Source organism: Trachypithecus francoisi, unplaced genomic scaffold, assembly GCF_009764315.1.
Source record: "Trachypithecus francoisi isolate TF-2019V2 unplaced genomic scaffold, Tfra_2.0 Lachesis_group11, whole genome shotgun sequence".
NCBI classification, from domain to species: Eukaryota; Metazoa; Chordata; class Mammalia; order Primates; family Cercopithecidae; genus Trachypithecus; species Trachypithecus francoisi.
This window is the reverse complement of record NW_022681456.1, coordinates 118477576-118548404: the sequence shown is the minus strand read 5'-3', so window position 1 is coordinate 118548404 and position 70829 is coordinate 118477576. Positions and strand designations below refer to the sequence as shown.

The 70829-nt window shown below is 44.3% G+C and overlaps 2 protein-coding genes across 8 annotated transcripts; one reads left to right on the top strand and one right to left on the bottom strand.

The window, feature by feature from the left end:
• Nucleotides 1-12413: 12413 nt before the first annotated feature.
• On the top strand, nt 12414-49698 carry FAM234B (family with sequence similarity 234 member B). Its single transcript, XM_033222808.1, has 13 exons — nt 12414-12701; nt 23920-24315; nt 26818-26916; nt 29929-30117; nt 31196-31326; nt 34953-35100; nt 35470-35611; nt 36714-36857; nt 37040-37121; nt 39562-39717; nt 44461-44578; nt 46073-46293; nt 46896-49698. The coding sequence occupies exons 1-13, from the start codon at nt 12665-12667 to the stop codon at nt 46899-46901; spliced, it is 1869 nt and encodes a 622-aa protein (XP_033078699.1). The 5' UTR covers nt 12414-12664; the 3' UTR covers nt 46902-49698.
• A 1368-nt stretch (nt 49699-51066) lies between these two features.
• GSG1 (germ cell associated 1) lies at nt 51067-70065 on the bottom strand. Of its 7 annotated transcripts, none has more exons than XM_033222812.1 (7): nt 69805-70065; nt 56760-57078; nt 55449-55517; nt 54977-55148; nt 54144-54296; nt 53386-53497; nt 51067-51485 (listed from the first exon to the last, which is right to left on the bottom strand). In XM_033222812.1, exons 1-7 carry the CDS (start codon nt 69850-69852, stop codon nt 51390-51392), a joined length of 969 nt encoding a protein of 322 aa, XP_033078703.1. In that variant the 5' UTR covers nt 69853-70065; the 3' UTR covers nt 51067-51389. The 7 variants fall into 7 exon arrangements, with proteins under 7 accessions (XP_033078703.1, XP_033078706.1, XP_033078700.1 ...); XM_033222815.1 differs by having other exon boundaries at nt 54981-55148; XM_033222809.1 differs by having other exon boundaries at nt 55101-55148.
• Nucleotides 70066-70829: the final 764 nt, after the last annotated feature.

Genomic DNA, 70829 nt, shown 5'->3' with positions numbered 1-70829 from the left:
TACCAAATTTACTTCAAATCTACCAAATGACTACCACATTTATATCTCCACCTAGGACTTCTCCCTGAACTCGCAAGATTCATACATGCAACTGCCTAGTCAACATTTCCACTTGCATATCTAATTGGATGTTGAATTTGACATATCCAAAGCCAACCCCTGATGTCTCCTTCCCATCCCACTCCCCTCTCAGTCTTCCCCTTCTCTAGTCTTCTGGTTGCTAGGTCAAAAGACTCACCATTGTCCCTGACTCCTTTTTCTCTCATGCCATACATTCAATTCTTCAACAAATCCTGTGGGCTCTACCTTCAAATTAACTTAAGAATCCTCCCACTTCTCCCCACCCTCAAAGATACTACCCTAGTCCAAACCACCATCAGTTCTGGCTTGGGTCATTGTAATAGTCAAAAGTGATTTATCACTCCCAGTACTACCACAGTCTGTTCTCAAAACAGCAAAGTGATCTCAACAGATACTTTTAAAATCTAAGTCAGATAAACGCTTCTGTGCCCCAAAGCTTTCAAAGTCTCCCTATTTAATCTAGACTAAAAGCCGAAGTCTTTACTTTTCCCTACCGAGTCTACAGAATCTGCTCCTACTCTGGCCATATCTGACTTCATCTAATCTCTAATCTCTCCCTAGAACCATCCTTTCCTGGCTGGGCACGGTGGCTCCCACCTATAATCCCAGTACTTTGGGAGGCCGAGGCGGGTGGATCACTTGAGGCCAGAAGTTTGAGACCAGCCAGGCCAACGTAGTGAAACCCCACCTCTACTGAAAATACAAAAATACAAAAATTAGCCGGGTGTGGTGGCAAGCACCTGTAATCCCAGTTACTTGGAAGGCTGAGGCAGGAGAATCGCTTGAACCTGGTAGTTGGAGGCTGCAGTGAGCGGAGATAGCGCCACCACACTCTAGCATGGGGAAAAGAGTGAGACCCTGTCTCAGAAAAAAAGAACCACCCTTTCCAGCAACCTTTTTGCTGGTCTTCAAACGGGTCAGGTATGCGTCTGCCTCCAAGTTCTTGTTATTCATGATGCCTCTATTAGATCTTTCTTCCCATATCACCCTCTTACTGAAGCCTTCCCTAACCATCCTATTTAAAATTGGACATCTGCCCACCACTCCCTGCAACTTCCACATTGCATCTCCCCTTCTCTATTCTATTTTTCTGTAATACTTACCACCATCTGACACAGCATATATTTTACTTAACTATTTCTCTTCTCCCCTGCTTGACCCCATAGCTCCCACAAACATACATGATGTGGACAAGGACTTTTGTCTGTTTTGTCTGGTCTGACATCCCCAGCATCTAGAATAGGGCCTTTCAGTAATGATTGCTCAAATATGTGTTGAATAAATAATTTTTTAAATATTATATTATTTTATTTATTTATTTTTTTGAGATGGAGTGTCACTCACTCTGTTGCCCAGGATGGAGTACAGTGGTGCTCACTACGCCCTCCGCCTCCTGGGTTCGACTGATTCTTCTGCTTCAGCCTCCTGAATAGCTGTGATTACAGGTGCGTGCCACCATGCCTGACTAATTTTTGCATTTTTAGTAGGGATGGGGTTTCACCATGTTGGCCAGGCTGATCTCAAACTCCTGGCTCAAGTGATCCACCTGCCTTGGCCTCCCAAAGTACCGGGATTACAGGCATGAGCCACTGCACTCAGCCTGAACAAGTAATTTAAAAAATGAATCAATGAATGAATCTCAAGGGGAAGCAGCTATGCTAAGCAAGACCTGCTTCCTTCCTTTGAACACTAGTCAGGAGACTCACAAGATACTCTAGTGAAAACCCCTCCCCATGGGAATCTGAGGGTTGGGGAATAAGTGTTCCTCTAAAATATGATGGGGGGAAATTTATCACAATATGTCTTTTCAAATCAGGCCAGTGTTGTTCTTTAAGATTGCGGAAGTGGAAAAAAGATTAGCCTCATGCAAAATCTCTCAGGAGAAGAATAAAACTAGGGTTTTAAAAATTGAGTCAGAGAAAGAAAGAAAATGATTTGTGTTAGGAAATACCTTCCAGCAAAATCTAAACAATCCTCCTTTGGTCATTAAGGCTGGGGTAAGAGAACAAAAATTAATCATTTGATTAAAGAATAAAATTCCCAGATCTTGAAGACTGAAATATAAAAGGAGAACATTTATGGTAAGAAAGAAGAAAAAGAAGTGAGTGAGATTTTATGAACTGGACAAGTAAAAAGTAGCTTTTCATACAGAAGTCCTTGAAAACTTTTCCAGAGCCTTTAGTTCCCTAAAGATAAACTCTTAGAAGGAATAAAACATAAAAGAAGAAGTAAAAATATTTGCGGTGGCAAAGGTACAGTAGATTTATTTGTCTCACAACTTTCTCTAGTTTGTGGTTACATGCACACTTTTAGCTCTGCCACTGTGATTATTCCTCTCAAAACCTCAACTGGGCCAGGCATGGTGGCTCACACTTGTAGTCCCAGCTACTTGGGAGGCTGAGGCAGGAGAATTGCTTGAACCAAGAAGGTCGAGGCTGCAGTGAGCTGTGATCATGCCACTGCTCTCTAGCCTGGGCGACAGAGCGAGATTTCATCTCAAAAAAAAAAAAAAAGTAATTATTCTTAGGTAATTCATAAAATTACATTAGACAATGTGCTTCAAATAAAGAAAGCTGAAAGTGTTAACTGTGTAGGAGTGAGACTATGGATAGTATTTAGCATGATTGTGTATTAGGGAGAATTTATTTTTATATTTATTTATTTATTAGTTTTTGAGATGGAGTCTTGCTCTGTTGCCCAGGCTGGAGTGCAGTGGCGCGATCTCAGCTCACTGCAACCTTCACCTCCCATGCTGAATCAATTCTCCTATGTCAGCCTCCCAAGTAGCTGGGATTGCAGGCACCGGCCATCATGCCCAGTTAATTTTTGTATTTTTAGTAGAGACAGGGTTTCACCATGTTGGCCAGGCTGGTCTCCAACTCCTGACCTCAAATGACCCACCTGCCTTGGCCTCCCAAAGTGCTGGGATTATAGGCGTGAGCCATCGTGCTTGGCCTATTTATTTATTATTTATTTTGAGATGGGTTCTTGCTCTGTTGCCCAGGCTGGAGTGTGGTGGTGCAATCAGGGCTCACTGCAGCCTTGACCTCCTGGGCTCAATCAATTCTCTTGCCTCAGCCTGGGGCTATAGGTGTGCACTACCACGCCCAACTAATTTTTAAATTTTTTGTAGAGATGGAAATCTCCCTATGTTTTCCAGGCTGGTCTTGAACTTCTGGCCTCAAATGATCCTCCCATCTCAACCTTTCAAAGTGTGAGCCACCACAGCTGACTGCTAATTTATTTTTATATAGTATAGCTCAACTGATGGCTGTTTACCTTCCCTTCATGATAGCTCAATTTAGAGGGAGTTTTTTTCCATATATTATGTATTGGGCTGTCACCTAATGCAATGGTTCTAGATAGCCCTGGCATCTCTCAGGGGAGAAGAGAGCCAGGAAGCCTCAGTGTCTATATGATTTGGTCCAGTTCCCAGGTGAGAGCTGACAGAGGCTGCAGGAAGACCAGCTGCTAGGGGGGCAGGAATGTGTCAGGCTGGGCATGGGTGACTGTCTCATTTGCAGTCAGGCTCACAGGAGAAGAAACAGGAGCTCTGTTAGTCTTAATAGTTTGTGTAGTAAGAGAAAAATAAACAGGACCCGTATTTTCTTTCTTGTCAGAATGGGAAAGCAGGTGAAAAGTGAGAATTTGTGCACACGTTTTGTCTGGGAGACAGAGCATGAGTATCTGAATCCACCACCAGGACCTTTTGCTTATAACTATCTGGTCTTCCTGTCTCCATTCCTGTTATCCTCCAGTTTATTCCCTGCATAGCAGCCAGCTGGATCACATCAACTTTTCGAATTAGAGTCCTTCAATGCCAAGGCACCTGGATGATCAGGTTCCTGTCTGCCTCTTGCTTCTCACATCAGCTCTTTGCAACTATCCTTAGGCACACTGGTTTCCTCCATAGAACCAAGCTTCTTTCTTTTCCTTCCTTCCTCCCTCCCTCTCTCCCTCTCTTTCTCTCTTTCTTTCATGGAGTCTCGGTCATCCAGGCTGGAGTGCAGGGGTGGAGTCTTCGCTCACTGCAACCTCTGCCTCCCAGGTTCAAGCAATTCTTGTGCCTTAGCCTCCCCAGGAGCTGGGATTACAGGCATGTGCCATCACGCCTGGCTAATTTTTTGTATTTTTAGTAGGAATAGGGTTTCACCAGGTTGGCCAGGCTGGTCTCAAACTCCTAACCTCAAGTGATCTACCCGCCTCGGCCTTCCAAAGTGCTGGGATTACAGGCGTGAGCCACCGTGCCCAGCTGAACCAAGCTTTTTTCTGACTCGACCTTTACACGTCCTGTTCTTCAGCCTTACATGAACAACTTCTACCCGTTCTTCAGGCCTCAGCTTAAGTATCAGTTTCTCAGAGAGCCACTTATTTCCTCCCTCCCCAGACTAATCTATGATGTCCCCATGATTCTTTCCCACAGTACTAGGTTCTTTTCCTTCATTGTACTTGCCGCACTTTGTAATGATATATGTATTCATTGCTTGCTTAATGTCTATCTCTCCCCTGGATTGCAAGGCCTTTGAAGGAGCTTACAGGATTTGTTTACTATTTTATATCCATCTCCTTGAAAGCAAGGGCTAGGAATGGCCTTATGAGAAGGCTATAGTCAGTGGACTCCAGGAGCAGTAACTTGATACTAACTGTCAACTTTTCCTATTTTGTGTTACCATTCCTTTTTTTTTTTTTTTTTTTGAAACACAGTTTTACTCTTTTTGCCCAGGCTGGAGTGCAATGGCACGATCTTGGCTCACTGCAACCTCCTCCTCCTGGGTTCAAGTGATTCTCCTGCCTCAGCCTCCCGAGCATCTGGGATTACAGGCATGTGCCACCATGCCCGGATAATTTTGTATTTTTAGTAGAGACAGGGTTTCACCATGTTGGCCAGGCTGTTCTCAAACTCCTGACTTCAGGTGATCCACCCGCCTCAGCCTCCCAAAGTGCTGGGATTACAGGTGTGAGCCACCGCATCCGGCCTTATAATTCTTTACAGAAGTGCAGAGATGAAATGGCCAGAGGTAATTATCAGAAATGCTGAGTCCACCTAACAGGAGGGATGGGGAGAAGTGACAGCCACGAGGCATATGTGGTGCTTGTGCACACTGCTGAGATTCACACGCAGAGGGACTGCGTTTCCCCATCATGGGGCCTGGGTGCTTGGACTATGACACTGGTATGGAGAAGAGTGGTGAAAGAACATGAGAATATTTGCATTACACAAAGCAGGGAGTATGCGCGTAGGAAAAAAGTTTTATTAATTATAAAATCCAGCTGGGCACAGTGGCTAACGCTTGTAATCCTAGCACTTTGGGAGGCCGAGGCAGGCAGATCACTTGAGCTCACAAGTTCAAGACCACCCTGGGCAACACGGCAAAACCCCCATCTCTACAAAAAATACAAAAATTAGCCACGTGTGGTGGTGCATACCTATAGCCCCAGCACTCGGGAGGCTGAACTGGGAAGGATTGCTTGAGCCTGGGAAGCAGAGCTTGCAGTGAGCTGAGATCGTTCCACCGCACTCCAGCCTGGGCAATAGAGCCAGAACTTGTTCCAGAAAATAAATAAATAAATAAATAAACAAAACAAATAAAATAAAGTCCTCCCCCCCTTTTTTTTTCTAAATTGATTTCATTCTTTTCTCATAATGTGATGGGTATTTATTCCTGCTTTCACATTTATCCAATACACATATGGGACCATATGCTATGCATTGTGTAAGGCTAAAAAGATACAAAATCTCACTTCCATTCTTTAAGAACTCAACATTTAGTATGGGAGTTTTAATATGATAGACATATATTCAAATTTAATATTAGATATTCAAATTAAATATGGCATATATATTCGTATTACAACACACAGCTGCCTATAATAAATAAGATGTGCAGAAAAATGAAGTGTTCTAGAACTTCAGTCACATAGCCAGTGGCACCCTGATTTACTGACTTTTAGAGAATTACTTAGGACTTAACCAGTGAGCTAGACATGCAGAACTGAGAAGACTCAACAGGGATGTAATCTAAATAGGAAAAACACAGTACTGCATAGGTCCTGACTAACCAGAACATGTCTGACTAATCAGCTAGCACTCCCAACCAATGAGAACAAATGTTGGCCAAATGTCAGTTACATTTAACACTGACATCTGTCATGAATCAAGTACTGTCATAGAGGAGTTAATAGTTTGGTTACAATGCTGTAAGTGAGGCAGGGATTACAAGTAGTTTTCCATTTTTGAGCCGAATCCAATTGATAGGTAGTGGCTCCCTGGATAGCAGAGTGAGGGATTCTGAAGCTATGTCTGGGCCCACTGTCAGAGTATGGTGATTGACACGTGCCCTGGAAGAAGAAAAGACAAACTGGGCCAGGTGCGGTGGTTCACGCCTGTAATCCCGTAATCCCAGCACTTTGGGAGGCTGAGGCGGGCAGATCACCACGTCAGGAGATAGAGAACATCCTGGCTAACACGGCGAAACCTCATCTCTACTAAAAATACAAACAATTAGCCAGGCGTGGTGGCGGGCACCTGTAGTCCCAGCTACTTGGGAGGCTGAGGCAAGAGAATGGTGTGAACCTGGGAGGCGGAGCTTGCAGTGAGCTGAGATTGCACCACTGCACTCCAGCCTGGGCGACAGAGCGAGACTCCATCTCAAAAAAAAAAAAAAAAAAAGACATATTGGAGCATACATGCCATCTATCTGACGTCACTGCTTGTGATTAAAAGACAGAAAAACCTGCATTCAAATCCTTCTTCAAGTCCTCGGGAATTGTGTAACTTTGGGCAAATGGCTTTGTGCATCTGAGTTTACGTTTTCTCACTGATAGATGACCTGTGTCCTAGGATTGCTGTCAGAATTCAACAAGATATTATTAGGGGGCAATATGGAGAACACTGTGTGAGAATTCCACTGTAGGCCGGGCGCGGTGGCTCAAGCCTGTAATCCCAGCACTTTGGGAGGCCGAGGCGGGCGGATCACGAGGTCAGGAGATCGAGACCATCCTGGCTAACATGGTGAAACCCCGTCTCTACTAAAAAAAAAAAAAAAAATACAAAAAACTAGCCGGGCGAGGCGGTGGGCGCCTGTAGTCCCAGCTACTCGGGAGGCTGAGGCAGGAGAATGGCGGGAACCGGGAGGCGGAGCTTGCAGTGAGCTGAGATCCGGCCACTGCACTCCAGCCTGGGCGACAGAGCGAGACTCCGTCTCCAAAAAAAAAAAAAAAAAAAAAAAGAGAATCCCACTGTATGGAGTGACAACTTCCATGGAATGTTCTGCCCATAGGATGGAGGTGAGACTCCAGCCTCATGTTGAAGCTAAGGGCCGCAGAGGGCAGGAAATAAGGGAGGAGGAGGAAGCCTGAGAGTGGAACTGACCCAAGAGATCTTACTGGTGGGGAAGATGAAGTGATGGGGCCAAGAGCAGAGACTGGGAGAAGAGATGCATCTAACAGATATTTTTTTGGGGGGCGGGGGTGGGGGGAATGCTATGTGCCTTGACCCATCTCCCTGGTCCCTTGAATCTTCAGGAAAATCCCTCAAGTCACAATATGCTTGGCCCATTGCATTTTTTTTTTTTGGAAGTCAGTGAAGGGGCTGATCATGACTGGCAAGGGTCCAAAACACTGTCTTCTCTTACAGGTGACGAATGCTCGGTGAATGGGGGCTGTTGCCATCCACACTGCTACTACAGGTCCTTCAGTCAACATGAACACGCTAGAATGAGGGATGGGAGGACGAAGAGCTCATTTGGCCTGGGTGTGTCTGTCCTTAATTACACTGTTCTCAAACTTGTGTTCCAGCAGGAGGCTTGTTAAGAAGAAGCCTTTGTTTAAATTTCAGGGCCCACAAAGCATTTTAGAGTCCAGACTCTAGAAAGTTTTATAGGCTGGAAGTCTGTGTGATCTGAGTGAGATGAGCCCTTGTGTTTTATCAAAGGACATTCTGGGAACATAAACCTGTTTGTCTTCATGACAAGCCATGTAACTCCTGGGCAGAGTTCAGTTCTCTGTGAAGAGAAGTGAATATGCCACTGGTACAGATGCTTTTCAAACTTCCTGATCCCCACGCAAGACTGATTTCACAGGCTCCTTGACATCTGCGTTTAACCCCCAAATGTCCTCAGCTGGGCACCTCTTTCGTTTTTCTCAATCTCACTGCCCTCATTGCTATTTGCTATGACATTTTCTTTTTGCTTTTTGGATCTCATACTCATTACTGCTTCCTGACCCTTTTTGGCACCCGTGTAGCTGAGGGTACTACCCTCCGCTTCAGATAAGTCAGTGGAGTTCAGATTTGTCCATCCTCTGCTGATAGATGTAGGAATGGCTTCCAGAAATCTCTCTGCAGAGAGAGTCAGGAGCCTCCTGGGAGAGCTGCAGTTTAGACACATAAGTCGTGACGAGAAACTCAGCTCAGGAACAAAGCCTTAGTCCCTACAGCAGAAAGGCAATCCTAAGGAGAGCAGCGCCTGAACCCTTTCCTACCATCAAGAACTCAAGAAGTCAGGTCTGTCATTTACAAAGGCATGGGGTGACCAGTGTCACAGAGATTGGCTAGATGCTCCCCAAACTCGTCTCCTTTTCTTCCTGGGCTCATACCTTCCCAGCACACATATTCTGTGTCTGAGGTCTAGCCTAATAAATGTGGGCAGAAGTCATGTACACCACCTCCAGGCCTGGCCCATAAAACTTCCTGCATGATCTGGGATGCAAATGATCCAGTGGAGACCTCTGAGGCCCTAAGGATGAAGCAGCTGGAGACAGAAGGGTCTGGGTTCCTGAATGGCTGGGAGGAACAGAGCCCCAGCGCAATCTACTTGCACCCCCACCTTGACTGTGACATAGGCAGAAATAAACTTTTACACTCTAAAATCACTGAAATCTTGAGGTTGTTTGTTACAGCAATTAACTTGCTCTGGTTGACTCGCTAAGTAACCAGGGCTCTGTCTAATGAAAATACTGCATTCAACCTGAAGGAGTAGCAGCATAGCATTGGCAATTTCCTAATAAAGTGTAACATAAGAAGGAGAGAGAGGCAGTCTTCCCTAGTTAACTTTGCTCCTCACAGCTTTGACATTTTAGGAGCACTAAAATATGAGGTGGCATTCAGTGGGAGATACAAGAAGAGGCAGCAGTTTTTGAGAGGAGGCGGTTTTTGAGGGGCCTGGCAGCGCAGTGGAACCAAGTAGGAAGGGAGGCGGGTGCTGGTAGATACAGTGGCATTGGTTCCAAGAGGAGGTGGTGAAACCTAGTGGGGGTAGTCAGGACCAGCAGAAGTGGCCACACTGTCCAGGGAAAGGCAAGCATTAGATGGCCAGATTTGATCATAAACCCATGTAGGACACTTAGAGATTTTGAGCAGTACTTGGAGTATTATGAAGGTAATAACCAGCAATATGCGTTCCCTCTATGAGTTACGGGAACTTGAGGAGTTTGGGGAAGAACACTCTCACTGTAGATCAATGTAGGAAAAATAGAAGGTGATTTTTCTGGCTTCAGTTGTGAGTTTTCAGAAAAATAATTTCTTCAAAGAGGCACAGCCGCCAGGCAGGTTAGGCTGTTCGTAGGCATCCCGCCCCTGCCACTCTTGTACTTGTCAGGGAGGCAAGCCAAGTTCAGAAGGCAGAGAGGGCCCGGGTGTTTGCATTTTCCACAGTGACCTCAGTGGGTGTTTGGGCAGCAAAAGTATTCACATTCCACTTGGTAGCTGGAGAGGAACTCACAGGTATCCTCTATGTAAAAGGTAAGGATCCTGATTCATTTGGCAGCTGCTTTGAATTTTTTTCTTTAATTGAAAAAAAAAGTACATTAAATTTGGGAAATACCATTCTAAGCTGCAGTTCCTATGTTCAAATGGAAAAAAGTTGTGGAGGGATGAAAGAGATTTCCAGAGGGACAAGGAAGACAAAATGGGGGAAAGCTCAGGGAGCCAAGGAAGGAGGGATTCCTGGGCGTCGGCCTCCCGGCAAAAGTCATTTGGGCAAAGCTGGGGTGATTATGGAGCATGGAGATGCCTTAAAGGTCAAGCATTGAAATCTGACGAGCTGGAGATGCTGCATCTATTGCATGTGTGTACACTGACACATGTTTATATATACACACGTAAGTGTGTGCATGCACGTGAGCACTTTGGGTAACTACACAGTTTGAAGCAAAGTTTTTTTTTTTTTTTTTCTTTTTTTTGAGACAGGGGTCTCATACTGTTGCCCAGGGTGGACTGCAGTGGTTCAGTCATGGTTCACTGCAGCTTCCAACTCCTCAACTCCAGTAATCCTCCCGCCTCAGCCTCTCAATGTTCTGGGATTGCAGGCACAAGTCACTGTGCCTGGTCCTGAGGCAAAGTTTTTAAATAAAACTTTACATTTTACATCTTTATTTTATTTATATCACAGAAGACAGTACTCTCCTGGAATATACCTTTTTACTAAGAAAAGGAGGCGGATTTTTCTTCTTTCTTCCTATCCTGTGTGACCTGGCTATTCCTTTCCACCCAAACTTTCTCCTAGAAACTCAAGTTCTTGTTCTGCAACTAAAACGAACATTTTTTCTACATCCCTGTCACATTCACAGGTTACTTTTCTCAGTCTTCATATTTCAGAAATGTGTTCCATTTAGTTAAACTGATATCAGGCAAGCTACTACTGGCTCATTGTGACTTGCAGTGTTGCTCCTCTTAGATGACCTACATAGATGTAAAATATGTTTTTTAATCATGCCTTTAGAGATGTGGCAAGCCGTAGAAATTTTGGGTATTGTAGAATGCTGAAAGAATTAATAAATAAATACATTACTAAACCATTAAATTACTATGAAATGTATTGTTATTAAGTTGCAAATTTTAAATTGTCAAAATATTAAGAAATTATTGATAAAAAGAGTGAACACTTAGAAAACACTAAGTACCAGGCACTGTTGTAAGTGCTTTCCACGTATACATTTAATTCTCAGGAGAACTCTATAAACTAGGAACTGTTTTGTCCCCATTTTGCAGATGAGAAAATTGAGGTGGGGAGAAAGTAAGCAACTAACCCTCTGCCTGGCATCTAGGAAATGATGGAGTTGGGATTTGATCTCCAGAGGCCTGGCTCCTGGCTCCAGAGCCTGTGCTCTATCAGAGACAACGACATTTTTTTTTCCCCCGTGGGAAGAAAGGAGGTGAGACTGATTGCTGGAGACTCTCAGATTACTCCCACAGGATAGTCCTGTCTGCAGTTTCTCACGGGAATTAGGCAGCCTGCAAATGAGATTATTTTGGAGCTTTTGTTGTGACCCTCTGAAGTTACATTACCTTTCTATTTCTCAGCTTTCTCTTAAATAAAACAAGGAGAGTGGGACTAGATAGCCTCTAGGATCTGTTCCAGTTCTAAGATAACATAGTATTAGCATCCCTGCACTAAAATGCTGATCTCTTGCTTGTGGGAAAGAAGCAAGTCAGTTCTTCCTTCTACAGCACAGTGCCTGGTCCTGAGGCAAGCCAAGTTCAGAAGGCAGAGAGGGCCCGGGTGTTTGCATTTTCCACAGTGACCTCAGTGGGTGTTTGGGCAACAAAGATATTCACATTCCACTCGGTAGCTGGAGAGGAACTCACAGGTATTCTCTATGTAAAAGGCAAGGATCCTGATTCATTTGGCAGCTGCTTTGAATTTTTTTCTTTAATTGAAAAAAAAGTACATTAAATTTGAGAAATATCATTCTAAGCTGCAGTTCCTATGTTCAAATGGAAAAAAGTTGTGGAGGGATGACAGAGATTTCCAGAGGGACAAGGAAGACAAAGTGGGGGAAAGCTCAGGGAGCCAAGGAAGGAGGGATGCCTGGGCGTCGGCCTCCCGCAAAAATCATTCGGGCAAAGCTGGGGTGATTATGGGGAGTGTGGAGATGCCTTAAACGTCAAGCATTGATATCTGAGGAGCTGGAGATGCTGCATCTATTGGATGTGTGTACACAGTCAGTTGCTCCTTCTACACCCTTCAACTAGAAGCTGCAGCGTAGGATGCTGAGTAGACACCTGTAAAGAACTGGGAGCAAGAAATGAGGGTTCGAGCTAACAGGAAACTTCAACCTCTACCTAAGAAGCATAATAGAAACACTCTTACTAGGTGCCTACTGTGTGCTGTGTGTTTTAAACAGGTCATAGCATTTAATTCTCACTGCAAGCCTGTGAAGTATGTAGTATGTCTTTAAAAAAAGTAGCTGCAGCTCAGATGCCCCAAGGGACTTGCCCAAGATGGCCCAGCTAGTAAGTGATGCAAGCAGGATTCAAATCCAGTCTGCCTGATTTCAAAGCCCACGTACATTGCACAATCCACACCTCCTTAAATATCTCGTTCGAATCATTTTCACTGCAAGCTTACGGGGTATTTTCTCCCCATTTCACTGACGAGGCAAGTGAGACTCAGAATGGTGAGGTGACCTGCACAGGTAGGGTGGGAGAAAAGCCTGCGGAGCTTGTACTCGGGCTTGGCCTCCCTTGGCTCTGTCCCCAGCAAGCAGGTCTCACCTTTCCCGGTGCCAGCCCCGCGCACCGCCCGCCCGGAACTACGCTTCCCGGCAGAACCCGGGCGTGCGCACGCGCACCGGGGCCTCCGCCATGGCGACCGTGCTGTCCAGGGCACTCAAGCTCCCGGGTAAGGAGTCGCAGCCTTGCGACCACCCTGTCCCCGCCAGTGTTGGAATAAGGGGAGGCGAGGCTCTGGGGTGAGGCCGGTCGGGCCTTGGCCTCAACCCAGACACAGCTGCAGGCGCCCAGTGGCGAGGAGGGTGCAGTCCCTGGGGGCTGGGGTTCCTGTGCCACCAGGGGGCGAGAGGGGCGTCCAGCGGGGCAGGGGTCGCGGGCGCCGGGCGAACGCGGAGACGCGCGGGGAGAGGGCGCCGAGCAGGTGTTGTGGCGGGGAGTGTCAGAACGCCGGTCGTCGCTGTCCCGAGGGGAGGCTAGTGAGAGGAGCATCCTTCCCGAGCGCCGCGGACCAGGCACCGCGGGGACTCCGGCGCCTTCTGTCTTGGCTGGACCTGGGCGGGGGCGGCGGGACGGCGAATGGCCCTCTGTGAATCATCCCCTCTACCTAATGACAGCAACGAAGCATCCATGAGGCAGGTGGGACAGGTGTTTACGTCCCTTCCTAGTTTACAGAGGACAAAATGAGAGTTATTTGGCTAATTGAATTGTCCCAGGTCTCTCAAGTATTGAAAAAGCTCGGCCTTGAACGTCAGGGGTATTTTCTCTCTAAATCTTTAACTTTTGATTCCACTTGGTCTCCAGCTGCTGAGATTAAGCATGGGAAATGATTTGGCACCTATAAGTTGAAGATAATGTATGGAATCTTCTTTAAGGCAGCGTTAGGGGTGATGACAACTTCCAGAGCTGATTCAGTACTTTGGGCAGCAGCTCCAAGTTTTTTTTCCTTTTTTTTTTTTTTTTTTTTTGATTCCTGAACCTCCAGAGTAGGATTGTACTGTTAGAAACTTGATATTTTAATAAAAATATATTTATTCCACCCAAGTAAATTTTAAACTTTAGGCTTTAGAAAAACTGATGGTTCTATCTAGATGAGTTTTAAGCATTAAACTATAAACATTTGTTTGCTGATAATTTGTACTGGGGAAAAGCAGTTGCTTTCACTGTTATCTCTAGAGAGGGCTATTTGGGTGTTAGGTGGATAGCTAGCTTGAGGTTGCAGGGGGATTACAGGGTCCTTGTTCTCAAGGAGCTTCCAGTTTGCTACCCTGAAGTGAACCTTGCCATTTGGATGACACTGGGTTGTATATTAATTTGCATTTCTGTCCCCAGACTTCATGACCTCAGACAGATTTTTTTTTCTTTTTCTTTTTTTTATGGGCTCATTGGAACATTGGAAGGAACACTGATAGTATCTGTCTTGGAATGTGTACGTAACACTGGAATTAAATAAGGGATGTGGACCTTTACCTGCAGGATTAATTTTTTACTTTGAAGAGAGTAGCCTTATATATCCTTAGTGTAGAGTGATATCCTCCCAGAGGGGTAATAAGATGTCAGACACATTTAGCTTTATTTCTTTTTTTCTTTTAGAGTCCTTTTTTTTTTTTTTTAATTTCAGTGTAGGTCATTGTTATTCTTTAAGAATGAGAATGCGGGGAAAATCTTGCTTTAGCAACTCTTGAGCTCTTTTGTGTTCTTATGCCCCAAGGCTGTGGTGTTATTACTCCCTGGAGTATTAGTTGTAGGAACTGGTTGGGGTTCCCATAGCCCAGTCCGTGGGCCTGTTTGGCAGGCAGCTTGGCCCTGAACCCTGAGACATGCTTGATACTTTTTTAGGCCCAGATATAGTAGGCATGTGTTCTTTCGTGTGATGTGGGTTTTAAGAAAATAAAACCACTTGCACTTTTCCTCGTCTCCTTGCCCTTTCTTCCCTCCACCCAAAATACTATTTTTAGTTTTTGCATTGGTACAAATTGTTTTCATATAGCTCTTTTTGACTCCCCTGTAATTGGGGTTCTGAGACTGCTGTCCTGTTTGGGCTAATGTGTTATGTTCCCGTAGTTAACATCCCTACTGTTTTCTTTTTTGTTTTTGTTTTTGGGATGGAGTTTCACTCTTCTTGCCCAGGCTGGAGTGCAATGGCGTGATCTCAGCTCACCGCAACCTCCGCCTTCTGGGTTCAAGCAATTCTCCTGCCTTAGCCTCCCGAGTAGCTGGGATTACAGGCACGCTCCACAACACCTGGCTAATTTTGTATTTTTAGTAGAGACGGGGTTTCTCCATGTCGATCAGGCTGGTCTCGAACTCCCGACCTCAGGTGATCGCCTGCCTTGGCCTCCCAAAGTGCTGGGATTATAGGCATGAGCCACTGTGCCCGGCCCCAACATCCCTACTGTTTTCATGTGTGAGGAAGTCAGGATGGAATGATGGCTGAGAGCATGAAACAGGCTGGGATTCAAATCCAGTCTTTACTTAATTAGTTACTTAATCTCTTTAAGCTTTAGTTTCCTCATCTGTAACAATAACATTATTATGGAACATTCACTCTATGCCACACATTCTACTACATATTTATTTCCTAGGGTTATCTGAAATAGTAAAGGACATGGATGTACTTAGGAGATCTAGCAACCTCTGACGTACGTTAATTAGTCAGTAAGTGTTAGCTGTTGTCATCAGCACCATGCTCATTTATGAATGTGATACCTGAAGGAAGGCTTGATGTAATATAATAGTGAGCTCTTGACAGATCTCAGCAGCCTTGTTAGAAAAGAGCAGTTTCGCTAAGCTCAGGAAGGAAAGATGTTTGGCTCACATGCATAAAATGAGGTTAATTAGTAGCAGAAGGCCAATCTGACATTCATAAAGCCAGTAGGACAGCTTGTCTCCTAAGTATATATGTATTTTTTCCCTTAGGCCATTTTATAGTTTGAAGGTCAAACACTGGAGGGAATATCAGAGCAAAATGATTTTTTATGATTTGTTTTATTTGTGTAACTTAGAGTCATTATATGCCCTTGGATAAACTAACCCATGATATGAATTATTTACCTTTAGTTGCAGTAGAGTGTATTGTATAGTATGTGTACAGTAGAGTGTATGCTATAGTATCATATATGTTATAGAATAGTGTATGTTTTAGTATATTTCGTGAAAACATTTGGGTATGGTATAATTGCATCACTTTCCTATTTGTGTTTTCCTCTCTACCATTTTGGAAATCCTATTATATTTAAACAGCACCTTTAGTCTTCCTAAGAGGAAAAGCAATAGCTGTGGAAAGCTCATTTATAATGATTTGCTATGAAATCAGTGCCCTCTCCCTTATTCTTTGAAAACCTTTCATTCATTAAAAATTTGGGTGGTGGCTGAAAGTAGCAAGGAAGTGAGTGAGTGTTAAGTGCCTTGAACTTGGAAGCTGGATTTGATGCCTAGCTCCTCAGCTTGAGTAGGACTTAAGGCAAGTTGGTGGACTTCTTTTACTTCACTGTCTCTTATTGTCTTTCTGTAAATAGAAAAAAAATTATTTGAGACTTCTCTAATAAAAACTTGCAGTCGGTAATCCTTCAGCTGAAGTTTGTTTTTGCACTATCTGAAAAAAAATTAGTATAAAAGTATTTATTCCTCTCAAAAGGCTGGCCAAGAACTGGCCCCTAGTCTTCTGTGATGTAAAGGAAGCACAGGAGTATGATAACTCTGAGCACTTGTGTGCTTGTCTTTATATTTTGGCGATGTCCTGGTCAGAATGCTTGGCCATCAAATTGCATGTTCTTTCTCTGAGGACTTTTAAGATATTGCTCCACGATCTTTTAATAATGTGTGTGACCTTGGAGAAATCTTTGCCTGATTTTTGTTCCCGTCAGTAGTGACTTGATTCTTTTTCCTTTGCCCTGGCTGCTCATAGGATTCCTTCTTTGTGCTTGAAGTCCTGTGCCTTTACTAGGATGCATTTCAGTATTGATTCTTCTGAATTAGTTTTTCTTGGGACTCTGTGTACTCATTATTCTGCAGTTTTCGGTCTTTATTGTAGGAACTTTTTTTTGCAACTCTTTAAAATACTGCTTTTGGTATTTTCTTTTCTGTTATCCACTTCCGTCATGCATATATTGGCTCACCTTTGTTGTCAGTCTCTATCACATTGTTTCTAGTCTTTTTAAAAAGCCTTGATTTTTTTCCATGGGATCATATGTAGCCAGTACAGACTTTGAGGTCAGACTGGTTTTGAATTGTTACCTGTCACTTGCTGTTTAACTATGGGCCAGTGTGTTAGTCTGTTTTTGCACTGCTATTAAAGACATACTTGAGATGAGGCAATTTACAAAAGAAAGAGATTTAATGGACTTATAGTTCCATGTGCCTAGGGAGGCCTCACAATCATGGTGGAAGGTAAAAGGCACATCTTACATGGTGGTGGCAAGAGAGAGAATGAGAACCAAGTGAAACAGGGTTCCCCTTATAAAACCATCAGATCTCGTGAGACTTATTCACTACCATGAGAACAGTATGGGAGAAACTGCCCCCATGATTCAATTATCTCCCACTGGGTCCCTCCCACAACACATGGGAATTATGGGAGTACAATTCAAGTTGAGATTTGGGTGGGGACACAGAGCCAAACCATTTGGCTTAACTTAAACTTCAAAGCCTCAGCTTCCTCGTCTTGAAAGTGAAGACAGTAATGTGTCTACCTCACATAGTTGTTATGAAGATTTGCTAAGAATTGTTTTTTTTGAGACAAAGTCTTGCTCTGTCACTCAGGCTGGAGTGCAGTGGCACGGTCTCAACTCACTCTAACCTCCACCTCCCCAGGTTCAAACAATTTTAATACCTCAGCCTCCTAAGTAGCTGGGGTTACAGGCGCCTGCCACCACACGTGGCTAATTTTTGTATTTTCAGTAGAGACGGGGTCTTGCCATGTTGGCCAGGCTGGTCTTGAAGTCCTGGCCTGAAATGATCCCTCGTCTTGGCCTCCCAAAGTGCTGGGATTACAAGCGTGAGCCAGCACCCCTGGCCTGAGAGAAGACATTAAAAGGCTTGGAAGAGTGTAGGATAAGTGTTCAGAACTGCCAGCTGTAGTTATTTTCATTTCATTTTGCTTGGTTTTCACTAGTCTGTTCTTTATATCTCTGACTCTGTTTTCAGCAATATCTGTTCCTTTAGCTGATTCCAATAAGGATTTCTTTTCTAAAACTGGTTTGTTATTTTTTTCCAGTGTTTTCCTGAGTGCTTATTTCAGAGAAGACGATTTTCCTAAATTTCCCAGACTCTGTGGGGAAGTATATGTTCATTATTTCTTCCATCTTGTGATGTGATTTGTCCAGCATTTGTTCTTCAGCTAATTGTTTGCTATGTTTCATTGTTACTTCTTTCTTGAATATTCATAGAGCTTTATGGTATCTTGTGAAATGAGTACTAAACATGACTCCTTTCTGATTATTACTCATATTTAAATGGGGCAGTTGTTTGACAGCCTGGCTATTGCCAGAGGGGTGATATAGGGCAGTTGGAAGCAAGAATGTAATCCAGGCCTGTTAAGTCAGCTGGCTCCCCACCAGCACGTTTCCTGTGTGGATGTCTCTATTCTGGCTAGGAGGAGGCTTTTCACAGGACTGTAGGGTGCTGGTTTGGCGTTTCCTTCGCTGACTTTGTTGTGCCAGTTATCAATTTATTGCCTGTGAACTCCAAATTCACCTTTGTTGACTGATCTGTGAAAGTGGATCTGAGCCCTTTTAAATATCGTTTGTCCTGCCTTGGATATTGTCTCTCAGTCCTAGGGGACCTTATAGAGTTCTCTTCCCATCTTTATGTTTATTCTCCTGTCTTTGCTTAGTAATTTTTTATGTTAAACTTGTCCTCTTTGAACTACTGTTTGGCTTCTGTCTCCTGACTGGGCGCAGTCAGAGTGATTATGTCCGGTGACTTTTCTAACCTGCCATCCTGACAGTGTGCTTTTTGTGAAGATGTCAGCTTGTGCTTTTCCTCCCTCGGTCCTACTTCCCTTTGACTCTGTGGTGTCGAATGGGGCTCATTGGTGCTTCTGTGACCCCAGACTTTGTCTTTCCAAGCAAGCAATTACTGGTTTGGCTATATTTGTGGAACAAGGGAGGTACTATAACTTGTTGGTTAGAACAACAAGTGGACTCTGCAATCAGATGTCTGGGTTTGAATCCTGGCTTTTCTTTTGGCTAGTTCTGTGATCTTAGCCATCTTACCTCTCTATATTTTATTTTTCTTGTTGATAAAATGGGGGATAATAATAATAATATCTACCACATGAGGTTGATGTGAGGATTAAATGAATTAACACATGCAAAATGCTTGGATCAGTGCCTGGGACAGTAGGCACTCAGTACACTTCCAGTTGTCATCATCATCATCATCATCATCTTACTGTTGTCATGATTATTAATTCTGTGAACTCAGCTCATTGCTGAAGATATGCAATATATGTGCAATATATATCTGCAAGATGTATTTGCCTGCTCTTACTGAGCTTTCTCAATTGAGTACAAGTTTCAGTGCATTTGGTTCATAACTTGTGGTTTGGGAATGTGACTGTTTCCTATTTTGTGTTCTATTTTTATTTTTCTTTATTTGTCTTCCTGGTTTTAGGAAGAGAGTGTGACAGAAATGCCCACTTTTGCCATCATTAACTAGAAGCTTGTAATCTTGCTAAACAGACCAATTTGACAGCAGCTTTTTTCTCAAAGAATGGTTGCAAATTGTTTTATAAATTTCTTACAGATTTTATAAGTTCCTGGAGCATATGCTTCTCTTCCTTCCTGCCTGTGATAGTACATAGCATGATAAAAATGAATTTCCTTTAAACTGTTTTGCTGGGCAGCATTTTATTAATGATTTCACTTTGACAGAGGTGCAGTTTTAGCCCGATATGTTTCTTGCAGGGTCGAGACTGACTAGCAAGACTGAATTTGATGTCGATGCTACATTTTTCACTTGGTGCTAAAAATTCAATTGCACAATTATAGGGTGGCTTAAGCATGTGTTCAAAATGCTTGGGAGTTTTAATTGAATCAGTATGTGATGTGAATGCCAAGAAAGCTATCAAGATCTTACGTTATAGAAATTGAACTGTTGTTTGCTATCTAGAGTAGATAGGAAATAGCTTTGCCCTCCCTTTCTCTGGTCAGACTGTACCTAGGATTGTATCCAGTTCCAGGAACCATACTTTAAAAAGCACAGACATATCACATTGTGTCCAGAGGAGAATGACCAGGATGTTGAGGACACCTGAAACAATGCTTCTTCAAGTCATGGGTTGAAAGAGGTGGAGGTGTTTAACTTGGAGATGAGAAGAGTGGGGGAGGGCACTGGGAGATACAATGCCAGCACCAGTGATGGTGATGATAATATAGAAGCTAAAATTTGTTGTGTGACTATAAGCCAGGCACTGAGAACCACACATATATTATCTTATTTGATTCTCATCACAATCGTATGAGCTAAAAAGAATAATTATTCCATTTCATAAATAAGGAAATTGATGCTCAATAAAGTTAAGAAATTTGAGACCACATAGTTCATAAGAGATATAGCCAGGATTTGGCTTGATGTTTGATTGTGAAGAATTGAGCTCTTAAATACCATATCATATATGTCTCTTGTGACTGATACCTTTGAGTGTTTGAAGGACTTGCATGTGAAAGAGGGATCCCAGAAATTAAAACTGGGATAGATAATTGGCAACTTCCCAGAAAAAAATTCTTGAATCAGTGTAAAGAATTTTTTTCTAAATTGGAGGCCAGTGTAACCCTAATACAGGTTACATTCAGGTGTTTGCTAAGTGACTGGTTGGTAGGTCTTTGTAAGTAGCTAGTTGTAAGTTTGGGATGGGGTGGGGATGGATTATGTGATCTTTAAGGTTTCTTGCTGTGCTTTTTCAAGTAACTCTAGAGTTGAGAACTCTGTGTGTGCTTTCCTGTTTTTCAGATATATATATATATATTTTTAAACATTTTAAATTGTCAAAAAATACATACACCATAAAATTTACTATCTTAACCATTTTAAGTATACAGTTCAGAATTAACTGTATATGCACCTCATCTCTAGTACCTTTTCATCTTGTAAAACTGAAACTCCATACTTATTCAGTAACAACTTTTCCTTCTACCTCCAGACCTAGGCAACAACCATTCTACTTTCTGTTTCTGTGAATGTGACTACTCTAGATAACTCATATAAGTGGAATCACACAGTATTGTCTTTTTGTGCATGGCTCATTTCACTTAGCATAATGTCCTCAAGGTTCATCCATTTTGTAGCAAGTGTCAGAAGTTCCTTCCTTTTTAGAGCTGAATAATATTCCGTGGTATGTACATATCACATTTTGTTTATCATGTCAGGTGTATTTTAGCTAAAAAACAAAACAAAAACAAACAATCACTTTAAAAAGTATTAGAGTTAATATTATTCTAACAACCCATGGCTTTGTGTGCAAATTATTATGTATAGAGTTATCTGGGATGGTTAGGGAATGGTGTGCCCTAATTTACCAAATAATTTGGTTCATGGAGTAGAAATAAAAATTGAAGGAGATTATCTGGAACCTGTACTGACCCCATGGCATATTCTGAAAGTACTATTTTGAATTAAGTTTCTAATAACTGATTTATTTTCTTGTAATTTGTACCTTTTAAAAATCAAATATAATATTTATTGGGCAAAGTGTACAGCTTTGAAAATAAAAATAAATGGAAATAATTTCTAGTTATTAGGATGACAGATTATTCAGTATTTTCTTTGGATTTTTTTTGAAAGTACTTAATGTTATAATTCTGTGGAATGTTCATTTTAAAAAAATCTAAAATTTATTGTTTTTTAAATGTACCAAATACTAAACTTTAACACCACAAGTTATACTTCCAACATCTGGTATTGGAGGAACCAGCTGCCAGTATTTCAATGTAGGTTCTTTCTATTTTCCCTAAGTGTAGCCGGTCTGAGAAATAAAGAGAAAGAGTACAAAGAGAGGAATTTTATAGCTGGGACTCTGGAGGTAACATCACATATCAGTAGGTCCGTGATGTCCCCTGAGGCGCAAAACCAGCAAATTTTTATTAGGGATTTTAAAAGGGAAAGGGCTGTACGAACAGGGAGTAGGTCACAAAGATCACGTGCTTCAAAGGGCAATAAAGATCACAAGGCAAAGGCAAAATTAGAATTACTCATGAGGGTGTATGTCCCGCTGTGCATGTATTGTCTTGATAAACATCTTAACAGAAAACAGGGTTGGAGAGCAGAGAACCAGTCTGACCAAAAATTACCAGGCTGGAATTTCCCGATCCTAGTAAGCCTGAGGGTACTGCAGGAGACCAGGGCCTATTTCAGTCCTTATCTTAACCACATAAGACAGACACTCCCAGAGCGGCCATTTATAGCCCTGCCCCAAGGAATGCATTCCTTCCCCAGGGTATTCCTTGCTGGGAAAATAGTTCAGCGATATCTTCCCTACTTGTACGTCCATTTTTTAGGCTCTCTGCAAGAAGAAAAATATGACTCTGTTCTGCCCAACCCCGCAGGCAGCTGCTTATCTTCCCTTGTTCCCTGAGAACTGCTGTTATTCTGTTCTTTTTCAAGGTGCACTGGTTTCATATTGTTCAAACACACATTTTACAATCAATTTGTACAGTAGTGGTCCTGAGGTGATGTACATTCTCAGTTTATGAAGATAATGGGATTAAGAGATTAAAGTAAAGACAGACATAAGAAATTATAAGAGTATTATTAGGGAAGGGATAAATGTCCATGAAATCTTCACAATTTATGGTCAGAGATTGCAGTAAAGACAGGCATAAGAAATTTTAAAAGTATTAATTTTGGGAATTGATAAATGTCCATGAAATCTTCACAATTTATGTTCTCCTGCCACTGTTCCAGCAGGTCTCTCCATTCGGGGTCCCTGACTTCCTGCAACAATCTGGTCTCCATATAGTGTTTTATTCTTTCATTTTATTAATTGAACAAACTGAGATATAATGTATGAAATGACATCACTAAGGCCAAGGTGACCCAGAGTTAGACACTAGCATTAGTAATTATTCTTTTCCTCTTTTTAATTAGCTGGGTTATGTGTGTGTGTTTTTTTTAATATTTCCTCTGAACAAAAGATTTAATGATAGAGTTTACATTAGTGATAGATTACCAGATAAAGTCTCCCCAAAAGAAACATTTTCTTGGTTGTTACTTGGTGGTAACATGAAGTAAAGGCGTAAAATCATTCAGTCATTGGCAGTGAGGCCAAGGGGTGGGTGGCTTGGGAGAAGGTGTGCCTAGGCTCTTCTGTAATTTCTGTCTCAGCTATCCCAAATCAACACTGCAGGCTAAGTAAAAACAAAGTGCTTGCCATGCAAAGCAACTTCAAGACAAGTCCCCTACCTCTGTATTCCAGCTAGATCACCACCCCTCCCAGAATGCTTGCTCAGAAGAGCAGTTTTTGGGATAAACACTGTTTACTAAAAGATATACTGAAAGGGCATTCAAATTACAGGATGGTTCTTAGAAGTGAGATTTCAATACATCTTCAGATGAACATTCAGTGTTCAACTTTCTAAGTTGTTTCCATAGAAACAGTTGGGAAGCCACAGATATTGGGCTGTGAGAAGCAGCGTATGGAGAATAATTGTTCTAAAAGTTTACCAGGAAAGATTAGGACGTCACAGATCTAAGAAAATCTGAGGCAATGTGCACATTAGGCACATGGAGAGTTGACACGGAGCCATGGTCTTTTTCTTGAGTGAGATTCAAACACATTAAGAGAGCTTTCTTTTTAAACTAAAGACTTTTTTTTTTTTTTTGAGACGGAGTCTCACTCTGTCGCCCAGGCTGGAGTGCAGTGGCCGGATCTCAGCTCACTGCAAGCTCTGCCTCCCGGGTTCACGCCATTCTCCTGCCTCAACCTCCCGAGTAGCTGGGACTACAGGCGCCCGCCACCTCGCCCGGCTAGTTTTTTTGTATTTTTTAGTAGAGACGGGGTTTCACAGTGTTAGCCAGGATGGTCTCAATCTCCTGACCTTGTGATCCGCCCGTCTCGGCCTCCCAAAGTGCTGGGATTACAGGCTTGAGCCACCGCGCCCGGCCTTGAACTAAAGACATTTTAAATTTGCTAACTTCTGCCTCCTTTTCCATTGTCTTCAACTCATGCAGGCAGTGATCCTGGAGCACTGTGCTTTTGTTTTTCCTTCCATTCCTAACCCCTGCTTCGCTGGCTTGTTTTACAGATAGCCACCAAGGTTCAAATTTGATGTAAACCTGGATTTTTTTGCTTTAGTTTTCTGTGTTCTTCTGGGTATTTACAGATGCCATATATTTGGTGAGGATGGCTCCTCCCCAGTTCTCCTTGACTCTCTGTTTTTCTGTCTTTTCAGGGAAGAAGAGTCCAGACCTAGGGGAGTATGATCCCCTCACCCAGGCTGACAGTGACGAGAGTGAGGACGATCTGGTGCTTAACTTGCAGAAGAATGGAGGGGTCAAAAATGGGAAGAGTCCTTTGGGAGAAGCGCCAGAACCCGACTCAGATGCTGAGGTTGCAGAGGCTGCAAAGCCACATCTTTCGGAAGTCACCACGGAGGGCTACCCCTCGGAACCCCTTGGGGGCCTGGAACAGAAGGCAGCCTCCTCCCTGGTGTCATATGTGCGCACATCTGTCTTCCTGCTGACTTTGGGGATCTCGATGATCCTGGTGCTCCTGTGTGCTTTCCTGATCCCCTGTCCTCCCAGAGATCTGCACAGCACCTGGAGCCGCCACTTGGGCTCCCAGGGAGGTGAGCTGCAGAATCTTCAGCCCTAATCCTGTGAAACTTCATGCTCTCATTACATTAAAATTTTCCTCCAAATCTTAAAACTTAATATGTGTCATGTGGCATTCCCCACCCTGCCCTCCCCGCTGTGTGGAGGTGGCAAGGAGATTAAGATTTGAAAGAAAACAACACCTCCAAAAACCTGGGAATCACTGCTCTGTTGTGTCTGTCGGCATTGGTCTTTATTCGACCCAGAGAGGACAGGGCTGGTTTGCTGGGTTCCTGCTGTGGAGCCAGCACTGTATCAGGGGAATGCAAAGCTGTAGGAAGGGCTATTTACAGAGAAAAGCAAGGTTCAAGGCCTGGCTGCACCAGGTATAGGGCTCTTGTAGAACCCTTCGACATTCGTTGATTATAGAGGCCTGATCTAATTTAAATTATAAAATAATTTCATTTCCTGTAAAAGATAGTTGCTATCTTTTCTTTCTTGCTCCTCATGGTTAGGGTGGTGCTGTCTGAGTAATTCCAGCTATTCTGTCTCCTTTTGGAGCAGGCTTCTTTAAAACCTCTTACTCTAGAATGGGACTTATGTCTCACCTGTGTTGAGTAGTCCTGTCTCTTGTGAACTGATTAGGTTCTCCTCAGACCCTGGCATCCTCTTGATCTAGAAATGTTTATCTCTGCCACTTCTCTGAACCCAGTTGAATTAGCTTCTGACAAGTTCTGGGTTCTCATCTTTAGTTTCTCTGAAGGCAAGTTTAATTTACATATATTTATATACAGTTTAAAGGTGACAGATTGTTGGTGTGTCTACCACCCAGCTTTAGAAATAGAACATCATTGAGACCTTCACAATCTCTTGTGTGTCCCTCCTTCCCTCCTGACCACATCCTCCTCTGCCCACCAGAGGCCTCTGCTATCCTGAATTTTTTGTTGATTATTCCTTTTTCTATAAAGTTTTACCATGTCAGTATGCCAGGTTTTAAATTTTACATGAATTTAATCATGCAGTCTTCTGTGAACTGCTTTTTTTTTTTTTTTTTTTTTTGTGACAGAGTCTTGCTCTGTCACCCAGGCTGGAGTGCAGTGGCACAATCTCAGCTCACTGCTGAGACTTCGCCTCCTGTGTTCAAGTGATTTTCGTGCCTTAGCCTCCCATGTAGCTGGGATTACAGGAGCTCGCCACCACGCCCGGCTAATTTTTGTATTTTCAGTAGAGACGGGGTTTCGCCATTTTGGCCAGGCTGATCTTGAACTCCTGACCTAAGATGATCCGCCTGCCTCGGCCTCCCAAAGTGCTGGATTTATAGGTGTGAGCCACTGCACCCAGCCCGTGACCGGCTTTTTTGTGCCACTTAATTTTCTGAAAATAATTTATTGAGATTCATCTATATTGACGCATTATACCTGGAGTTTATTCATTTTCACTACTGTCTAATTTTCCATGGTATGATTTTACTGTTGGTAAACCTTTAGGTAATGCTTCCAGTCTTTTTTTTTTTTTTTTTTTATAAATAAGTGATGCTGCTAAGAACATTTTTGTATGTGTTTCCTATTGCAGTGTATAAGAATTTCTCTAAGGCATAAACCTGGGAGTAAAATTGCTGGATCATACCATAGGGTGTATGCATGTTCATTATTAGTAGTTTATGTTAAATTATTTTCCAACGTGGTTGTACCAATTTACACTTCCCCTAGCAGTGTGTGAGTTCTCTCCAAATTGTATGGGCATCCTCTGAGTCCATACTGTTGGGTGGTGAGGGGATGGAAGTCCAGACTCCACACTAGGCCTCTGCTGACACCACCCCTGTGGAGAGGAGGGAGAGGGCTGCCTTGTTGATGCTAGTTGGGGTGGAACTCCTTTGGTCCTGCTGGGTGAGGATGACAGTCCTGGCCCCCACCTGGCTTTCTCTGACATGACCCTGATGGTGGTGGTGGTGGGGGGGGGGTGCCTTGTTACATCCAGGAGAGGGTGGGAACCAGGCTCCACATTCAGCCTTTGCTATGTGGGTGGGTGCAGCTGGGCCCATAATTTTATCTGGGGTGTTTGGTTGGAGTAGGACAGTTATTATCTAAAACTTTCCTGTCTTGCTGGACTGCACCTTTCCTGGGCTTTTGGTTAGGGAAGCCAGCCTTTTCTGGGGCTTTTTTTGTCTGTACCTGTGGTGTTTTTGGGTTGCTGGCTTTTCCAGCACCCTATCTGGGTATTACGAGGCCAAAAGAAAACCCAGGGGACTCATCACCTTGTCATTCCTTGGGTCTTGCAGTCCCTAGCTGGTCTACTTCCTTTTCTCCACCTTTTAGAGTTGTCTTATGTTTGTTGTATATACAGTGTGCAGGACTTTTCGATGCACTTAGCCGGGGTGGGGGTGGCGGGGGGCGGGGAGCGGGGAGTAGGGAGAGGTGTGTATACTGTACCTAGTCAAGGAACTGGAGTCTGCCTGGTGTTCATAGAGCCATTGGCAACAGAGAACTAGTTTGTGGTAACTTGCTCAGGACCTTTTTGGTTTTTTATGTGTATAACAGGTGGGGACCTGTCTCCATTGGAATTGGCTGATGTGAATGGAGATGGCCTGCGTGATGTGCTTCTCTCCTTTGTGATGTCAAAGAACGGGAGTGCAGTAGGTAAGAGATGTGTCTTTTCAAGACTGCTACAGGGATACTGTCAGCTGGGAGAAAACATCAGAGCTGTGTCCCAAGTGGTACTGCAGAAGGATCTGCAGTGAACAGAAAGTTAACCTTGGTTCTGGCATACATGAAAACCCTCATAGGAAAGCTTCCACGTATAAATAAAGCTCAGTCTGAAAAATCAGAGGGAGTTATAGCTGGAAGGAATTTTTAGTGGTGACCAGGCCAGTGAAGAAACTGCGATGCAGAGAGGAAGTGACTTGCTCACACACTTTGCAATGAACAGTGTTAGTCCTCGGGTTTCATGGGTTTTCTCCTGGTTTTGCATTGCTTCTTAGATTATATTGAACATTGACTTTATGCTACCTTCCTATTCCTGGCAGAAAACTTTTGTTCACAGACTTACACATCTTTACACACATACCTGTTGGCCGGGTGTTTTCCTTTCCCCCTTCAGTTTACGCTTGTAGACCTGCTGTCCATCCTGCTCTCTGCATGGGGAGGCTGAGCTGTATGGATGGTATCAACAGGCTTCCTTGCCTGCTGGTCTCCTTTCAATGGGGAGCACAGCTCAGGAATGGGAGGGGAGGAAGAGTGTGAGGGGAGATATTCACTCCCCTGGCTCCCTCCCCGCCGGGGTCACCGCAGGATGGCTGCTACAGCCTTGACCCTGGGTCACAGCTCGTTTCAAGGTGGCCCTCCTGTAGGACTTTGCTTTTCTGGATTCCAGTAACTGCATCCTCTCCTTGTGTCTTTGTCGGGGAGCCTAACAGTTCTGAGGGTCTGCACTATCACTTGTGGTGTTTCTACACGCTGGCCACATCTTTGTGAATAGTCTCCTTATGAAACTGTCCACAACTTACCCTAATTTAGTGTGCTGTTTCTGGGATCCCAGCTTTTACACATGTCAGCTGTAGAAAAAGAAAAATGTTCTGATTTCAGCCTAAGTACACAAGGCTTTTGGTTGGTCCTGCAGTCTCCACTACAGTGGAGTCAAACTGCAGCCTGTGAGCTGATGCAGGGACCTAGTTTGATGTTGAGGGTGCCCTAGTGACTGCTTTTAAGTCATCTAGGCCTTGGAATACACGTCTAGGTGTGTTTGAGAGAATTCTAAACCACATCTCTTACATTAGTAGGGGTGGCTTTCTGAGGCCCACGTGAGATGTGAAAGCAGTCTGGGTGGAGGTCTGCTATAGAGAGCATCTCCAGCCTAGGAGTAGATTTCCGTGCAATCAAAACTTGATTACACTTTTCCTGCCCGTGACTTCTGAAGTAAAAATCTTCCCCATCTTAGATTTAGAGACGTGTTTAGTCATTTGGTATCTTATGTGGTTTGCTTCATATAAAGACTCATAATGGCAAGGCCGTGGGTTTGGACACAATATGGACCAGGCTGATTTGGCCACAGACTGTGCAAATAAGGATATAGCGAACATATGGTGCTTTCTATGTGTTGATACACCATTGTCAGCACGTAACGTATGAAGGAATTTATCCCTCCACACAGTCCTGTGAGGTAGACTCATGATTATTTCCCTTTTGCACATGAGGAAGGTGAGACATCGTGAGGTTAAAGAACTTGCCCAAAGTCCTGCCGCTGGTAAATGGTAGAGCTGGGGATTCAGATCCAAGGAATCTGGCTCTGGAGTTCATGTCCTTGACCCTCATGCCAAGCTGCTGTGCCCATAACCCACAAAGCTTTGTGCCACTAGACACAGAGGGATTAAGTTTTTGGTCTATTCACTTGTTCCTTCATTCAGCAACTGTGTGTTGATGCTGACTGTGTGGCAGCCACTGTGCACCTTCTCTAGAGTTCTGCTGATTACACACAGACTGCAGAACAAGAGGAGCCTGGCCTTGGCCTCGAGGAGTCATGATCTAGCAGGAAGGGGTAACCCATCACCACCTGGGAAAAGATGAGCTAGAGCATTGTAGGATGGAGTAGGTTCCTCCAGTAGGGAAAACTGCACAGGATAGGGATCCTAGCACCTTTGAGAAGCCTGGAAGTTACCATATACCACCCTTGTTTGTCATATATATCTTCTGGCAACAAGGTCTGAAACACCCAACCATAGTTTGTCACTTGTTTTTAGGTTGTATAATTAATTAGGCCTACTGAGGAATAGATAGAAGGAAGCTCTAGAAGTTTTGTTTCCTTATCTGTATTAGTTGTTGCTGAAAGTGGGAACTGTATGAAATGAGTCATGTATCCCTGTCCTGAGAGTACATGTGAAACTGACAAGGGAGAAAGTTCTGAGTCTGATGTAGTAATTAAGTGACATAAAGGCTGATTTACTAAGGGCATGGCTACTTTAATCCCTTATTAGCTGTCCTTGGACCTAGGTATTAGGTCTTCCCAAATACTTTTTCCTGACTGGGACCAAATCAATTGATTCTATAGAACTCTAGACTAGCAAGACCCACTCATCATTGCTATATGTAATCTTCAAGTTTATTTTTTTAAAATTTTTTTTCTACTCTCAGGAAGCATTTGTTAGTGATGATTAGAATTCAGGTATTTTGCTCCCTGCTGTGCACACATTCTAGATCAGTCTCACGTTTCCGAGCATATCTTTTCCTCCTGATTTTTTGTTCTTAACTACCTTTTCCGTATTCTTGATTTTGCTCCTGTCTCTTATTAGGCAAACAGTTGGTTGCTATAGGTGCAGACATTAGTGAGACAGTCTTTCTCCTTAAGGATATCACCATTTAGTTGGGGCCAAGGTGGCAAACATGTAAAGAGAAGCGTTGGGAAAGGTGCAAAAGTGGAGATGCATTCGACAGTGTAGAGGAGGCCACAGCTCTTGTCTTACATGAGAAGCGTGTTAAGCAAAGATGACAGGCATTCTGTGTTTACACCTTGCTGCCAGAAGTGTGGGAGGGAGCTGAATACACAAGTGTGGTTGCTGCCTTACCACCATCTACTTGGAGTTTTGTGGCCTCTTGTTCATCTCTGCCTCTTATCTCCTCTGCCTGCTTTCCTTTTTTATCTCTCTTGTGTGCTTTTAGGTGGCTCAAGGCCAGCTGCTAATCTTGTGTGCCTTTCGGGGATGAATGGCAGCACACTGTGGTCTAGTCTTCTCCCTGAGGAGGCTCGAGATATCACATGTTTGGAGCTGATGCCAGGAAGCTTGGCTGAAACCATCTGCCTTGTGACAGGGACACACAAAATGCTCAGTGCATTCAATGCAACATCAGGTAAATACCATTGATCACAAAAGAACTTTGCTCCTACGAGCCATAATGTTGGATTAGAATCATCTGTTGGGTGGGGGACCTTTCTACTCTCACATGGTGGAATGTCTGATTTACTGCTCTGGAATATGGTTATTAAGAGAAATGAGAGAAAAGGTTTGGGCACTTTGAGTAAACAGATGTTCAACCTGTTTGGTGATAGGATGGGGCTGGAACTGAATTACCCAAACAGAAACTACCCTGAGGCCTTTGGTGTGTAAATAGTCTCCTGACTCTGTTCTTTGTACAAAAGACAACTGAACTTTGATTCTTCATATTTGATATACATGGGATCCATGTGTAAACTTGGGCATTAACTACTTAAAAAAATACGTCAGTGAAGAAATAAAGGTTTGTTGAGGCTTGTTGACTGGCCTTTTAGCTTCTTACTGCATTCAGACATACATGACAAAGGGAATGAAAAAGAATCACATGTCCTGAAGGTTCTTACAGAATCCTAAGTATACGGCCCATAGGCTTGGTACTGCTGGGCCGTGTGCTCACGTGGAGCGGAATAAATAACATCCTTCCCAGGTTTAGAGGTTGGAGTTTGGTCGCGGGGTGCTTCTGAGTGAAAAAAACTGGGATTTGAGTTAACTGTGGAACTGAAGCCATCTGGAAAACTTCCCATGATGCTGTGGTGTTTACTTATGTGACAGTGTGGGGGAAGGAAGCAGAGGGGTCTGGTCGGCTGCCCCTGGATGTTTCCTTAATAGTTGTTATAATCTCTAACAGATTCGTTCCCTCACCCCAGGCAAGTGAGCCCTTCTTTGTTGGAAAGGATTTAGCACCTCCATTTTATCTAAAAGGATCTAGGTGGGAAATTATTGCATGGATTTGTTAGCCAGATACCTGAGGATTCAGATCACACTCCCTGCTCCCTCCTCCTCAGTAAGACAAAAACGAAAGGCAGTAAGTAGGCAGGAGTTGCTGTCTGTTGTTCAGCCCACTGTGTCTTTCTTTTCTGGCCTGGGAACATGACATCTGACTTTTCCAGAGGCAAGAAGCTGTCATAGTGACCAGCCTATGTGTCCTTCCTCAGGGAAAGCCATTTGGACTTTGAACCCAAACTACTTGTCTAATGGTACCTTAGCTGCCCCAGTTGTGGTGCTGCCAGACTTGGATGAAGATGGTGTTCGAGACCTCGTGGTTCTGGCCATTGGGGAATTGCAGGTATGAGCTCTATTAAATGCTTTTTGTTTCTTATAGGGAATGCTTCTGTTTTAGTTGTCTCAGCTCCTAGTGTTGCTATTATAAATACTGCTTGAAATGTTCTTTTTACAAGAGTTTAAGTAAATTCTCTTTGTGAGGTTAAGTGAATATATGACCATTATGAACCCATTTTCTCTGGCAGCCTCATGGCTCCATGGACTGGGGTGTAGTGGAGCTTTAGAGTCAGATAGGTCTGTGTGTGAATTCCACCTTTACCACTTTATGTCTTTGCAGCCTTGGGCAAGCCATGGAGCCTGTCCAAGCTCTGGTTTCTTCATATGTAAAAAGGGCATGTTATATCTACTTATATCATTGTTATGAAAATTAGAGCTAACATATTTAAAGTGCCTAGAGTAGTGCCTATGTTTACTGTGTATATGTATTTTTAGTTTTACTATATTATATATGTACATTTTTATGTCAATTATAAAACAATAGAACAGGCTGGTACAAAGTTCATAAAAGATACGTAGGAAGAAAATCTAAGTCAAGCGATAATAACAACCATGACCAAAGAAAGGAGTGTTGTCATCTAGGCTGTGACGAGGCAGACTTTGATCCAGAACAGTGGCCTTTGAATTATGGTCCTAAATTGTGATTTGCAGGAACTTCAATGTACTGGTTACTCTGCAGGCAGATAAAATAAGAGTCGTCTTTCCCCCACATCACAGGCAGGAATAAATTAATGAGCAGGATGATCTCGATTTTAAGTTTTTATTCTGGAAGCGTTTTTCAGAGCTTTTGTCAAAGACTTTTTCTCAGACTTCCTAGCGTGTCTGCCAAGGAAATGCTTTGGGCACAAAAGAGTCAATCGGCAAAGAATGTTTGTGGAAAAATGTGGATATGGCTCATTTTGTCTCATTTGATAACCTATTTTAATTTTAGTAGACCTTGCGTTTGCTGTTGTGATCTTTGTATTGCCTATATGGAGTAAAGTTGTAAATTCTGCGGGTAAAATTATGCAGAATGGAATGAAATCTGTTAAGATTTTGTATCTTTCTGCCAAGAGTCCCCCAAACTCAGAGTGCCCCATCAGTCATGAGTTTTGAGGAGCACTACTCTAGCACACTAAACTCTCCCTTACATTTGCAAGATAAAGGCAAGATCCAGAATGAGCTAAATTTCTGAAGCCTACTTAGTTTTAAGGGTTTTAAGCTTTAAGCGTACTTTATGTTCGTTTTCTTTAGCTACCCAGTTGGTCTTAAAGTGGACCCGAACCAAGGATTCAGGAATTATTCATGTAATCTTTTTTATCCTCGCCATTATGAATAAAGAGATTGGGGACTAGGGAAAATTTGAATTATTACTTACATCAGGGAGCAATTCTCTGAAGGGGAACATATGGGGAGGCACAGCAAGCTATTGAACAAATTTTTGTGTCGTGATTGAATTTAGAGATCTTGGTCTCACTGTCCCGTCTGGCCGCTTATTAGCTGGTGGTGGTTGGCAGGAGAGTGGCTCAGGCCCTTGAGGACCCTCCATAGTAAGGAGGTCTCCACCGGAGGAAGCGGCTTCTTGCCCACTCTTACTCTGTGCCCTTTGTGTTGGTCTCTAGCCAGTGTATTGCCCGTCTTGCCCTACAGAATTTTCCCAATAGGGTACAGCTAGGGCATAGTCTCAGTTCTGCTTGAAGAGTGGTAGACAGTTCTAGGAAAACCTTATAGAGGCACTAGGTATAAAGCGCAGCAGCTTCATCCTTGTACTGACGTCTTTTGACCTCTCTACCAGCAACAAGGGACCCCAGGGACCCGCATAAGCTTCTGAGATGGAAGACTGTCTCTTCACAAGGAAGGCCTAAGTCTGTGACTTAGAGTGATTGCATTTGTTGATCTGGGTTTAGAGTGAAGTGGGCTTGGAGAACTGGACCTGGTTTTTGATTAGAGGAACTGATAAGGTCTAGAACATTAGTGGGAAGGGACCTTGAAGACCATTCGGTTAACTTTCTCGTACCATGCTATGATCTGTGGTTCAGCATTACAGGCATATTGGCACCCCACTCTCTTGGCGTACTCAGGCTGATGGAATAACACGAATTTGTGAGGCAGTCCATTTCATTTTTGGGCCAGCGCCAGAAAATTCTGTCCTAAGCAGAAAGAAATCTGCTTTCTCATAGCTTCCACTCATTGTTCCAGCTTCATTCCCATAGAACTACTCTGAATGAGTCTAATCCCCTTTCTATAGGAAAGCTGTTTAAACATTGGCCTAGTCCCTGTAAGCTTGCTACTCAAGGCTAAATATCCCCGTTTCTTATACCGTTCCTCATGCAACCAGGAAGTCCAGACCCCTCTTTTTCTTGATTTCTTTCCCTTTGCATTCTAGTTTGTCCAAATCTCTTTTAAAATGTGGTACTTATATGTAGAAACAGCATTTTATTTGTAGTATAACCAATGTGTCAACCTAAGGGAATAGTTACTTATTTTGATATAGACTCTGTATTTCTGTTTTTGCAGGCAAAGATCATAATATATTTTCTAAGATTTGCTTTTTATTTGTAACCAGTTAAAGTACCTGTATCTTTTAATGTTTAATTATTAATAGACCAGTTTTTTTTTTTTTTTCTGGCAGATTTTGACTCATCTTCCAGCCTAAGGTTTTTTTTGAATTTTGAGTTTGTCTTATGCCATATTAGCTATCCTTCTCAGCTTTGTGATAAACTTGAATTCTCTTCTTTCAAGCCGTTGCTAAGAATGTGTAATGGGAATGGGGCAATGGCAGAGTGCTATGACATTCCTCTAAAAACCTCCCGCTAGGTTATTAGTGATCCCATAAGTACCTTTTCCTGGTACACGGCAAACCACATTTCTTTATCTTGTCCAGAGAGTTCACGATGATAAACTTTGTCAAAAGCTTTACTGAAGTCAAGATATCAGTAAAATCCTCATATTTAACTGGTAACTCTATCCCCAGAAGAAAATCCTCTAGAGCTGAAGTTGGCCACTGTGGCCTGTAGGTTAAATTTGGCCCACTACTTGTTTTTGTAAATAGAGCTTTATTGGAACATACTCACACCCATTCATTTCTGTGTTGTTTATGACGGCTTTCACGCTAGAACAGCAGAGTAGGATAGTTGCTACAGAGATCATCTAGCTGGCAAAGCCTAAAATTTGGCCCTTCACAGAAAAAGTTTGCTGATCTCTCTTTGAGAATAAAGTTGATGGTGTCCAGGCCAGACATCCAGTGTTCTGATGGGAGAGCACCGCCTGGATTAACTCTAGCTGGAACCAGATATTACTGGGGATTTCTGGTGTTGAAGTAAAGACCCAGGGGCCAGCCATCCTATGTTTAGCTGTAGGCTAGAATTCTGTGCCTCGGGAGACTGTTCCACAAGCAACAATTCTGCTTCAGAGAAACTGTCTGAGGTGCTTTGAAGATGCCCTTTGCTGGCTCTAGTGAGGCAATGGGACATTTGTCTCACTTGCTTACTTGCAGGGAAATAAAGCGAAGCAGGTTTGGCTTTGTGCTTTCCAATTTGGGGGAGTGTTTCTGAACCCGTGGCTAATGAGGAGGCAGTGACTGTCTGGAGAAGCCATTTAGTTAGGAAACGATAGGGCTTCTGTTGACTCCACTCCCCTCTCTTACTTCCTCAGCCAGATCTGTGCTTTCTGCTGGTGTCCGGCCGGACTGGAAGTCCAGTGGGTCGACCTGTGAAGTACAACATCGTGGGAGTTAGGAATCTGATTGGTCCTCAGGTTTACATCACAACAAACGGGGCTGTCTACATCCTGTTTGGCTTTGGTAAGATGCAAGGCTAGTTTTTGCTCCTGTTCCCCACTGGCGTATGTGATGGGGTCTTCCATTGTGAGACAGGCTGAAAGCTCAGGAACTCCTGACACCAGCCTTCCCAGAGCCTTCTAATGCAGGGGTCTCTCACTGTCCCCCACCTATCACAGGCTATTAACTCTGCTTTCCTTTGCTGCCTCCTCTAAAGGGAAGACTCTTGTCCAGCACCCACTTAATCACCTCCCCACTTGTTCTGTGTTGTCCAGTCTGGGTGGGCTCTGTTAGACCCATCTGGTCAGGCTCTGTGTCTCTTGCTCAGATCCTCACCATGGGACAGTTCTGTTAAATTCAAATTCTCAGTGTTGGTTCTTCCTGTGGTGCTAGGAAATATACAGGCTGTCGCCCTGCGGGACATTTTTGTTCAGGCCCAAAATCGAGACAGCTCACCACCTTCTCTGCAGATAGAAGAGCCAGAATGGGAGAAGCGAAGATCCATCAACCTCTCTGAGCTCATTGATGTTTACAGGTAGGGTAGATGTCTGTCCTTGGTCACAGTGAGATCTCCTGTGAACTCACATGCCTTTGAGTCTCTAAGTTTGGTTGGGCTGGTGAATATGTGGGTAGAGGTTTGGGGGAAACAGTGCTAATCTTAATTTACTATCTTCTGATCTGGTTAACGTGAGTTAGAAATTTTCTTCTCTTGGTAACGTAATGCGTTGATATCTATGTGTTGGTGACCATGTGTGATCACTCCTCAGGTAGGATGCAAGGAAGGATACTTAGGGCTCTGAGTCAGAGTGGGGAGGGAGATACACTTATCTGTTTGTAAAACTGTGTTGAAGGATCTGACCTACTCTTTTCTGTATTTTTCTCTTAGTTGAAGCATCATTTTGACAGAAGCGAGGATAGCGTCCATGAAATCTTATTATTATTATTATTTTTTTTGAGACAGAGTATCGCTCTGTCACCCAGGCTGGAGTGCAGTGGCCTGATCTCAGCTCACTGCAAGCTCCGGAAATCTTATTTTTTTTTTTTTATTTATTTCTTAACTAGAAGCATGTAGTTTGTCCCATGCAGAGGATTTTACCCATTTAACCCGAAGCCTGGATAATAATTGTTTCATTCTTTTCTACCAGAAGTTCCAAATCATTTTCTAGCAATTTTTTAGGCAGTATCATGTTGTTTTGGTGAATTTGACAGGTATTAAGTAGAATAGTCCCAGGGGCACCGAGCAAGAACAAATTCAGCGAAGTGTATGCCATGGGCTGCTGCCCAAGCTCATTGGCAACCTCTGGCCTCCTGTCCAGATCTCTGTCTGCCTTCCCTGTGATTATCCTTGACTCTGTTGCCTTTCCCAGAGTATCGAATGTGAGAGATATTGTACTGTAGCACTTCTCCTATGAGTTCCTTTTGAACTTGTATGGAATTTTCTAGGGATCCTTGGTTTCTAAGGTCAAGAAAATGAGATTCAGCTGAAACAACAGTGTGTCCCACTTGATGAGATAATGGTGGGGCATGAATATAAGAGTGTATACAGGTGTATGTATACTGAGAGACAAAGCCAAAATAAATGGCTCAGAAATGTCATTCAAGCCAGAGACTAACTGTTGGGGTCTTATTTAATCCAGTGATGGTGTTGAGCTACTCCAGATGGTGAAGGCACCAGATTCCAACTGCAGCAACCTTCTGATTACAACCAGACAAGGCCTTGTGCTGCTTCGGGGGCAAAATCTGACACCTTACTGGACATTGAGACTTCAAGGCCTGAGCAGGTTTGCAGTGTGTTCCTTCTTGTGTTTGCTGTTTTGATCCACTTTCCCATGTCTAAAAATTGTCCAGAACAATTGCTTGCAATTCTTATATCTGGGGCCAGTGCAAGAGAAGGGAGGGAGAGTTCTTAGTTTTCCCGTTTTTCTTGTTCACTATTAATTGCTTACTTTGTCCTTATTTGCAGCCCGCCTACTCCTGGATATTTCACTGATGATCAGACGTTAGACTTCCTTCTGCAGATACAGGATGGAGTTGGGATGAAAAAGGTAAAACTTTGGGCCTCAGATCAATCAAAGCATATGTAAAGTATATGCTTTCTGTCCAGTCCTCTGCTAGGCACAGCAGGGAATAAAAAGAACCTAAAATATGATCTCTACCTTCAAAGAACTCAGCGTCTCACTGAGTGGATAAAATGAAAATTCACAGTTCAGTGCTAAAATCTGGAGCACTGGAAGCCTTTCTAGGATAATCTCCTTCCTATATAGGAGTTTCTTGTTCTGGATCCCTAGCTTACAGTTAGGCAGTGGAAACCTTCTGAAATCTCTTGGTGGAGAAAGACAGGTATACAGAAATGTAATACTTTAACACACAGCTACACTTAAGATTTCAGAGGAGTCTGTGGTGACTGGGGTTTTATGGAAGTCCTTATAAAGGGGGGAAATATAAGCAGAGCTTTTTAAAGCTGAATCATATTTATGTGGAGAGGAAGACATGCCAGGTCAGGGGCGCCAAGACCAGAGGCGCAGAGACAGAAAGGATAGAGCATGTTCCAAGGACACTGAATAGATCCTGGATATTACATGAAGTTGCATATTGTGAGAATATAATGATTGGATAGATGACTTTCATTTCTTTAACATTACAGCAGAATTACAGAGTTACAATTTTTTTTTTATTATCGACCTTGCATTTTGGTTTATTTTCACTGTGAAATATATATCTATTTCTATACATTGCCCACTGTTCCCTGAGAGAGAAAAAGAATTCAACAAACGCTTTATCATCACCTCTAGTGTGTGCCAACTTCTGTGCTGAATGCTGGAGATGCAAAATTAATGAAGACAAAGTCACTGCACAGCTCTGCCACATGCTGGAAAGTGCTGTTGTGGAGGTCCACTGGAAACACAGGGAGCAGATGGAGTGCAGGCGAGCTGGAGGGCCAGGGAGGCAAGAGATGCTTCATGTTGGTCAGGGGTTGTATGTGCAGAATCATGAGAGCAGAGAAAAGGTTTGCTAAGCAGATAAGGGTGGGCTGAGGTGCACTCCCGCCAGAGAGACGAGAATGAGGTCAGCTTACAGAGGGCCCCGAAAGCACAGCTGCAGCATCCGGATGAGGCTTTGGAGGCCATAGGGCTATTTGGTTATGGGCAGAGGACAGATACAGTGACAAAAAGCATCACGTTAGGGAGACTTCCAAAGGTGCTATATAGGAAAAGCCAATGCCTGCGTGTAATTCAGAGACATTTCCGATACAGATTGGGATTTCACTGGTGCTGGGAGGACAATGGAAGAAGGGTATATAGTAGGTATAGTAGGTTGAAGGTGGAGATGCTGAGTTTCAGCCCTGGGTTTTAATCCTGACACCATTACTTATTGGAGACCTTGGGCATATTACCTAATCTCGCCTAGCTGCAGTTTCTGCATTTATAAAACAGGGGTAATAATGTTGCCTGCCTTCTTAGGATTATTGTGACAGTTAAATGAAATATGTGTTTGAGTGGATGCAAGTTTTTAGTGCAGCGTCTCTAGACTTCTTTTTTCCCCAAGACTGCCAAAGGGAATCTTAAAGTGCTTCTCTGTTTTTCTTTCTCTGCTGGTTGAGAAGATTTTGTCTCTGTCAGATTGGTTCCAGGAACTTGTGTGATGCAGAGTCTGAGCACAGGCACAGAAAGGCAGGACTCAGGAGCCTGGAAGAATAGAGCAAACAGTTGTCCAAAGAGGTTAGGTCCTCCACTTATAGAAGTGTGGAGACGCCGAGTTGAAGGGAGTAAAGACACTTGGGCTAGAGGAAATTGGGGAACTTCTTGGGGATTGTGGTAAATGAGAGGTTCCAGATTTGTGAGGCATTTAGGGTGAAGAGCAGACATATGCCAGGATATGAATTTGAACCCCTTCATCATTATCCTTTGAGAAATGCAACGAAGCAATGAATTCCCTCTTGGATTATTTTTTTTGCCTGTTTAAACAGCACTGCTTTAAATTTGAGGCTTCCCTAGGTCCATGTGCCATGACACCAAGAGTCAGATCCGTAAAGCTGGGAACACCGTGCCCGAGGACAATGTTCACTGGGCCATTGTTTTCTGAGTGGCTGCTGTGTTGTGGGGAATAAGGTGCTGCTGTTGGCATTTGCAGAGTTGCTGCTGTCTCTCTGAGGACTGTCCTAATCGTGGACAATCCCTGTGTCCACATCACTTCCTGTCTCTCAGATCCTGCTTTTCTCACCTGTAAAATGGGGTAGACTACATGATTTGAATGTCCCTTTCCCACTTGAGAACTTTGCAGTTCTTGAAATCTATTAAATGGGAACAAGGGCCGCAGAACCCTTGTTCTCATGCTCTCTGAACACCCAGTTTGCTTGCATCTTCAAAGTGCAACCTGTTAATATTTGTGTTGTTTGAATACCTGCACACTTTTGTGTGTGCATTTTCTGGGCCTGCTGCTTTTTTGAGGCCTGGCCATGTTTATTCTCTGTCTTCTCTTTTGTAGATGATGGTTGTGGATGGTGACTCTGGCTCTGTGGTTTGGAGTTACCGTGCTCCGTGTCACATGAAAGAAACACCAGCCACCTCGGCAGTTACTTCAGACCGGAAGTCTGTCTTCCTCTTCTGGGCCGAAGGGCTGTCAGCTGCATCTCCCAATTCCGTGAGTGAGCCTGGGAGGGTCCCTTTTTTACTGTGTCAGATGGCAGCTGCTCTGCAGGCCTGACTGTGTTCTGGAGATGTTATTTGATCCATCACTTTCCAAGGGGTTGGGGTAGAAACAAGTCAGCACTCGCTGGAGAAAAGCAGGAACCCCGTGTCCTCCTGAGCCACACCTTTGCCTTTTAGCAGAGAATGTGAATGCTGACAACAGCCCCTGACTGCTGGCTACTGACCGGGGGAAGCTGAATAAAGAATAAAAAGTCCTCCCAAGATACTAGATCCAAATTTGCAGACAATTCATATATGCTACAATTGTTGAAGAGGAGAAATCATTATGACTGGTCTGGAGTGGGCAGAGAGAATTTCAGGGAGGGGTAAGGCTGGGCTTTGAGGCGCATGCCCTGAGACTGAAGGAACGGGTATAGAGGAGGGTGGCCAGCAGTTGGAGAGGGACATTGACCACATAAAACTGAGAGGTCGTTTGAGGAACTATGGGAGAGAAGGTCTGACACCTAGAAGGCAGATTTTAGAAAGTCCTAAATGTTACACTGCAGTGTTTTCATGGGGTTGATGAGGCAGGGTGCTACCTGTGTTAGGTACCGGGGAGTTTTTAGTAAGACCCACCCTGACCTAGTTCGATGAAACACATCTTGACTCAGCACTTTCTGTGTGCCAGGCACTGTGATCTCTGTAGGGATCTAAGGATAAACTGAAAATAATCTTGGCTCTCTAGAGAAGACAGATGGTCCACAGATAATGGGGGGAACCTAATGAAGGCAGGATCCTGAATTCATCCACCAGGCTCAGTCAGCAAGTCACTCAACTTCTCTGAGCGTCATGATCTTTATCCGTTAATGGTTAATGAAGATGCTAATATATTCACTCATTTTGACGATCAGATTTACCTAAAATCGAGATTATATTTCTAACTCTGACATGCCCTAACAATGTGACCATGGGCAATTTACTTAACTTTTTAACTTCCTCCCCGCATATGAGGGGACTTCAGAAAGTTCATGGAAAAATGTAATTAAAATATAAAAATAAAAAATATCAGCCGGGAGCAGGGGCTCATGCCTGTAATCCCAGCACTTTCGGAGGCTGAGGCGGGAGAATCACGAGGTCAGGAGTTCGAGACCAGTCTGGCTAACATAGTGAAACCTCGTCTCTACTGAAAATACAAAAAATTAGCCAAGTGTGGTGGTGGGCACCTGTAATTCCAGCTACCTGGGAGGCTGAGGCAGGAGAATCGCTTGAACCCGGGAGGCGGAGGTTGCAGTGAGCCGAGATCATGCCATTGCACTCTAGCCCAGGTGGCAGTGGGAGACTTCGTCTCAAAAAAGAAAAAAAAAAAAAGAACTTTATTTCTTAACATAAGCACCATCAAGTTCAAGACAGTTTGTAAGCATTGATACCAGCCATTTAGTCCATCCCTAAAGAACTGAGGGTCCTGGGAATCTAACCATGTCAATGCAGTCTTTTTTTACATTATAAACTGAAGAAAAATGAGAGCTCTTTAAAGATTTTTTAAGATTAGGGAACTAAAGAAAGTCACAATGAGCTAACTCAGAACTATAAGGTGGATGCCTCATGATTTCCCATTGAAACTCATAAAATTGCTCTTGTTTGATGAGAGGAATGAGTAGGAACATTGTTGTGGTGGAGAAGAACTCTCTGGTGAAGCTTTCCCAGGTGCTTTTCTGCTAAAGCTTTGGCTTTCTCAAACACTCTTATTTTAAGCAGATGTTATTCTTTTTTTGTCTTTTTTTTTTTTTCCCCTTTTTGTGGAGAATGAGGTCTCACGATCTTGCCCAGGCAGGCCTCGAACTCCTGGGCTCAAGCTATCCTCCTGCCTCTGCCTCCCTAAGAGCTGGGATTGCAGGTGTGAGCCACCACACCTGGCCAATGTTATCATTCTTTAGCCCTAAAGTCAACAAGCAAATGCCTTGGGCATCCCCCCAAAATACCCCCATGACTTTTGCTGTTGACCTTTCCACTTTTCTTTGACTGGACCACTTCCATCTCTTGTAGTCATTGTGCTTTGCCTTCAGGAGCACACTGGTAAAGCCATGTTTCATCTCCTGCTACAGATCTTCAAAGAAATGCTTCCAGGATCTTGATCCCACTTTTTAAAAATTTCCATTGAAAGCCCTGCTTTTGTCTGCAGCTAATATGGGCCAACAGTTTTGCCACCTGTCCAGTGGAAAGTTTGCTCAACTTTAATTTTTCAACCAGAATTATGTAAGCTGAACCAATTGAGGTGTCTTCAGTGATGGCTATTGTTTGTGCTATTAATCATTGGTTCTCTTCAGTTGGGGCATGAACAAGATGAATTTTTTCCTCACAAGTTGATGAGGATGGTCTGCCATTGTGGGCTTAATCTCCAACATCATTCTGTCCCTCGTTAAAATGAGCTATCCACGTCTAAGCTGCTAATTTCTCTGGGGCATCGTCGTCATACATTTTTCAGAAGGCATCAATGATTTCACCATTCTTCCACCCAAAATTCACCATAAATTTGATGCATGTTCTTGCTTCAACCTTTTGGCAGAATTCGAGTTACTTTGATAGAGGCTCTTTTCAAACTGATATCTTACCCTTCTTGGTGCCTCAGACTAGCTCCTGTTCAGGTATGTTATAACAAGTTAGTATGAGTTTATTTTGGTGCAAAAAGAATTTTGAAGTCCTTGCGTAGTTTTTTCATAATCTGCATTTCCATGAACTTTTTGAAGACCCCTAGTATAATAAAATGAGGGTATTGGACAGGATAAGTCTCAAATGTAGTCTTCTATAAATAACTACAAAAAAAGCACCATGTTACAAATGCTTTAATAGAGGTACAAGTAAGTTTACATGGAAGCACAAAAGAAAGGAGATATTAATTTTGCCTAGGGTAATAAGGGAGCTTTTCCTCAAAGAGGGGGCCAAGGTGGGCACATAAGGATAAGTGTTTTAATGTGTGGAGATGGGGTAGAGAGGGTGGCTAGACAGTCTAAGGGGCAAATAAGATTGGCAACGGTTAGGCAGAGTAAGGTGAAGCGTGGATTGAGGGTGATGATCAGACATTTGTGCAGCATGGGGTGGGCAGGTGAGTCATTGCAGTTTAGTCTGGAAAAGGCATATTTTGGTTAAATGGTATAAGACTGCTTTTCATGCTAAGGAATTTGTGTTCATTTTGTAGGCAGTGAGGAAGGTGTTTGGTTGTTTTCTTCTCATGTTAGCTGAGCCAGAGATCTGTCCCTTTGTACCTGGGATCCTAAGGGTGTGTGGAAAATGCCCTCTTCTGCTTTGTGGGCATGTGGTGAGAGTGAGATTGCAAACTTCCTGCTCACACTTCTCCTCACTTGGGGACTTCTTCGCATGTAGCCATATGGAAGCAGGGGTAATATTCATCCCTCAGAGCTTCCATTTCCTCTACTGCAGGAGGCCCAAGGTAGTCCCAGGGGAGGAGAGGCACTTGGGAAGTTCTGGAGAGCAGCCACTTACTAACCCACATGGGTGTACTTCTGTGCTTTAACAACTGCATAGCTGCACACTCATGTACCTGCCAAGTCTCAAGTTCCATCCCCCCATAGAAGTCATACTGATAAAAATAGTCCCAATGTGCATTTTTTCTGCTGTAGAGAGTTTGAAGACTGACACTCAGACCTTGGAACTTTTGTTTTATAATTGATGATTTGCCTCTGTCTGGTCAACATTCCATTCATTTCAGGAATGGATAAGATTTTTGTAATTTTTAGCCCGATGCTTGCAATTGGCTTTGACACCAGTGAAAGGAAATACCTTTGGCTTACTGTGTTTTCATAAATAGATTTCATCTCCACAGGGCCCCATCTGCTGCAAGGGATGAACCAGTATTCTAGTACTTCCATGGGCAGAAGACTGGGAAGTCTTCATGTCAGATTCCTCTCTTGGGGCCTGCACATTGCCTGCCTGCCTTCCTTCCTTCCTTCCTTCCTTCTTTCTTCTTTTCCTTCCTTCCTTCTTCCTTCCTTCCTTCCTTCCTTCCTTCCTTCCTTCCTTCCTTCCTTCCCTCCCTCCTTCCCTCCTTTCTTTCTTTCTTTTTCTTTCTCCTTCCTTCCTTCCTCTTTCCTTCTTCTTTCCTTCTCTTCCTTCCTTCCTTCCCTCCCTGCCTCCCTTCATTCCTTCCTTCCTTCCTTTTCTTTCTTTCCCTTTTTTGCAACAGAGTCTCTCTCTGTCACCCAGGCTGGAGTGCAGTGGTGCGATCTTGGCTCACTGCAACCTCTGCCTCCTGGGTTCAAGTGATTCTCCTGCCTCAGCCTCCCAAGTAGCTGGGGCTACAGGCACATGCCACTATGCCCAGCATTTTTTTTTTTTTTTTTTGTATTTTTAGTAGAGACAGGGTTTCTCCATGTTGGCCAGGCTGGTCTCGAACTCCTGACCTCAGGTGATCTGCCCACCTCAGCCTCCCAAAGTGCTGGGATTATAGGCGTGAGCCACTGTGCCTGGCCTGCCTGCCTTTTTTTTTTCTTACAAGGGAGAAAGCATTTTCCAGCTGTAGATAGTGGTTTGAAAGAGTTAGTGATTAGTATTTTGAGCTCTTTGAAATATGTCTCTTATACAGGGGAGTTTCTTTCAGACACATTCTTGTAGTTAGGATCAGGCGTTAGCATCTGAGAGGAATGAGTAATCACCATTTTCTACTCTGCCTTTTCACCTGCGGACTGTCATGTGTGGGAATGTCGAGTTACCTTTGCTCTTCCTTTTTGCGGTTCATTGTCAGGATATCATCCTAGGAACTGAGCCGCCCAGCCTTCACCACCTTTACCTCCTGCATCCTGCGTTCCCCTCCATCCTTCTGGATCTGGCCAACACCACCCGCACAGTGACGGCTTCAGAGGGTGAGTCCCGGTGCCAGCGGGAGTCTGTGTACACAGATGGTGGGACAGTAGGTGCTGGCTGCGTGTGATAAGACCATTGCCCCACCCAGGGAAGGATGTGTGCTTCTCAGACGGCAGCAGGGCACTTTCCCTGGTGTCCCTGATGCCTCGGGCTTTTCTGGAATGCTCCTTTGGGCTCACAGGGTAAGAACCCATATGCTCTGAATGTGGAGGTGAAAGTGCGTCCCATTCCAAAGGGTGTGTAAGGTGATGATTCAGCCACTCCTTCAGCAGACATTTAATGAACATCAACTGTATGCCAGGCACTGTGCCAGCTGCTGGGACTACAAATAAGAATAGTTTCTTGACCCACTCAGAGATTAGGATTTGGAATTAACTGGGGAGGACATGATAGAGATAGAATGTGTTTTGCCAGGGCACTGATTTAGAAACCTTTTTTTGAATATAACTATGCACCTTGCATAGAAATTGGAGAAAGAAGAAAAATCAAAGGCAGAAAGAAAAATTGGCCATAATCTGGCCACTCATAACCACTATTAACATTTTGGAAGTGTTCTTCTGCTTTACATATCTGTCTAAATAACATTATAAGTAAAATGGGATACCATATGGGAGACTCTCAACTCAGAAAACCAAAACATTGGGATCGCAGCCTCTGCTGCCTGCTAGTCTAGGTTGTCTGGAGATGTCCTTCTCAGCGATTCCTTCCCTCACGGAATCTGCTGTTCCTGTTGGGGGGTCAGGGAGTGCAGGAGTGGAAGAGGACTAGATGGCCACATCTCCTTTCTTTCTTTCCACATTCTCTTGCTACTTATGGACTTGGCTGTCTATTTACAAACTCATTGGCCTTGGGCTGCAGCTGGCGTTTGTAGCGCTCTCGATATATTGGGATACATGGGGAAGAACAGAGCTTACCTGGAACTTGCAGGCACACCTGTCCACTGGTTGTGGGGTGGGGGCAGGGAGGTGTGAGCTTGGAAAATCCTGTGATTAGATCTGAGTGAGCTGTTTTTTCAACAGGAGCATAAAATATTCAGTGTACATCAAATAATGGTAATTAAGACTCTTGACACCATTTTTATTACAATTTGTATTTTAAAGATGAGGCAAAATAAACGCTGGCGAGGTAAATCGCTTCTGTGACTGCGCACTGACAGTCTGGGAATTCTTGGGCTCCCTAGCGTTTCGGGCTCTCTTTTCTACTGAATTCGCACCACAAGGGGCACATTCTCTCAGATCCTGAGTTGGGTTTTTTGGAAATAGCTTCGGAGGAGTAAAGGTGCAAAGACCAGGAAGAATGTGCTGCTTTACTGGCGTCCAGTCCTTCCCCAGTTTTTACTGGTGGGCTAGCTCGCTGCCTTCTGTTTATTCAGTGCTCAGTACATTTCCTGTGTGAACTAATGAGTAAATAAATGTATTGTTGAACCAAACCCCTCTCCTGTTAGTAGATGGTATGTGTCCATGTTAACTGCTCTTGTTTTTGTCCTTCCTCAGTTGGAATTAACGACCTCTGGAAAGATGCCTTTTATGTTACCAGGACAACAGGTCCAAGCTCCGAAGGCCATCCAGCAGCCCTGGTGGTCAGCAAGCTTAGTCTACGGTGGGCACTAATGGAGGGCCAGATGGCTCAGCTACAGGAGTCTACCCCCAAAATTGGCCGTGGGGAGCTGCGAAGATTTCTCTCTAGGATCAAGTTTGTTGAAGCTCCCTACGAGGTGAGGGGCTGCTGAAATATTGTTCCTCTTGAGGGTTTAGGACAAATACTACCAATTCCAGCTTTGTCCTTTAGAAAGTGGCAGAATGGGGAACTTTCTTGAGTAGATGTGTATCAAGACAGTTGTTTTGGACCAACACTATTTCCTATCTGACCATGAAGAAATGATTCTCAGTTGTTTTCAGCTGGAAATAATAGCATCTACCTTAGGGGACATTTGACAATGTGGGGTCATGGTTTTTATTGTCCCAATGACTGACAGGGGTGGCTACGACTGGTATTTTCTGGATTGGGGCTAGTGATGCTAACATGCAGGGGTTGTAGCAGTTACAAACTACAAAGAGTCATCTTGCTCAAAATGCTAATATTCCCTCCCCACCCCCACTCCCAAGAAATATTATAGTCTAGTTCAAAGTTCAAAAGCTTATCATGGAAAATAACAAAGTTTCTGGGCCTTTCTGGAAGGAGGAGATGTTTACAGACTATTGGGGCTAAAGAAAAGGTCAGGAAAATAGTTGACTATTCTGACCTTTAGTTTTCCTGCTTTTCTTTGAACATCTCTACCATGAAAAGCAATAGTCACTGATAACTCTTTTTCCATAGATCTAATCTGATGGAATCTTCAGTTGCAGAAGAAATGAACAGAGTGGATGTCCTCTCTACTCTCCTGTCACTGTAAAATCAGTTCTATGGAGAGAAGACTTCATCCTCATTTACCACCTCCCTGATGGTTGTAAAGGCTTGGGAAGGCATGTTGGAGTCTTTGATGGCAGCATGATCTATTTGGCTGGGGTGTCTTACCTACCTTTTCAGTCCCTGCATTAACCCCCTCTAGGAACTCTGCGTGGATCATTTGGAAATGTGAATCTCTTAAGTATTTTATTTTTTTGGTATGTCTAATTTATGAAGTCTTGCTGGGAAAGCCAGTGAAGTCTATGACCAGGAAACATTTTGTTGTACATTATGCTGTGTGTGTGTATTTTTTAATGTGGTGGTGAAGTTATTTTCCAGGTATGTCCTAAGTTTCAGGGATCCAGTTTCCTGTCCTTCTGAAATATATCTGGTTTGTTTGGTCATTTTGAGACTTCCAGATGCCCTACCTCTGATTTTGAGGGCCACTTATTTCTCTCCTTATTCTTTCCCACCTGTACCTTAGCTACTTCCAAATTGTAGACAGAGTGAGAAAGATTTATAGTGGAAGACTGAGTTAGCTATCCAAGTATTTTCATCTCTTTTGTTTTGTATCATATTTCCGTAGATTTTCCATCCATGTCTATCAAGTGACCACAAGAATAACCATATTCCTATCACAAGGGGAGCAAGAGGATGTAGTCTGAGTGACCCATCTCTGACCAAGTCCACATGTTGTGTTATATGTGGCTCTGATGGTTCTGCCAGTCATGATTTTTTTTCTGTGGCGACCTCAGAAGTGTATGTTTGCATGCTGTCTTCAACTTAGAGGAGAACTGGAATCAGGAGCCTTTGATGTCCTTATCCTGCTCTATCCCGTCTCTGCATCTTTTTCTATAGGGCATCCTCCTTAGCTCTCCTCACTCTGCTTTCTCTTCTATTCAGGGATATGTTTCTGGACTTTTGCTTCTGCTACTTGAGTCCAGGATGCAACCATTTTGTTCTGCATCTCTCCTTTCCTATAGAGCCTTTGAAGCTTTGTATTTTGGGAAAATTCTTCTGTAAATACTCTAAAATGGTTATTTAGAATGATCTCCAGTGCTTACTCCTCCCTTCTTCTGTATCAGTCTGCTGTTTCAATTAAGTTCTCCTTTAAACTTTTAGGTCATTGTTTATATAGCAGAAAATTCAACATTGGCAGATGGAAAACTGCTTCTTGACTAACTTTGATAGGTCTTCCTTGAGTGCAACTCAGGTTCTCTCTTTACCTGGGCTTGTATCTTTTTTTTTTGAAACAGAGTTTTGCTCTTGTTGCCCAGGCTGGAGTGCAATGGCATGATCTCGGCTCACTGCAACCTCTGCCTCCTGGGTTCAAGTGATTCTCCAGCCTCAGCCTCCCAAGTAGCTGGGACTACAGGTGCCTGCCACCACACCTGGCTAATTTTTTTTTTTTTTTTTTTTTTTTGTATTTTTAGTAGACATGGGGTTTCACCATGTTGGCCAGGCTGGTCACGAACTCCTGACCTCAGATGATCCACCTGCCCCTGCCTCCCAAAATGCTGGGATTACAGGCATGAGCCACTGTGCCTGGCTGGGCTTGTATCTTTTAGCTTGTATTAGTAAAAGGATTGTAGAAAATTACGAAGTCCAGATTTAAAGGGATCTCTGTTAATTGCCCACTGACAGGCATTATGACGTAACAGGAGGTTCGTAGCAGTAGATCCAAGCAGGCATGTTGCCTGGCTTCAGATTGGCCTTCTCAGGTTTCTGGGTGCCTCTGCCTTAAGATCCTGAAGGCAAATTTGGTTTCAACAGTTTGGAAGTCATCTGTGGGCCCAGCTTGACTTTGGGGGATTAAGAAGATACTCCCAGAATATGGAAATGATTCCAGATAATTTCTGGGATTTGAATCTACTTGAGTATAAGGGCCTGGGACCTAGTTTGGTTTAGTATAGAATTTGAAGGATTAATTTATAGGCAGCTGAACACCCAAAACTTGGGTGGTGGTCCTGTGGTCTGACTGAGCTGTCCAGGCATTACCTGGTTCTCTGTCATGTTAAAGCTTTCTGGGAAGCCAGCCACTCTATGCAGGAGTGAAGCATGAAGTTGTTAATGAGGACCTGTTTTGGTGGGATTGTTTGGGGAGAGGACTGTGTTTACGCAGGGCAAATCCCAGAAAGAGATGAGAGGAAGCTAGAGAAACTGAATGTCTCTGACTTCTTCATGGTGTATTTGCAAACTAACTTAACATAGATTGTTTTGACTATGAGTTTGAATCTCTCCTTGCCAAACAACGTTGTACGCTTCGTTTTCTTCTTCCTCTCGCAGCCGGTACAGAAAGGTGTAAGTGGTGGCTGAAAATTGAGGAAGCTTCATCTGACCAATGTGGGTGCTGGTTTCTTGTGAAATGTGTCCCTAAACCTCCTTCTCCTTGCAGGCAGCCACCCACCCAGGTGTCTAAGATAGGAAATGCTCCTTTCTTTCTCTAATCCCATCATGGGGTTGCCGGCAAAGCCAATGACCACTACTGAGAAATAGTAATGACTTCTGCAAATGCAAGGGTCTTCCCCTCCTCTTTCCCTTAGGTACCCTCCCTTTTCCTGAGACCCCATTTTTGCCGTCCCCCAAATGTGTGGTATGGTGAAACTAATCCCCCGAATGTGAATTGCTATCCTTATTGCCCTTATTAGAGAAGAGCCAGCTGGCATATTGTCAGGAAGCACTATTTAAAATGTGAACTGTTACAGAGTAAATAAATAAATACTCTAAGGGAATATACTTGTGTGCCATTCTCATTCGTCTTAGTCATCAAGGATGGTTTGTTTCCCCATATGGAAAAGAGAATGGGCAAGTAGATGGGTGGCATTCTTTTTTTTTTTTTTAAATTTAAGTTATAGGGTACATGTGCACAATGTGCACGTTTGTTACATAGGTGTACATGTGCCATGTTGGTGTGCTGCACCCATTAACTCGTCATTTACATTAAGTATATCTCCTAATGCTATCCCTCCCCTCTTCCCCCACCCCACGACAGACCCCGGTGTGTGATGTTCCCCTTCCTGTGTCCAAGGGTTCTCATTGTTCAATTCCCACCTATGAGTGAGAACATGCGGTGTTTGGTTTTCTGTTCTTGCGATAGTTTGCTAAGAATGATGGTTTCCAGCTTCATACATGTCCCTACAAAGGACAAGAACTCATTCTTTTTTATGGCTGCATAGTATTCCATGGTGTATATGTGCCACATTTTCTTAATCAAGTCTATCACTGATGGACATTTGGGTTGGTTCCAAGTCTTCGCTATCGTGAATAGTGCTGCAATAAACATACATGTGCATGTGTCTTTATAGCAGCATGATTTATAATCCTTTGGGTATATCCCCAGTAATGGGATGGCTGGGTCAAATGGTATTTCTAGTTCTAGATCCTTGAGGAATCGGATGGGTGGCATTCTTTATGGAGGAAATAATAGAGTACATTTCTCAGAAGGGATGAAAAGGTGGGATCCAGAGAGGAGCCTGTGCCCCCTTGTTCACTGGCAAGTCCCTGGTATGAATGTCCAGAAGGGAACCACAGTCCCACCTGAATAGCCTTGGTGGGCTATTTCTAGAAGTGACCCTGACCCCGTGTGCTGTTGGCGCCTTCTCATGTTAAACCACTCTCCTAAGGGCTCCTGGGACAATATTTAATAACACTTTTACTGGTACCTACTGTGTGGATGCAGGACAGTGTCTCAGGCAGTGTGGGGGACCTCTGTGCTACATGGCAAAGCACTCAGGGGTGCTTCTGTCTTCCCATCTGTGACTTCCAGAACAATTCGCGTGTACATAGAAAGTTGAGCCACAGTCACACTACCGTTAATTTGCTCACCTCCATGTCTCCAATTTCCAGACTGATAACTAGATTTATGAGACCCTTAAGGTTGGTCAGGAAGTGTATTTTACTCCTCTTTTTATCTCCATGGTTTAGCCAGAACCTGGCACAGAAGCTATCAGTAGAGAAGGGAATTCTGGATGTGTGAGATGTGGGGTGGGTGAAACGAGATGGAGCTGTAGAGGAAAAGAGAGCCATGGCACCCAGGAATCCCTTAGGACTTAAAGATAACCCTTATTCACAGCCTCTAAAAACCATGCTCAAGAGACGGACGTTGGCTTAAGCACATGTTGATAATCAGCAGACGTGTAAGGTAGGGCTCAAGCCTACTCCCCAAACCCGCTTAACTCCTAACACTGCTCTTCCTCTACAGATGACCTAACTGCTTCTTCCAGCTCCTGGCTGGCCCCTAGTTGAAATCCCTTGTTCCGCAGCTCAGAGTAGAATTCGACTCCCTCAGAGACAGAGTGGATGGGCTGATTATGATACTGGTGGTAGCCGGTCAAAGGACCCGCGGTGGGGGCTGCACTTGACAGCTGCCGAGGGAAACACCGGTGGTGATGTGGTAGGCAGTTTGGGGGTTCCTTGAAGCTCTTACTATGTTTGCGCTTGAACTCCAGCACCATCCTGGTGTACGTGTTGAAGGTGGTGACAGCTGACGCCATGCAGCAGGTGAAGGAGAGCCAGGCCATGCTAGGGACAAACGCACAAAAAGATTGGACAATAAGAATAGGACTTTCTTGAGAGGAAAATGCCATGACCTCTTCCTACTAGTGGACTAGCTTAATGCCTTGTAGGGATTTAGGGACTTTCCACCATGTTTCAGGTAAAGAACTGTGGGAAGAGAACTTACCGATTTCTCAAAAGAGAATGACTCATGTAGTCCTAGTATCAGACTAGGAGCTTAATGGATTTGTTTTCACTGAATTGATGAGTTGTTGGTGCCATGCCCTTTTCTATCTGGTGTGCCTATTTTGTGTGTGTGTGTGTGTGTGTGTGCGTATTTGGACTCCTGTTTCCCAAGCTGCATTGACCCTTGTAAAATCTCCAAGATTCCCCAGGCCTGAAGCTGAGCTGTATGCAGTGGACATAACGCACTGCATACCCTCCCTCTCCCACCCCAACACACACAGACACACTCTGCCAAAGATGTCCCCCCACTCAGATGCTGGGAGGAATCATCCCTCTTCCATCTTCCTTTGTTTTGAACCTAGCAGTGTTAGGGTCCACAAAGCTGAGCCTCTGAAAGTCATTCAGGAAAACATTTACTACAAATCAGGAGGTATTACAGGTTGTACTAGTGGAATTTGCTTCATATGAAAACAGTGTGGTTTTGGCTTAAGGGAGTTCATAATGGATGGGAGAGGAGCTGGAGATTAAGGGAATCTGGATGGATTCAAGAAAGGAAAAGAAGACTAGGGAACTATATTAAACACATTCCTGAAAACTTGGAAAACCAAATCCCTAAATCTCCCTGTGGTTCTGGGAAGCTCAGGAAACAGGAAGTTTTGTGAGGTTAGGGAGGGATTTCATGAGGCCAAGTGATGGTTAAAGCCAGGTCACATGCAGGCACTGTGTGTTCGTATCTGTTGCCTCTGACAAACGCAGTAGGTTCAGTCTGGGATGCTTCTGGGAGTTGATTGATGGGCGTTGCCTAGCCTGACTCCACAGCCATAATACCAAGAATGGCCTGAAGACAGACAAAAGGTGAGAAATGCTGGATCTGGGAACTGCATTGAGCCGATGCCCTGGCTGGTGGAGTAGACTCAGACTCCCAAATTATTAGCATAGATTGTGCCACGGGAAAGGGGATAGGGCCTCACAACAGACGTGCAGACTTCCTTCTCTGAGTGGAAACTTGAGCCCATCACTGTGTCTTTTCAGTGCTCTCAAAGTACTTAGCACTTAGTCAATATCAGTAGAAGTTGACAACTTGCTGTGAATAAAGAGTGCTCCTTAAGGGAGAAAGTAAGAGCTCTCAAAGGTAATATTTAACTTGAATGTGTTGCCTTGTGATGTTTGCTGTCGCTGTCTTTTTAAGATAAATCTCAAATGACTGACCCCTTAGTTCTTTAAGAGTTAGAGAATGGCTGTGGCAGTGAAGTGTTATTTCCAACACGGTTCAATAGAATAAGAATGGATAGAGAAGGAAGTGAAGAGGAGAGGAGTAAGCCATTTACAGAGAATGCAATTCAATCCAAATTTCAAAGCGATTTCTCGATTTCTCTGTTCTCTAATACCTTGAATCATTAAGAAAAAATAGAGCCCATTTCCATAAGGCCTACAAAATCAGTCTTGTTTCCCCAGGGTGACATATATGCCAGGTGAAGAGGCAACCGCCACAGCTGATGAGCAGGAAAACTGGACAAAATAACATCCTCCCAGGACACCCTGGAGGAATCCTCCCTGTACCCACTCAAGGCAGGGAAGAATGGACGTGTCCTGATGATGCAGCCCTGTGTGTGGTTGACAGGCTCCTGGGATGAGGGATGAAGAGAAGGCAGGGCTTCACCGAATAAGCATCTAGCTGGGGGTAGAAAATCTCATGAAGATTGGCTGGGGCTACAAAGGTTCAGGAGATGACAGCACTTACTAGAAGGCCCAGCCATAATTCCAAACATGTGGTCTCCAGTCTTCCGGACCCAAGTTGGCAGTCGCCTGAAAGACTTGTGAATACATCATGTGGGCCACCATCCCCAAGAGACCTACAGAGGAAACAGGAAGTCAGAGCCTTTAGAGAAAGGCTTTCATGCCATCTGCCAGGAGTATGATTTTAGATCACCCTTCTCGCAGTCAGGCACAGCCTCTGTTGGAGTAACCCATTACCCTATGCTACCACATTTCCTGAAGAATAATCCACAATGGGGGCTTCTCCTTAAATGCACATCTTTGCAATAGGTGATCCCAGACTGTAGGCTGAGAGCTATGGAAAAAGTCTGAGTCAATGCTGCACCCAAGGCCACTGCACCCCACCCCTACTCCTTCCCACCCACACCCCAATGTTGGCTTAATTCTTCATTATATATGTGCATCTCTCACTTTATCCGATGGAGACTGGTCTTGAAAAGCTGTGTATATGTCACAGCTGAAAAATAACCCAAACAATAGATTTTACATATTGAGAAAGCTTGCAAATAAAGGAACCTAGAGGTAAATCACTTTGTAAAGTACATGGTGATTCAATATACAATTTCACATGTTACTTCAATTTAAAATTAAAGATGCCTACCTCCATTCTTTATACTGCCTTTGGGCTCCTTCTCCCTTTCAGGGCAAAGACTCAAGTCCTCCAGCTAGGGCTTCAAAGGTGGCCAGGGCCAACCACCCCCTCCCACTCCAGGAGCAACTCACCTGACAGCACAGAGGAAACAGCAGCAAAGGCGCTCAGTTTGAGCCCACAGGCAGGGTTTGCAGTAAGTAGCAAGTCCGTTAGTAGCAGGAGGAAGCTGATGAACTGAAGTCCGATGTAGGTGATCTGCGTTCCCAGGGATAACCATAGGATTTCTGCCAGAAACCAGAGGAAGAGGGAGTGCTCACCCTCAGTTAAAAAACTGAACAAACGGTGAGCATAGGATGCCTATTAGGAGTTAAGACCCTAGCAGCATCTGAGAAGGGGAGAATGAGGCACAGCTGAACCCAGGGAGGACCATTACTTCATTCTGGTTCTTCGACGTCGCTCACAGCTCCCACTCTATAACCAATATATACCCAAGTAAGTTTGACCGACTGTAAATACTGCTGGGGAGATTTGAGAAGAAATCATCGAATTTTCATAAATCCTGCAGGGAAATAATGTTGCTCTAGTTATCATTTTTGTCCTCTTTTCCCTCATTTAATTTTGGGACGGTTCCCTCCCTGCCTCCTTTCTCCACTCCTTTCCTTTCATTTGACCAAATAATAATAACAATAATAGTGGAGGAGGAGGAGGAAAAACCTAAGCCTTCCTACACGGTTACTTGGCAACCAGAGTAGGTTAGCGCTGTTGGTGGTTTTCTATTTGTGAATCTTATTTATCCCCGCTGTTCCTTTTTTGCGTTCCTGCATATGAATGAAAGTCAGTTCAAGGGGGAATTTGTGTCACCCTGTGGGGCTCAGAAGAGAAAAGTGGGAGATCACAGTGCAGTTTAGATCCGGAGAGGCTCAAATCAATGATAACTACTGTAAATTCCTTATCAGACACATACTTGCCACAAAGCCCCAAGGGAGGGGAGGGGAGGGAAGCCTTCTCCATCAACCGCTTCCCTCCAAATCGGAGAGTGGGGTGACATGGGCCTTGCAACGTGGCAAATTCCAGTAGTCCTTTCTCACCTCTCTCGGTTGGTGGTGTGAGTTCAATGAAACTTCGGCACCTCTCCCCTGAAACATACAAGGTGCAACGTCATGGAACTGCTCCCTGGGATGGTTGGAATGAAAACCTTCCCCACGCCATACCTGGCGCTGCTCCCTCTGCTCTGATAGCACCTGCCCCGCATAGAGCAGGAAAGCAGGAAAGAATACCTGGGTGAATGAATGGCACAGCCAAGAGTCAGCCCAGGTGAATTTCTCTCTCTTCAGTCTCTGATAATGCAGAAGCTGTTTCCCTGAGAGCACCTACATAGCTTAATATTCCCATTTCCCATGTCCTGAAGAGTTAATGATCTTAGTGTTAACTAATACCTTTTGCTGCCGCTGTACCACTGGACCGAAGGGCTCTAAATTGTTTCCAGGACTGGGGATGGAGCAGTGCTAAGTGGCACAATAATAAATATAAATGTAAATACACACATTTTTAAAAAAAATTCCTCTTCCATCTCCCTTTTAGCTCAAATAGGGAGAAGTAGCAGATATCAACTGGTTCATGATTCTGGGCATTAGAAAAACTTCACTACCAGGTGCTTTCTTCCCAGGACACAGAGTCACCTTTCAGTGCTCTGGGCAGGGAAGAGGAGGTGCCTTCAGCTCATTCCTCCAAACCTGAGGAACACACATCAACCAGCACCTGCCTGCTTTGCTAGTGTGCACCGAGGGGCAGGAGATCTGGCAGATCTGTCTTCAGCTCCTTGATGGCTCCCCTATGTGATCTAGTTACCCTAGCTGGCTGGCTTCACTTCCCCCACTTTTAAATGGTAGCAGTAATACTTAGAATGATAAACACTTTGGGGCCAGGAAAAGGCTGTAAAGATTATCTGCTGTGATGCTTTCATCTCACAAACGAGCAAATCAAAGCCTATAGAAGCGAAGTTATAGGCTGGGCGTGATGGCTCCGCCTGTAATCTTAGCACTTTGGGAAGCTGAGGTGGGCGGATCACCTGAGGTCGGGATTTGGAGCCCAGCCTAACCAACATGGAGAAACCCCATCTCTACTAAAAATACGAAATTAGCCAGGCATGGTGGCACATGCCTGTAATCCCAGCTACTCGGGAGGCTGAGGCAGGAAAATTGCTTGAACCTGGGAGGCGGAGGTTGCAGTGAGCCGAGGTGGTGCCATTGCACTCCAACCTGGGCAACAAGAGTGAAACTCCGTCTCAAAAAAAAAAAAAAAAAAAAAAAAAGAAAGAAACAAAGTTATTTGTATGAGGTCACAGTTGAGCAGAGCTAGGGCTTTCCTACAATATTCCTCTCCCTTCGTTTTGTTTCTAAACAGCAATTCTAGGTCTCTAGACTGGAAATTCTCATAATGTGAATAGTTTAAATAAAACTTTTAAGGTTAATTTTATTTTTAACATGCTATTTTGAACCAACAAGTCTACTACAGAGGGAGGAAGTGAAAAGCCAACCTTATTAAAAGGGGCTGCCATAGAGAAGGACACCACACAGAGGTGGAAGGTTCTGCGCTGGGAGAAGGAGGTGAGGCCCACTGGGGTGTGGGCAGTGCTGCACCTCCCAGGGCAACCCCACCCCTAAGCGGGCCTACCTGGTTTCCATGCCTGCATTAGATCCCTTGCCCACCCTGACCCCATTGCTCTTATATCCCAGAATTTAGGCTACCTGGTTCTTCCACAGTTTCCTCACAGGATAGCCACATGCCACTCCGGAAGCTCCGGAAGGAGAACCGGTCATCCCCAGTCTCCCAGTTGTATTGTACCACCTCCTGGGTGGATGTGTTGGTGGTATCTCCATCCAGGGACACTGGCATGTCAAAGCACTTGGCTGCCAGACCTTTCTCGCACAGGGGCTTGGGCACCTTCTGTGTGCCCACAAACCAGTAGTTGCTGAGCAGGGATATTGTGGAGAAGCTGAGTGATAGCATGCTGAGGATGGCAGATAGGAGTGTCCGCTGGCCAGAGAAGGCCTTCGCCAGCTCCATCTGTAATAGACAAGCACAAGTGGAAGGGAAGGGAGCAAGGGAGCTTGACTCAGAGCCGCCTCGGAGATTTGGCCGCCTTTCCCTGTGCTCCCTCTGCTCAAGCCGTACCCCTCCAAGGCGGATAGGCACAACCCTCCTCTGACAGTTTTCTCCAGGGGCTGCATGGAAGCCCGGCTTCAGGAGTGGTCTGCAGCAAGCACCTGGAGGGTCTCAGAAAACCATACGCCCGCACGGGGGCCTCAGAGCAGCTCTCTCTGACCTCTTGTCCTCCTGTCTCAGTCCCACTCTTGCCCGAGGCTAGCCACAGAAGCTACAATCCCTCTTCCTCAAGGTGGGTCATAGAAACCAGAGCCCCTTTCCCCAGAGCCAGCCATAAAACCTAAAAATATTACTCTAACTTTCCCTCTGCCTTTCCGTGTACAAACTGACCCTAAAGAAGTTATCTGACCTAGCTTGTGTGACTGTAGGTCATAAGACTCCCATTCCAGAGAGGGCCCTGCCCCACACCTGGAGGGAAGAAATGCACGCTCAGAGAGGCCAACGAGAAGCAGGCCTTGCTGGGTTTCCCCACTCAGTCTATTAACGTTATTAGATCAGGCCAGATGCAGTGGCTTACGCCTGTAATCCTAGCACCGTAATCCCTCCCAGAGGTGGGAGGATTGCTTGAGTTCAGGAATTCATGACCAGCCTGGGTAACATAGTGAGACCCTGTCACTATGAAAAATTAGCTGGGCATGATGGTGCGTGTCTGTAGTCCCAGCTACTTTTGAGGCTGAGGTGGGAGGATCACCTGAGCCCAGGAGGTGGAGGCTGCAGTGAGCCATGATCATGCCACTGCACTCCAGTCTGGGCAACAGACTATCTCTAAAGTCTGTTTTACAGAGTGCAGTCTTGCCACTGCACTCCAGTCTGGACTATCTGTCTCTAAAAAATAAAAACAATAAACAAAAAAACAGTAGATCATGCCCTTGATGTCCAATCATATTTCTACGTGACTGTCCATACTTTTTTGAACCTAAGCATAAAAACAGACAATTTTCCCTGCATCTTTGGGTCTTCATTCTGAAGGTTCCCTTGTCATGTGAAACTATGATCAAATAAACTTGTATGTTTTTTCTCCTATTAATCTGCCTCTTGTCAGTGATTTTCAGTGAACCTTCGGAGGGCAAAGGGAAAGTTTTCTCCTGGCCTCTATACAACGCAGGGATGATGCTTCTTCAAGTTGAACCTTACACAGGCCCAACTGCAGAAAAGGGGTGATTTGCATAGATTGAATGACAGGGGCTGGTCTCTGGGCATGATATGCAGCAATACACAGAAGTAGGATAAAGGTGATCTACCAGATAGGACAAATGAGAATGACGAATGCATAAGTCAGAATGAATTGGATGTGAACGTGTTAAAATCTTCCACTTCTGCTTCAAATGGTGAGAGTAGAATCAACATAGCCTCCAGCTGGCAAATCCTAGGGAGGGTGTGTGTGTGTGTGTGTCTGTGTGTGTGTGTCTGTGTGTGTGTGTCTGTATGTGTCTGTGTGTGTGTGTGTGTGTATACCTTTATGGTGAGTGCCATAATGACCCCACCAACAAACAGCAGGGGGATCATTCTGAGTAGCAGTGATGGATCTGCCAGTAGCCACTACCTGGAGTTCTTGGACCAGCAGATTGAGCAAGAGAGAGAGAAGGTGGATTGCTGCAAATATTAATACCACTGCTGGCCAGGCCCTGTCTACTGAAGTCCTGCCCCTCTGAGGCTCACCCCAAGTCCCAACTGCTTCAGGGACATCCCCTAAACAGCACCTTCCATGGGAAGTGAGGCTTGGAAGGGCTTCAAGGACTGTGGTATGTGCCTTCTTAATGGTACTCTTTTCATATTTATTTTTGGTCATGTCTTATCTTCCCTCCAAGATTTCAAGCTGCCATTAGGTAGCAAATGTGTCTTTGTGATTTTTATCTTTCCCACAGCAACTAGCACAGTATTTTACACATTAGACACTCAGTACTAAACGACTGAGTAAATTGAGGATGTTCTGAATAAGCATCAGATAGCAATGACCTCAGTCAGAGGTTATATACACTTTTTCTTTTTTTTTTTGAGATGGAATTTCACTCTTGTTGCCCAGGCTGGGGTGCAATGGCACAATCTTGGCTCACCACAACCTCCACCTCCTGGGTTCAAGAGAGTCTCCTGCTTCAGCCTCCCGAGTAGCTGGGATTACAAGCACTGACTCATTTTTTTTGTGTTTTTTTAGTAGAGATGGGGTTTCACTATGTTGGCCAGGCTGGTCTTGCTCTCCTGATCTCAGGTGATCTGCCTGCCTCGGCCTCCCAAAGTGCTGGGATTACAGGTGTGAGACACTGCGCCTGGCCGGTTATATAAACTTTTACATAAGTTTATATAAACTTTTAACTTTATATAAAATAATATTAATATATATATACATATATAAATATATAATTATATAATTAATAATTGACAAGGCAATTGACAACTTCTGGAAAACTTTTACATAAAGTCTAAACTTTATATAAAAGTTTAGAAAAAAGAATTGGGAGCATTCCAAATGCTCTTCGTGGTAATCGTTTTTGGCTTTGTCTTCACTGACGGGTAGTAGCACTGACTTGCTGAAGCGTTTGCTATTGTAACAATGCAGTGAGCTATTGGTGTCCTCTTCCCTGAATTATAGATTCCTCTGAAAGGAGTATGGCAATGAATATTAAACTGGAAACCTCCGGGGGAAGCAGATGGATGCTTTGGGGCCTGGAGGATAAAAGAGGGCAGTGAACCTACTGGGATATGGGGCTATTGAAACCTTTGGAGAGGAGATGGGGCTTATGCCTCTGGGAGAGGTAGCAGTCGGACCCAGCTTCCATCTACTGCCACAGAGACAATAGATTTCAAATGCTCGCATTTGAAATTGTCATGCCTGTGTAGGCTGGACAGCAGGTTTGGTGTCCACAGAGCCATGGGTAGGGTGTCGGCAGCCAAGCCCTTGGTCAGTGGAGAGGAACCTGGAGGGCGGTGTCTTCCAGCCTGGTGCAGAAGTGCCCGCCTCACAGTGGGGACATAGAAGAGGCTGCCGAAAGAACTGAAGCCCCCCGGATGGCTCTGGCTGGAGCCCCTACTCTCTATGTCATTTTCAGCCTAAGAGAATAGGAGGGCAAGCTAAAATATGACCAGTATTAGACTGCCAACTTTGTTGAGTGGTGGCTTGGAGCCAGATTTAATTTGACTTAGAGAAGTAATTTGGCAAGTCTCTTACTTTGTGTTAGAGCAGTTTATACAGTTATATTAATGCACACTGAACAGAAAAGAAGCCCATGCTTAGTTGCTGACAGACGCTTCTTAAAGTAAACCTTCTTGAGCTTTCCAGGGGATCCTTCATATCAGAATTAATCAGACTTAAATCTGCTTAGCTTAAGAGCCATAAATAAAACCATAGTTAAATGGACAGGCCCATAAATTTCCCTCCCTTATCACGTCCAACTTAATGTTTCTACATTAACAGAGAACTTTACCTTAGAAATGAAACAATTTGTTCTTCAGAATTTCCAGGAACTAAGACAGTGCATATCACAAAGTGCTTATTATTTATGGCAATAAGAAATACACAAAGATCATATGTATGTAAAACCAATATACAAAACATGATCAAGACAACTTCTGAAAAGCAATCTGCTAATATGATTTTACTTTTAAAAGCACTCAACAAGTTAACTCTGCCAAGAATTGTCAGTTCTTGCAAGGCTCTGGGTGACCTTGCCTAAGGACAAAAAATCTGCAGCATCTGGGAGGAGGAAAGATTTTCTATGGCCAGACACTGAAGTCCTATGTTGCCCAGTTCCCCTTTCCTAAAATGTTTTCATCTTGGTTTTAGTTATGAAAATCCTATTGGTTTTAGTCATCATTCTCTTACTATGAGTCATCCTTTCTAATAATTCTTACATTGCTTGAATAAGAAATGGATTTCCAGGTAAAACATCTTCACTAACTATTTGGTGTAAAGACTGACCTAAAGACTTAGGCAATTCTAACTTTTGTGACCTCAGCATTCATTTTTCAACAATCATTTTCAGTCTGGTTTGGAAATTTGTCAATTATCATGTCAGATTTTAACTGCACACTCAATCCACTTCAAGTTACACTTGCAAGATTTTTACTCCACATTCAATCCACTTTAAGTTATATAAATTTGCAAGTTATTCTCGGGGTTATTCAGAAATAAGAAAGAATAATGAACCCCGTGCTAAGATACACCCACTTTGTGGCAATAAGGTGACAATCAATTTAAGGAAGAGGCAATTTGAGAAACAAAGAATAAAAAAGAGCTTGGACTGAAGCTCAAAGAGGTTCCTTCCAGAAGGAGTGTCCACCAGGCAGATACACAAGGAACCTCATTCAAAAATCATCTTTTTGATATCAAATGATAATTTCACTCGATAATTTTCAAGAATTATCTTCAACACCTATAGTACCATGCCCTTTGCCACATACTTTACTCCTTTCCCCAAACATGCCTTTCCCTGCTAGGATCCAATTACCTCTTGAATTGGAAGAACAAATCTAATTTTGCAATGGTTTCCATAAAGTGATCCTGAAGAAGTAATGGCCGTAAGAACAACTCTATCTTTGTGTATGCAACAGATCCTATGCCAAGGTGACTCTTTACTCTCTGGAAAAGGGACAGAGTGGTTTCTCTAACACTTGGGCCCTTAGATCATTAGGAAGTGCGTAGGCACCAATGTATAATCAGTAACCCTTCCATCAACATATATTAACAGAGTATCCCAGAATTAGCATAGGCTAGAAAGGACAACAGATCGATGAGGCAGGTGCACAAAAAGAGCCAGGTACAAAATAGCTGTAGACTGCATCACTTGAGCAATATGAGGGGAAGCCGGTTACCTTGGCCATGGTCAGCGTCTTGCAGCTTGTCTGGAAGAAGCGAAGGATGCCATCTGCACTCCAGGTCCCTTTGGTTTAATGTTGCAAGAATACAAACTGTCTTCCTACCCTCCTTCCTCTCCTCCTACCCCTCCCTTTCTATCTCATATTCTTTGGAGTGCCTCATGTTTAAATGCTGCCTTACCGGGAACATGGGCATTTAATAATTGACAAGGCAATCAGGGCCCAGCTGTTCTGGGAGATTACACCAGAGAGCTTGCCAATGGGGATCTGGGATTAAGCATAAAGAAGCAAGGACCTGCAATTTGCAGAGGAACATTTCTTTAAAAAGTAAATGATGGTTTAGTTTCCACTGCCTGCCATTCTGTAGGTAACTGGAGTGAATGGATTGGAATTGAATTTATGGCAGACATGAAGATATGGCAGGTCACCTTACTACAGAAGTTTACCTTCCCTTGAGTAGGGTTTCCCAGCCCTTTGAAGAAACTCTGTTCTCTGCAATGTCAGGGCCTCACGGAGCCATGAATAGGAAATAGTTTCCCTGTTCCATGGGTGGTCTCCACTTTCCAGTTAGAACATTAGAATAAGTACTATTAAGTATCTCCCTCTACACATGGAATGCTGAGTGAGAGCGTTGGCTGGGGATGGGGTGAGGATGCAGATAGGATTGGAGATAAATGAATTCCAGGATCCGGAAGGCCATGGCTATTTACCATTCCTCTCCCAACCTTCAGGCAAAGGAATGACAATATTTTATATTTCTTTTTTTTTTTTTTTTTTGAGACGGAGTCTTGCTCTTTCGCCCAGGCTGGAGTGCAGTGGCCGGATCTCAGCTCACTGCAAGCTCCGCCTCCCGGGTTTACGCCATTCTCCTGCCTCAGCCTCCCGAGTAGCTGGGACTACAGGCGCCCGCCACCTCGCCCGGCTAGTTTTTTGTATTTTTAGTAGAGACAGGGTTTCACCGTGTTAGCCAGGATGATCTCGATCTCCTGACCTCGTGATCCGCCCGTCTCGGCCTCCCAAAGTGCTGGGATTACAGGCTTGAGCCACCGCGCCCGGCAATATTTTATATTTCAAAAAAGAGTTTCTAAAATGTTGAAAAAGTAATCTGACAAACCAGTAAGGGGTCGTTTGCATATCTTCTTGCCACCAGTCAGTCAGAAGTACAAGTTGTTATTTTTCTCTTCAAAATTGTACAAACAGCTGGGCCCGATGGTTCATGCCTGCAATCCCAGCACTTTGGGAGGCCGAGGCAGTTGGATCACTTGAGGTGAGGAGTTCGAGACTAGCCCGGTCAACATAGTGACACCCTGTGTGTACTTAAAAATACAAAAAAAAAAAAAAAATAATAATAATAGCCAGGCATTGTGGCAGGCACCCGTAATCCCAACTACTGGGGAGGCTGAGGCAGGAGAATCTCTTGAACCCGGGAGACAGAGGTTGCAGTGAGCCCAGATTGTGCCACTGCCCTCCAACCTGGGCCACAGAACAAGACTCCATCTCAAAAAAAAAAAAAAAGTGCAAATTAATTGGGACACCAACGTTGATGAAAGAGATTCTGCCGCTGTTTGTGAGTCCCTAAACGCTGCATGGACTTTCATCCTCCAAGCCTTTGCTGATGCTCTTCCTTCTGCCTGGAATGCCTTCAATCTCTTTTTATCTGGTGAACTGCCTGCCTCTCAACGAAATTAGTCTAAAAAGTCATCCACTCTTTGAAAATGTTTCTTTTCTCCCTAGGACATACAGTTCCCTCCTCATGGTCCTTGTCACACTATACCTCTCTCACAACACTTATTATTATTTTTTTAAATTTTAGTAGAGACAGGGTCTCACTATATTGTCCGGGCTGGTCTCAAAATCCTGGGCTCAACCAGTCCTCCCACCTTGGCCTCCCACAGTGCTGGGATTACAGGCGTGAGCCACTGCACCCGGCCTTCTCACAACACTTTCTATATTCCATTATAACTACTGCATTTGTCTTAAATGTAACTTCCTTAAAGGTCTCAGTTTCATTTTAGAGCAGTCGTTCTCAGTTCTGATGGAGTATCAGAACAATCTTTGGAAGTTTGGAAAATATGCCGATTCCTGGATCCACCCTGAGATTTCATAGTAGTTCTGGATGAGGCCCAGGGATTGGGACTTTTAGAAAGTTCTTAATATATACCCAGGGAATTCATGTAAAATGGTACCTGTTGGACTCATTTTGGGCTTACATTTAATAAAACCCTCTGTATCCCACCTGGCCCTTCCTCCCCCTCTTCCAGACTAGCCATGAGGTCGTGTTTTTCCCATTCTATATTTGTGCAGTTCGTTTAGGGAATCAAAGGCAGGTTCTTCTGAACTTAATTGTTTGAATTAGTCCACGTTCTAGCTGAATGAGTTGCTTTGGAGCCTGCTTTTGTCACCTGTAATGTCTGCTCTCCTCAGACTGATGTTAACAAGCAAATTTGATAAACATGTGCCATGTTCAGGTATATTTTCTGCATCGCCCAGACAACCCTTTATTTATTGTGACAGAACCCACTCTCCTTTGGGAGGAGAAGCAGGAATTTTGTGTTCTTTATTTTTTTTTACAGTTGCATCGGCTGTTGGTTTCCTAGCTAGTAGTTTCATCATAACGCTGGGTGGCGCTATCCCCTCATCGTTTCCGCTTTCGTCACGTGCTTCCCCCACCAGTCGGCAAAATGTGGGTGGAGGTGGCTGCTCCTCCCCATAGGATCCTTTTTAAAAAAAATTTGGCATCCTCCCTGCCTGCTAATCTACAGAATGCCATGTGTCAGCCCTGTGGAATTCAGGGCTCAGGCTGAACTTTGGGGCATCCAGCCACTCCCTATAGGAATCTTGTAGGATTGTTTCCTGTAGCACTTTTTTTTTTTTTTGTGCGGCCAGTTCCAGCTTCAGTGACTCAGTAGATCCTCATATACTTCCCATGGGAAATACAACTCCACGGTATCAGAAAATACAGTTAGCCAATGTTTCCTGATGAGTTTTGTGCACATTTTTATTTACTTAATTGTATCTTCATTGTCTTTCCAACCCAGAACAGTGAACAATTATTTTCCCCTCTCTGTGCTTACACCCTTCAAATACTTGCAGACACTTCTCATAGCCCGCTTGAGTCACTGTTTGGCACGGTCTTATGTCTTTGATTTTTATTGCCTCTGCTCATAAACCGCACCCCCTGTGCCTTAATAGCCTGAAGTTCGCCTTCTCCAGGGAAATGGGGATGGGAGTGGCAGACTCTTAAGTGTGTTATATGAGGAGGCTCAGGGGTGGATTTATTTAGAGTGAAGCTAATGAAACTTCAGCTTCCATGTCCCCTACTCCCTCCACCTCTTCTAAAACCTTGTTACCTAATTTACACTTGTAATTGTGTACTCTTTTTCTTAAAGAGGGCCTCCAAAATTATATTATTTTAGGCCTCCACAAAGCCTGGGTCCACCCCTTAGGAAGCTGTGCATTTTGTGTGCGTACTTGGCTGCCTGGCTGTTGAATGTGACCAGTCTTGATCTCCCCCTCCCCAAGGACCCTGGGCCACAACGTCTAATTTCCTCTTTTTGACAAAACATGAGTTTTTCTGCCTGGCCACAAACATCAGAGCCCAGCATCCCACTCACTTCCTTTCATTGTAATTTGGGCATGTTAATATTTTTTTCTTCCCTTTCCTCTCTTAGAACAGAAGAAGTAATTGCTAGTCAATGCGACATAAATATAATTAGGTTCGGCTCGGAAGCTCATGACTCAGCACAGACAAGAAGATTCCACACCTAAAAACAGTATTTAGCTCTGGCATGTTGGACTGTGATCATTCCAAGATGACCTCCACAGGAATATATATGCACCTCATAATTTATGACACCACAAGGCCAACGGTGGGGGAGAACCCATATTTGGTAAGGTCCTCAGTCCCTGTTCCCTGTGCTGGACAAAACCACATTTACTAGGCTGTGCATCAAGAGAAAACAGTGGTCTTGGGGCACCTACACATACTTTGTAAATGGGAATGCAATTTATTGTTTTGTGAGTTCACTGCAGGTTGGGGTGATTAAATGACAAGCGTGAATGCTGAGCCAGAAAGCAGGTTATATACCACACCACTTCCCTAATGTCAAGGCCTGGGACTAAGAGATCCAGTGTTTTTTTGTTTGTTTGTTTTGTTTGTTTCTTTTTTCTTCACATCATCCACACTGGCATCTTCCCGGAAAGGTTTGTTTTCTCTCCCTGGCAGGAGTATCTCTATCCTCCCAGGAGCTAGATTTCCGACCCACGCGCCGTTAACTTCTTTCTATTACTCAGTAGACAAAGGCTGGAGTGGGGTGTCAATGTTTCGGCTATCACTGGTCTGATGACCATGCCTGCCCCTGTTCTCTGCTCCTGCATGTTCTAGCATGTGCCTCTCTCATGTAACTCATCACATGACTTTCTTGTCTGTTATGCTCATTTGACTGTAAGTTGCTTGATATAGTAGCAGCTATGTTTTATTCATTGTTGATCCTCAGAGCCTAGCAGTGTTTTAACATCTATGAATGAATGAGGTTTGTAATGCAAAAAGGCTTATGGATACAATTAGGAATTCTGAGTGAAGATGTGAATAAAGAAGTGAGTCCAAACAGCCTTCTGTTGCTAAAGGAAACAGGATGCTTCCGGATTCACATATGTAAGAGCAGTGAGAAGCTACAAAGGAAGTCCTGGGTCCACAGGCACACCCTAAGCCTTTTTACGCAGATGCACCCAGAGTTTCATCAAACAGATTCTCTGCCAATCCATTTCCTCTCACCTGTGGAAACATTCCCGCTTTTAAATGAGCAAAGCCCAGAAAACAGTGATGATCTCATGAAATAGTATATTATCTTTAGTGCACAGAGATCAGGGGACAAACAGATTGCTCAAAAACCAGTGACAGATTGGAAATGTTATATCCTTTTCCAAGCTGGGTGGTCCCCTACCGATTAGAGCCATTTTGGATGATGTATTTCCAACTTTCTGAGCTTTTGCTGCTCTAACTGCAATGTTTACATCAGTGCCTAACCTTCAGCTCCTTCACTGATGAAGACAAAGAAGGTCTTCACACGGGACATTTTCACATTTGTTTCCCAACTCGGAAGGGAAGAGTAATGCCACCAAAATGCCCGTGCTTAGTGTTCAAAATGACTACATCACTGTAGGACACAGCTCCAGGATTTATTCTCAGCTGTAACCACATTTAAGGGGCCACATAACCTCAAATGGTCGCACAATCAAATGACTCTAGTCTTCCTAACGTAGATCCCGAGTGTTGGGAACACTTCAATTCAGTGGGAAGGACCCTGGAAAAGCGTTTCGGGACCTCGTTCTCGTCTTTCCCTTTCCGCCTTTTAATGGAATTGTTTGAGGACTTTTGCTAACGCAGTCATTTCCAGGAGAGGAAGCCGCCTTTCTTCCAGGCCCCAAGCAGCTGGAGTGAATCAGAGGGGCAGCCACATCTGCACTTCCTGTGGGGCAATCGCTCACGCGCGGGTGACGGCGCCCGCGGGCCGGCTGGGGTCGGGGGCTTTTGGGGACCGCGGGGCGGGGCGGGGGCGTAACGGGTGGGGCCTCTCGGGGGAGCCTGGGCCGCGCCATCTCTACTTCCGAGCGCGCCCTCCCACCCCGAGGAGTAACGCGCCCCCTCCCGTTTACTACGGCGCCCGGTAGCCTAGCAACGGGGCGCGTTGCCGCGGCGACGGGCCGGGCGTCTTTGGCTTTGTTTGCGAGGCCCCGCCCCACGGCCGCCAACCACCCAGGGCTTCCTGACCCGGTGGGGCGGGGTACCCGGGCTGTTTCTTCCTCTGGGTCTTCCTGCGTCAGCTGAGAACCGTGTCCCGGGGGCCCTCCCAGAGAGCAGGGACGGCCAGGGCAGGCCAGGGACCCGGCGAGCCGCGGAGGGCGGCGCCATGTGTGTCCGGGAGCTGGGCCGGGGCGCTAGGCCACCTGAGGCGCGGCCCCTCTGCCACCTGGCGAGGCTGGGCGGGAGGGCGGGAGAGACGGGGTAGTCGGAGGGATTCCTTACACCCAGGCGGGTGGGCCAGGGCTCGGGATGTGTCGGGCTGCTGGGAGTCCAAAGTCAGGCATTTCCCTGCCCCTGCCTCCTAACGCTACGGGTCCCAGGCTCCCGTTCTAAGGGAAGGGGATGTCTGCACCTCGTTGGGAGGACTCGAGGGGCGGGACTTCGCCACCCAAACCCCTCAGCAGATCCGAGTTCTATTTACGACCCCTATGCACGACTGCACAGGATTTTCGCCAAGTTACTTAACCTCCCAGAGGGTTAAATTTACCCTCCGGGGTAAATGAGGGCAAAGAGTTGTCCTGTGAAAATCGAAACAGGTAGAAGAAGAGTGCCTCTAAGCAGCAAGGAAGGGGAAGTGCACCTGTGCTACCAGCAGACACCTTGCTAGACCCTTCAGACATCTTCCTTAATCCTCACAACCAGCGTGAAAGAGACGTGGCATCCCCATTCTACAAATGAGGGTTCCAATTCAGAGGGTTTGACTTGCTCAAGGCCACAAAGCTAGTAAATGGTAGAGTCAACATTGGCAATCTTTGAGGACTGTTCACCTGACTCATCACCAGGCTGCCACTCAGTAAAAGCCAAGGCACAGTCACCTTTAACAAAATGTACAGATTGCAGGCCAGATTATGGGACCTCTTGCAGAATGAGGCAATGGAGTAAGTGTACTTTATACCTCTCAGGAACATATTAGCAACCAGGTGCTCCCATATTCCCTCTGTGTCTCTCCTAGAAAACCACTGATAAAGAACAATAATAAAATTTATTCTAAGCCGTGACTGACTTTTTCTATCATGTTCACATCCACTTCTTTATCATCTGTTCACTTTGGGCTGCTTCTGAATCAGGGAAACTGCCTGAGCCCACACTCCGATGGCTCTTCAGAACCACCAGCTCAGCTCTGCAGTCCCAGAAGCACCTCTTAAGTTATCCTGTTCTTTCCTTTGAGATCCTAACTTCCAGCTGGTCAACAACACACCACATTGCTCCCTCTGTTGGAATGTGTGTGTGTATGTGTGTGTGTTTGTGCATGTGCTAGTTTGCTGGCTAATCACAAGCTTCATTTTTCTCTCACGAGAAAGGCAAGATATTTGCGAATGAACACCATTTGTTTTTTTAAGTAATCCTTAGAGCTAAAAATTGGGAGGCTGGTCGTTTCTGAATGTAGGTCAAATCCTAAACAAGCCGCAACTTCTCTGCAGAGTGTGAGAGTCTTCCTGGGTCTGCAAGGATCCCTGAAGACTCTCCTGGATTCTCTGAGACCAGAAAAGAGCTCTACCGTGTGTTGTCCTTCCCAGTTCCAGATCAGAGCTGGCTTCCAGCAGGACTTTGGGGGTGCCCCACTGTTCTCTGGCATAGAGCTTGATGTCTGCTCTTCCAGCTCACTGGGGTGACACACAGCTCTATTGTTGCCACCACTACTGGGCCTTTACAGGGCTCCAGATTTTGGCAACAAGAATAATACAGATGAAAGGAAAAAAGGAGAGGCATAGGGAGCCCTGGGAACAGAGGAGAAGGAAGACGATGAGGCAAGGGAAGAAGAAATGGAAGTTTTAATGAAGGAAGATGAAAAGGTAATAGGCCAAGGTATGGACAAACAAGTTTTATCTATGAGAACTAGGCTGAGTAACACATTTTCATTCCATTTTGTAGAACCCTATAGTGCATTTCCAAGCTCCTTACTGTGACCATGTGAAATACATGAAATTGATGAGTTAGTGTAACCTGTGTTACAAATCCAGCAGTAAGCGTATGTGTATGAGATGTTCATGAGATTTCAAAATCCTTGTACTTACCTTCTGGGTGAGGCAAACATTTTGAGTCAGTTGAGAGGAATCGCTCATTCACTCTTGCAGTGCGAAGGCAGAGAAGTTTCAGTTTATCTTCTGTTCTGTCTCAATCAGTTGGGTAGAATGAGTGTTTAGCGTGAAGATGAATCAGGTCCCCTCTTGCCAGCAGAGGGGTAAGGTGGTGTGTGGTGGATTGGAGAGGATGTCCTGAGGGCAGGACACCAGCCAGGGCGGGGCTAGGTGACCCATGGGGTTTACTCTGTGATGTCACAATGGCAGGCAGGGGTCTCCTTGTTGCTCCCTCAGCCTCCTCCAGGGGTCATGCTGGGTACCTGCCAGTGGCTGGATGTCTTCTGAGGTCATCCAGATCACTGCTTCTCTTATTGTGGGTAAGATTCACCTGGGGAGCCTAGTCAAGTGCAGGTCCTGAAGGTCTGGGATGGCTGTCATGCGAGTCCAGCCAGACCACACTGAGCTGTGAGACTCTAGAGCAGTGCTGTCAAAGCAACATGCAATGTGGGCAGCATATGTCACTTAAAATTTTCTAGTAGCCGCATTAAAAAAAAGTAAATTGGACACACATACGGCGATACAGCAATCATATGCTATACAATACTATGTTTAAAATGTAGCCCTCCCCAGACAATAAAGTTGGGTTTAATGAAAAGTATTTTATACTGCTTTCATTTTAAAATGAAAATTTAATGAATTCAGATTACATAAAATGAGAAATTCAGTTGCTCAGTTACACTGTCCATATCATAAGGGCTCCACAGCCACACGTGGCAAATAGCTACCGTATTGGATGGCACAACTCAAGGCCATTCTCTGGAAAGGTAACAATGTACAGAAATTACCCTTCTAAAGGACTAATATCTGGAAACCCAGTAAACATTCACTAACATTATTTTAATGAATCCATAATTAGTGTCTGGGGACTGTTAATAGGAAGCATAACTCTCGGAGACTGGAAGAAGGTGTAATGCTTGGGCTCATCCAGGATTCCAGCTAACAGTCTGGATGGGGCCCTC

What these genes read in the sequence shown, in the direction of transcription:
- FAM234B (XM_033222808.1), top strand. Translation starts at nt 12,665, where the DNA reads ATGGCGACCGTGCTGTCCAGGGCACTCAAGCTCCCGG. An exon ending in AGACTTCAAGGCCTGAGCAG is followed by an intron (nt 36,858 to 37,039) that starts GTTTGCAGTGTG and finishes CCTTATTTGCAG; the next exon opens with CCCGCCTACTCCTGGATATT. An exon ending in CACAGTGACGGCTTCAGAGG is followed by an intron (nt 44,579 to 46,072) that starts GTGAGTCCCGGT and finishes GTCCTTCCTCAG; the next exon opens with TTGGAATTAACGACCTCTGG.
- GSG1 (XM_033222815.1), bottom strand. Translation starts at nt 69,852, where the DNA reads ATGAGCGATTCCTCTCAACTGACTCAAAATGTTTGCCTCACCCAGAAG. An exon ending in CCCTCCCTTGGGGCTTTGTG is followed by an intron (nt 54,297 to 54,980) that starts GCAAGTATGTGT and finishes GGTTTCTGGCAG; the next exon opens with AAATCCTATGGTTATCCCTG. An exon ending in AATTATGGCTGGGCCTTCTA is followed by an intron (nt 51,486 to 53,385) that starts GTAAGTGCTGTC and finishes GTTTGTCCCTAG; the next exon opens with CATGGCCTGGCTCTCCTTCA.